This window comes from Pseudorasbora parva, chromosome 3 (genome assembly GCF_024679245.1).
Source record: "Pseudorasbora parva isolate DD20220531a chromosome 3, ASM2467924v1, whole genome shotgun sequence".
Taxonomy (NCBI): Eukaryota; Metazoa; Chordata; class Actinopteri; order Cypriniformes; family Gobionidae; genus Pseudorasbora; species Pseudorasbora parva.
In genome coordinates, this window is record NC_090174.1 from 46,487,064 (window position 1) to 46,559,152 (window position 72,089).

The 72,089-nt window shown below is 37.4% G+C and overlaps 1 protein-coding gene across 3 annotated transcripts; it reads right to left on the bottom strand.

Moving 5' to 3' along the window:
* Window positions 1-3,742: 3,742 nt before the first annotated feature.
* On the bottom strand, window positions 3,743-53,786 carry arhgap20b (Rho GTPase activating protein 20b). Of its 3 annotated transcripts, none has more exons than XM_067439203.1 (16): window positions 53,723-53,786; window positions 53,380-53,526; window positions 52,126-52,193; window positions 47,680-47,817; window positions 46,963-47,109; window positions 40,434-40,475; window positions 40,165-40,255; window positions 39,919-39,996; window positions 39,550-39,616; window positions 37,241-37,399; window positions 33,985-34,154; window positions 32,800-32,961; window positions 32,495-32,604; window positions 24,668-24,857; window positions 12,621-12,735; window positions 3,743-10,264 (listed from the first exon to the last, which is right to left on the bottom strand). In XM_067439203.1, exons 2-16 carry the CDS (start codon window positions 53,467-53,469, stop codon window positions 8,418-8,420), a joined length of 3,474 nt encoding a protein of 1,157 aa, XP_067295304.1. In that variant the 5' UTR covers window positions 53,470-53,526; window positions 53,723-53,786; the 3' UTR covers window positions 3,743-8,417. The 3 variants fall into 3 exon arrangements, with proteins under 3 accessions (XP_067295304.1, XP_067295305.1, XP_067295303.1); XM_067439204.1 differs by lacking the exon at window positions 53,723-53,786 and adding an exon at window positions 52,421-52,481 and having other exon boundaries at window positions 53,380-53,657; XM_067439202.1 differs by lacking the exon at window positions 53,723-53,786 and having other exon boundaries at window positions 53,380-53,657.
* Window positions 53,787-72,089: the final 18,303 nt, after the last annotated feature.

Here is a 72,089-nt window from a genome sequence, read left to right on the forward strand (position 1 = left end):
ACCATTTTCTCATCTGCTCTCATGAGTTTTCGGTCATCACCTGCAGGTAAGTGAAGTTTTGGCATTTCAAAGTCTTTTTAAGGTTATTTTGTGCAGCATTATGTATTTGTTTGAGGAGGGTGTTGAATTAGCCTCAGTTGAGTGTATTTACCATTTCAATCCCATGTGTAATGCAGCACACAGTTACCGAACGAGTCATTGATTGATGATTTAAAACTCCGAAATAGTTTTCTTGCGTGCGTCAGTTTTTAATGCGCCTCAACTATCGTACAGTCTGACATTTATGACAGTTTTGATCTTACAGTGTGACATGGCTTACAGCACTGATTATGTTTTTACAGCCTGACAAGGAACATTTGTGAAGAACTATAATAAATCTGACAGTGCGCGCCTGGGTTAAGCTTTGTTGCGGCCGCGACATATAGTAACTTTTGGGAACGCGAGTGTGTTGTGGCCATGAGATCTTTTGAGGGGAACGACATCTTTTTGTTCACGTCTATGAGCTTAAAGCAATGGTTAACCCAAAAATTAATTTTCTGTTATTTACTCGCTCTCATGTTGTTCCTAAGGATTTATTGAATGTGTGGTATATATAATAATGTTTTTTTTTTTTTTTTTAGCAAAAATAATAATTATTAAATCAATAAATTCAAATCTTAACATGGCTAGTGATGCATTACATTGATTTAAAAAAAAAAAAAAAAGTGACAATAAATGATGACCGAATTATATTTTTGGTTGAACTATCCCTTTAGTTTAACATCTATTTTAATCATAATTATGCAGACCTAGCTTCCAGCTTGTATTGCTGTTAACATTATTTAAATGTAACTTTTTATTGCAGGTGCAGTCGGTTGAAACAACGCGAATCCCAGCAACACACTTCCAACACTGATTAGTGTCACAAATCACCAGTGTGAGTGCCCGTGCTCACCACCAGAGGGCACTCCAATCCGGACTGTCAATCTATCATTAACTACATTACCCATTATCCTTTGCCCGGACTCATTAGCACTCACTGTTTACACCTGTGTCTTATTATTCTGTTTTCCTCACCCTGGTTATCTCTGTCATTCACTGCATTTCTGAGCCATTTTCCCTGCTTTGCTTGTGTATGACCTTTTGCCTGTTTTTGACTATGATTATGGATTACCCTCTTAATAAATATTGCATTTGGATCTCCTATATTCTGTCCCAGAACGGTTCTTTACAATTAGAGACTTTATTTCTCTTGTGAACTTGTTGTTTGTTATCTTTAGCAAGTTACTGTGATTCCCCCCTCCCTTCTATTTTAACTCTCATTGCTAGTTGAGCATAATACACACTTGAAATTTGGTGTAAAATTAAGTCTAGACTCTATATTAATATAAATGGTTTCTGATTGACTGTAAACATTTGTCAAAAGTAAATTATTGAATACATTTTTGTTGTTGAGTGTTTTATTTCCCATGGAGTTAATAAGACTTTTACATAATGCTCAAAGTTGCATGTGGGCCACATAAGGCCCATTAGATTTTAACAAAACTCAGCCATACTAAAATTCCATATAAGGGCCACATAAAATGGTATTGTTTGGCTCACGTTTGGTGGAGTTATGGCACTTCTTTGGCTGAGCTGTGGGCCAGATCTGGGCCGGCAAACACAAAGTAATCTGGGCCACATCTAAGCTGTTTATCTGGGCCAGATCTGGGCCAAAGGAAATTTGCTGATTGGGGAGAGTGATACTCAAGTGCCTTCTTAGGGTCCTTGCTCGGGAGGAGTTCACAAAAGGAGGGCTTCACACTGCCGCTGGCGGACTATCACGCTATTATAGTCACCTGAGTTATTGAAAGCAGCTGGGAACGCCCCCAACTAGTTCACTCTCAAACATGGCAATGACCAAACAAATGCTAACTCCCACACACACACACCGCGAGAATACACCAAAACTAATAATACACACCACTGCACTACACAGACACACTTATCCAACAACAAATGAACAAACAATCAAATGAGAAAAGTTACAAACACTTACAGAGGAGTTGTTTATCAGTCAATCGATGCCTCACCTCTAGCCTAATGCTACAATCTAACGAGGCTTTTAATACCTCGCTGGCCACGCCCCCAACTAGCGCGTTCACTCACAAACGTGGCAATGACAAAACAAATGCTCCCACACACCGCGAGAATACACCAAAACTAATAATACACACCACTACACAGACACACTTGAACAAACAACAAATTGTTATTGTTCCAATAACAAATGAACAATCAAATGAGAAAAGTTACAAACACTTACAAAGTAGTTGTTTATCAGTCAATCGATGCCTTACCTCACACAATAACTTATATACTGAGGAAGACAAGTCGGCCTACTAGCCAGTTTGTGATTGGTCCCTGGATTTCCGGAATCAAATCGCAGCAGAATGGCTAGCAGAAAACATAAGGAAAAAGGTGGATGGGAAAAAGTTAAAGAAAAGAGGGCCACAGTGTAGTTAGTACATAGTACAACATAGTACAGTGTCTGTTGCACACGGCTGGGGCTAATGGCCGGATGGTGGGCCTATTTGGGAGAAAGTCCAGGGCTGTTTTTTAGCCCCAGTCCGTCCCTGGTTGGAGGTGGAGAAACAAAGTACTTTATGACCTGCAGCATTTCTTATAAAAGATTTAAAAATGAAAGAAATTAAAAACTAGATTTTTTTTCTATTGTAAGTTTTAATGTAAAATGTTTTTGCGTGAGCAACATATAAATATAAAGTATATTTAATATAAGTATATTATACTTGAATCCACAAGATTTAGTGTTGCCACCCCTCATAGATCTCATGCCACCCCCTTGCCACCCCATAAATAATTTTCTAGATCCGCCCCTGAACTGCCAGTGTGAAAACTCCCTTTATATTCTTAAAATGAGAGAAATCACTACTTACTCTTAATTTTCAAGTTTAGGCTTAAGAGACATGAACAATTTCTTAGATAAACTTCTATGACCTTTGATACGTCTAGTCTTCATGCTTCATGCATGATTATATAATAATAATAATAAATTAAATAATTAAATAATAAATTAATTATATAGCACTAATAATAAATGTACATTTGCATAAAGCATGCATATTTGTCCATACCCATGTTGATTAGAGTATTAAAAACTTAATTTAAGATACATTTACAATTGTTAAAAATGTGAGATTAAATTGCGATTAATCACGAGTCAACTAATGACAATCATGCGATTAATCGCAATTAAAAATTTGAATCGATTGACAGCCCTAATATTTATATTTATTTTAACTTTACATGCACTTGGTAGATGCTTTTATTTAAAGTGACTTACATCACATTCAATGTATACAGTTTTTCTTTTTCTGTTCATGCATTCCCTCGTACCCATGAACTTGGCTCTTGCGCTGCTGTTTGCAATAGAAATGTTTTTAAAACAAAAAATCTGAATTGACTGAGTGAACCTCCATAGTCCATTCATTCTTACAGACAGTCTTCAAGCACATGCTGAAGTCTTGATCTCTATTCAGTGGCCTATAAAAACAAGACCTTACAATCTTCAGAACATTTCGTCTTTCAGATGATGTTTTTACATTTTTTTTATTAAAGAAAAGTTTGGTCCTTGTTAGAAAGAAAGAAATCTGTATATCTTAAAACCAGCTATAGAACTGATTTTAGAATTTATTTAAACACTTTAATCAAACAAACAATTATATATATATATATATATATATATATATATATATATACACACACACACACACACACACACACACACACACACACACACTCATCCTGTGAAAGCAGTTACAACAGCAGCAGAGCACATTGCATTGTTTTTAAATATACAATCTGTGATAAGTTTACAAAACAAATTAAAGCACATTTACTTATTTAAATACATGAAAACCACCCAGATAAATAACAAGTGATGTACATTTTAACAAAATTAGGTGAAAATAAAACCACTTATAAAGACATTATATTATAAAGATGTTATAGTAAATCAATTCTGTTAAAAGAATTTAAACGGTTAGATTGATTTGCTCATGCCATGCATTAACCTTTGCAACTATAGACTAGTGAAGAATATCAGGAGAAAACCACATATGAAAAATACACATGAGAACATAAACATGCACGATGATTCATTAACAGCACTTTGACACATATGCACATCTCAGACTGCACGCACATCATGTACACTGCTCAGCAGATCAACAACAGCCTGTCTTTAAGGTCCTTCTCAAATGAAAAGCTGCATTCTAGTGAGGCTGCGTCCTTCCAGTCTATCAGAGGCTTGGAGGTTAGAGTCCTCCTCAGCTTTAAATGCTAGAATTAGATGGTCTAGCACATGGCTTCGCCCACACATTTTCCTATTATTATAAAAACTAAAAACTTTATGTCAACCGCCTTTCTATTAATGCAGTACAGGCAATGACAACCATATGTGGTCTCACAGTATTTTAATATTATGTCGTTAATTTACAACTAAACTAAATATGCCTTTATATCCAAATTATTTTTTCTGTCTTGCATTACGAAATAGAGAGAAATTGGTGGTACTCAGTGCTGATTAATTTTGCTGATTCTTTTTTGTGAATTGGAATGTTTGCAAAGGATTGTGTGTGGGTAATTGGAGGACACATAGGATACACTTGATGCATCCTTCAAACGAAGACTGCCTTCAAAGGATCCATTTTATTGAGACGTCCTTTAAAGAAGCTAGACCTGGCAGCCGAGATATGCAGCCTTACTGGAACTCGGCCTTCCAATTGAGAACAACATGTAGAACAAGAGAAACAGCTGCAGGCATTTAGAGCTCATCAAAAACTCATACGCAAGCTATTCACATGGCTCAGAGAGGGAGTGGATAAGTGGAATGGAAGCCAAATGCAGTTGGCTCATTTGCTTCATCTGTGAGGAAGTTAAAGCTGCTTCCTGCTCAAATGTACATCCCACAGTTCACTAGAACCCTTTATTTCACCAGCTCAATATTAGCATCCTCTCACCAATTACTAATGCATCACACTAAAATGCATGTATGGCAGTTCTCACGCAAAGGTTGTGAGCCATCCATACGCACATTCTGCAGACAAAGGAAATTAGCGACACAGATGGTGAGGTCATGAACTAAAGTTACATTGTAGAAAATAAATGTAAGAAGAACGATTATAAAAATGAATGACATTTCATTTTCACTCCATTTCATACATTATATCCACATTATCATGAAGCTTAAATCCAAAAGTGTTATTTGTGCTGATTGTTTTAGGCTATAATGCATTAAGTAAAATCTAAAAGCAATTGAAAATGTATTTAAACATAATAATAATAATTATTTAAAAAAATCAGCGCTGCCTTACAGTCACCTTGTCCACAATGTGAGCGCAGGAGACGGTGCACCTACATGTGATACAGAATAGCATTAAATACCCTTTTATTAGAGAACTGCAGAACACAGTATGAAAACTAAATATTTTCATTAATGTAGGCTACATATATCATAAAATCTCAAAGTCTACAAATACAGTCATGAAGCACAATCGCTACTCATCATCAGTACTAACTATTACGGAGTTCATCACACCGAACGACCAACACATGCTTCTGTGTTCACTATAACATTGCTGTCTTAAATTTTCGCCCACAAATTAATTCTGTGATTTTTTCAAGGTGTTAACGATCAGTCTATTTGTTAGAAACATAAATCCTCCGGTGACCCGGGTATGTAAGGCTTCATGATGGCACTGCTGGCACTGTGGGAGGAGTACGCCAATGGCAGAATAAGGAGAGAACAAGTTTTCATTCAGGGCATGGATTTTACTTGATTTACTAAATATTTTTATTGATATTTTGATATATTTATTCTACAACATAAAAAGGATATTGAATTATTTTCAACAATGTAATGTAAGGCACAAATGGCATTTATAGTCCGTATGTATTATTTTTCAATGTCTTTTACCTTTGACCGTGTTAAACATGATGTCACAGGGATGGGAAATAAGCATGCAAATTATATGCAGATGAGGTCATGCATATTAAAACTAGGCGTTGTAAGCTCCATATATGGCGATTTCGGGGAGGAGTCAGGGTGGGGAAGCACAATCTGCTGCTGGCTGTGATTTATAAAGGGATTTTTGTGCAGGTTCTGGCGTACGCATGGTTTTATAAATCTGTGTGTGTGTTTTTTGTGCGTAAGCAAAATCTAGCTATTGTGTGTATGTACAATTTTACGGTGAAATCTACGGAAAGTTTTATAAATGAAGCCCCTGAACTGGGCAATAGGATGACCTCTTGCTCTGTCTTTTATTTATAAAAAATAAATAAATAAATAAATCTCACATAAAAAATAAATTCTAAATGTTTAAATATAGATCTTTTTTTTTTTTAAATGTATTGCATTAATAAGTCAGTCTGGGACCTTTAAGATGATGATACACAGGGCAACTGAGCAATGTTGCCATCAACAGGCAACCAGGTGAAACAGTGCCCACGACCAATCTAAAGTATCCACTGTAAACCTTTTTTGTTGGTTTAACTTAAAAAAAGTAAGAAACCTGGTTGCCTTAAAATTTTGAGTTTATTGAAATAAAAAATTTGAGTTGATACAATGAAGGAAATTTGTTTAATAAATAGAAACTCAAAATATTATTGTATCTGAACCACATAAAAATTGATAAATCATGAAAATAGCACTATTTGGCATGTTTCACTGCGGTATCAGAAATAAAACACACACAATTACCCAATATGCTTACAAAATCTTTTAATAATATTTTAATAAAGGTTGTCGAATCTCAAAAAATGTTTATTGTATTAACTCAAATTTTTAATTTCAATGAATTCAAAATTTTAAGGCAACCAGGTAACTTTTTTTCTAAATAATTTTTTACAGTGCAGGCTATGTATGACTCTGAACCATAATTATTTAAAACATCACCACTAATGTCTGCACAATGCACACTCAAGTCTATACACATCCCACTCTCTTGTTCCTCTTTAATGTTCCTCTAATATTCCCAGCATCTTACGGAAGTTCAGCTTTCCTGGGTTATAGCTTTTTTGCTCTCTTCACATACAGTAGATTCTTCTCCTGCCACCTGCTTTGTTCCTATAGTGACACACTTTGTGACATCTACTGCTTAACACTTGTGATCTTTTGAGTGTAATTTCTCAGCCAAATTCAATGGGGAGATAAACTGAAAACATTTCCTGGAGCTTTTGCCACATAAAAGGTCATGATACTATTAGACTATCCTTTAAGTTTCAGAACCGAAAACGTCCTTGGTAGTCCAAAAACAGCTTTTAATATAACCAAGCCCAGCGAATGACTCATTGTGGAATGTGCCTATAATGTCACTATCAGGTGAAAGACTGCCTCTGCAGAAAAAGATCAACATATCTGTCATCACTGCAATGCCACGATCTAAATATAATACCAGAGATCTGAAAATAATGCTATAATCAACGATTAGTTAACCTTGAGAGCTGTTATAGTGAAAAAGTGCTAAATGTTTTTGAGAGATATGCAAAGTCGTTCGCCAATCTCACAACCGATATGCCCCTTTAAACCGAGCGTGCATTATAAGTGCACACCAAGAAACATTATAAAACAATAAAATAATTTAGTTCATGACCCCTTTAATGAGCGTTTAATCGTGAAAGTCACCAGGGTTCAGTGCTGTTTGGACACCAACATTCCTAAAAATATCTACTTTTTAGAGAAGGTTTGAAAAACAACAACATTAAGTCTTTTTCATGAATCATTCCTACTATGCAGTACATGTTTGCCTTATTTTGGAGAAAGTATTAGACTCGAAATTATTATAAAATGAAAATCATATTAGTTTACTTTTGGTCTAAGCATTGGTCTAATTTGCTTTTGGTTTGTGATGTGAATGTTAATTTATTTATAGTTCATTTGAAATAAAAATAAAAATGTTTATAGCCAGAGCAATACGAGTTTTCCAATCACTGCATCACTCCCGTCTCTGTGTGAGTTCTCTGCAGAAGCTTTTGAAATGGCACACCCCGCAGTGCAATCCCTGTTAAAATGCATTTCATGCCTTTAGACTCTACTCCATACACACATAAATGTACGCTTTACACACACTCCCGCTGTCCCGCATAAAATCTGCAGACTCTATACCTAACCTCGATCTTACGAAAAAAACACATTGAAATAAAATGTTGCATACTCATCATCTCCATGTAGTATCACATGGAAGCAGTACCGCCGCTGGCCGTTTTGATACCCTACGCATCATTACTTTATGATGCCCGCGGGGTTGTGCGCTCACGTATTTGTTGACCGGGGTGGGGACGAGGTTGCTGAGAGAAAATTTTCGTGGTGTCCCCCTCTGCACTTGGTGCCCTACGTGCAGCGTGTGATGGGAGGGGCGGCACTGAATGGACGGATTTAATTATGGCAGTGGCTTGTTCTGTGCCATCCCTCTGCTGCCAGGGAGCTTGATACAGATTGTGTGGCGAAAGGTTCCTGATGAATTGCTAGCGGGTTTCGGATATGCCACGCTCTGATTAGCATTGCTGTGAATAAGCTTTATTCTTCGGTTAACATTATAACCTCCCCTAATGCTCACAGTGGGGCTAGCAGATTCAGTAATACAGCCAGGGCTGTGCAGGTCATCACCAGTGCTCATGCTATGACTAATACATTTGACGGTCTGAATGGTATTTTCTGCTGGGTAACTGCTTACTCCGTTACTAACATCAGTTGTGACAATGCTAACATTAGGTTCATCACACACACCTGCTTTTGTCACACAAACATCATCAGAGGGAGTACAATGTGTCCTCACCTGGACTGACGTTTGCTGCGGTGGTGTAGAAAGTAAGACTAGAGGAACGTTATGACCGTAAAACAGTGTCTGTGGAATATGTACCTGAACAGATTCTCGCACTTTTCCCTCCTTTTCTACACTGAATCCTGGCTCAGCTTTCTGCTCTGTTTCCATCGGCATGTTTGCGGTTTTATAAGCGGCCTTAGAATGCTTTAGCATCACTCTTCCAGCAAAAGGAAAGACTGTAATTTTCATTCTGCTTACTTTCTGCCCACTTGAGGCATGCGTGTTTAAGCAAGATTTGTTTTTATGCTCAATCTGGTGCTGACTCACAGAGTTTTCTTCTGTGGTTCTGGATTGCTTTTGTGTCATTGTGGGTGCGTGTGTGAGTGTTTGCATCATCTGGGACTCCTGTTTATAATTGCCAACCTGATTTGCCTGTGGGACTGCCCATACACTGCAGGGATTCAGTGAAATCTCTCGCATGTTCATGTCAGGATCTATCTGGCATGAGGCGGAGCATTGTGATGGATTCGCGCTAAACTCCACACTGCACACAGAAGACGATTGTCTTGTCGCACCTTTAACCTCGTGAATATCACTGAAGGACTCGCAGCTCGTGGCATCCTCACTCTCGGCTCTTTCGCCATCCTTTACTGCCTTCTCTCCATCAAAGTCATGAAAAGATGCTTCAAATTCATTCTCGTTCTCATTTTCGATATCTTGATCTCGCTCTCTCCAAACATCCTCTTCCTCTTCGTAAGTGAAAGTACTTGTCCACCGCTTTCTGGACATTTCGGGCGTAAGAGGCCGCAGTCTCGCAGCAGCTCCGAAAAGAAAAGGCCGGGACTGTGTATCTTGAGGGCTGGGGATTGGATCGGCAGAGCTAAGGGACAACGTACTATCCAATGAGCTGAGGGAAGAAGTGGTTGTAGATGACAGACTTGACATGCTGGCTAATCTCTGCGCAGGATGACGGAAGCGCGTGGGGATTTGTGGCGACTTCCAGAAAGTGTAACGTCGTCGTCTGGTACCCATTGCAGAATTGTGTGATTGTTGTTCTGGGCTCAGCCCCATGGAGCCTTGTGACTGCTCTTTTCTGCTGTCTATTACAGCAGCATCATAGCTGGATTGGCGGATTACAGGAGTATGAGTTGGTGCTGGCGTTTGGGGTGTGGAAAAATACATGGAAGGCTCAGAGAGGCATCGGTCGCGTGATTGACTTAGTTCCCCAATTCCCAGGATACTCACAGAGGCATTGGAACGTGATGAAATGGAATCCAGTGTTCCACAGCTGTAGGCGCCTTCTGTCGATGGCATATCAGTGTGAAAGGGCCGGGGTCTCTTTTTGTCTTTCAGGGAAAGTGCAGCCAAAGGAAGGAAAAGGGGATGTACATCGGGCAACAGTTGGGAAGAAACAGTGTCTTGATCTGTGTCCTCTGAAGAGGAATGCTGAAGAAGATACGAAGCTAGAAAAAAGAACACATTTTAAGATATTTCAAGTTTATTCCAGCTTTGTCATTTTATGTAGTTTAAACAAATGCTTAAAAAATAAGCACAAATTCTCTTAATTGTAACCCATCAGACATAACATTATGACGGTAAAGTGAATAACACTGATTATCTCTTCATCACATGATCTGTTAGTGGGCGGGATATATCAGGCAGCAAGTGAACATTTTGTCCTCAAAGTTGATGTGTTAGAAGCAGGGAAAATGGGCAAGAGTAAGGATTTGAGCGATACCTTTTATTATTGCATAACCCAATGAACAACTACATTTGCATACATTTGCATATTCGCAGTATATATTAGAACTCACTATATGGCTGCAATATCCCATAAGACAAAGACTTCCATTTAATTCAAAATTAACAAGCAGCAATATACTGTTAACCACAATCTCAAATAGACTTCATGACATTTGATTGGTCCACCAAAACTAGGACACTTTCACACAAAAGAATGTTGGATCTAGAGGATTCAGAGCTACTGTGATCAATCATACTTCACTGAGACAGTACAGATTCAGTGCAATCCTGGAATTTCAAAGTAAAAATTCACCCAACACAAAAGAAGATGTGCTTGTTTTTTGTTTTGTTTTTGGTACAAGCAATGAAATTCAGTGGAATCGAATATATAAGAATATAAGTATAAGGAAAAATGTTCTTATACTTATATATAAGTATAAGAAAAAACATCAATTCTTCAAACAGCTTTATCCTCTATTCAGGGTTGTGAGTGGGCAAAAACACTTCAAAATAGGTTCTTCAATAAAGGTTCTGAAGGGCATGACGGTAAATTATGATGCATTTAAAACATTTTTTGATGAACTAGCCACTCAAAAATGTCAAAAGCATGCTCAACTATTCTAAACATCTGAATATATGCCTGGAAATATGGCACTTCTCCATCATTTGATGAAGTACTGCAGACATGGTAAAAGGAATATATATATTACATATATATTCCATTTAATAAAAAAAATTTCTATATATATATATATATATATATAAAATTCCATTTAATGCAACATGAATTGCTCCAAGCAAACCGTACCATTTTTTTGTGATTAAAAAGGAGATATTATTGGCAATGATACAGAGAAGGTTAGTGCAGGTTTTTGCTCTCAAATATAACATGCAAAAAAGGCACACCTGTTAAATGAATTTGTAGATGTTTTTTGCATGCTGTATTTGAGTGCAAAAACCTGCTCTAACCTGCTGTGCATATGAGAATACTTTATAAATCATTTCACTTTCTAATCATAATTTTTCAATCCTCAAATACAGATTCAAACGGTTATGAATCAGTGTATTGATTCATGATTCGGATCACCAATGTCACGTGATTTCAGCAGTTTGGCAGTTTGACAAGCGATCCGAATCATGAATCAATATTTGAGGATTGAAAACCAAACCGTAAGAAAAGACAATGCTGAATAAAGTCGTCTTTTTTATGATTTTTGGACCAAAATGTATTTTCGATGCTTCAAGAGATTCTAACTAACTAACTAATGTCATATATGGACATAAGTCATATATGAAGTGGATTATCCTTCACCTGAAGTGTTTGTCTTTTCATCCTGAAATGCCAGGCAAATGTGGAATCGCAATAATTAGGAAACACAGTTTCCACAAATCCCTTCACTCAATTGGGATGTTCTCTCCTATTCTGCACAACAAGGGCAGTGACTGTAACATCAAGCTTATGCAGTATTAAAGACATTTATACCGATTTCATCAGGCTCCGAAAATTCTTCAAAAAGAACACAAACAATGGTCTTATCACCTGCCATATTTGCAAATCTTACATCATCAGAACAGTGTGTTCAACGCACCACCATTTCTGTAAAAAAAAAAAAAATGTTTGGCGGGGCTGAACACAGTCTTGCTTGACTTGTGAGAACAAACCTCATTGGTTTTTGCGGAAGCTCAAACGTGCTGCTGAACACACAAGAATAAACCTCATTGGTTGAGCTTCTTTTTGTCATAACTGACGTGTGCATTTTTGAATTTTTATATGTGAATATAAGCCTGAATCTGTTCAGTGTATAAAGTAAACGTATCTCTTCAGAGAATGTGGACTAAACCACTCGATACATATGGATTCGTTTTACGATCTCTTTATGAACCTGTCAATGGAGGGACAGAAATCGCTCAGGTATTATTAAAAATATCTCAATTTGTGTTCCGGAGATGAACGAAAGTTTGGAGCGGTGAGTAATAAATGACAAAAATATACAGTGGTCTGCAACAGGCGGGCTAAAATTGCTTCATTAGGCATCTACTATTAAAAAGGTCCAAAGGGCATAACTACACAATTACCTGTGTAGTCATGTGTTTCCTGCTCTGAATTCTTCTGCCTGGTGAACAGACTGTCCAGATCATCTCCAAATATGGCAGGCGTGTTTTCTATAAGGTACTGGATGAGCATGGCGACCTGAAAGACGGATAAAAAACACAAAACATCATCAATATTGAAAACAGACATAGCTGGCCTGCAAACATAAACATTGACTATGGCAGCACATATATCAGAGACTGAAGCACTGTACAAACTGGCTCGTGAAGTTTGTGTTGTACGTTCATCGGAGCATGCAAGTGCGTTTGGTCTGGCAGCATTTGGTATGCTAGATGACTACCACCTTGTTTCCGTCCAGAGTTCTAGAGTGTTTAGACAGTAGTTTAGAGTTTTCAAAGCACATACCGTACGTGACGCGTGTCTGGCATATGATCCACACTTCTCTCATAGAAAATAAGCCTATGAATCTTTTAATGTCAAATACAAACCAGACCAAAGAAATGCAAAATTAAAATGCATGCAGAGGGAATGGAATGCCCTGCAGCATTTCCACTGAAAAGCAGTATTTAATAGACAGTGTAGGGTTCTATAGCTATGGAAGCTTATGTGTAGCAATGTTCAATTTGCAATGCAATATGCAAAATTGCCATGTAATATGTAAAATGGCAATGTATTTTAGTTTTTAATTTACATTTTCCATGTAAATGATAATTCAAATTTATCATTTACATGGAAATTCATCAAATTTAAAATGATAATTCAAATTTAATAATATAATTTACATTTGCTATTTCCTACACTGGTTTTAACATTTAATTTAAACATATATTTGAAGCTTTATAAGTTGCAAAATTAAAATGTATTCCATAAATTATTATTGTTTAACATGTTCAAGCAAAAATTATAGCAAAAGGATCATTTAAATGTTATTAATCTTAATTGCATTTACACTCCCAGTTAAGATACTTGCGATTGCATTTTCATTATATGTCCCGCAATGAGTGTAGCAAAATTCAATGTGGAATTGAAAATGCAATCCGAGCCGATCAAGTCTCCGCCCCCGCCCTGTCAGTCACCGCATCAAGGCGGGGCCAGGTGCTGGAAACATGGCGACCGACATCAGAGCTATTCGAATGAGGTGTTCACTGCCAGATGAAGAGGAGCAAGAACACAGAAATTATCACACGCGTCTGTCAGTGACTGTTCTGTTAGACCAGTACATTTTTAGAACCACAGATATTTATGGTTAGAACGTCTTGCAGAGAACGTACCTGGCGCTCGTGCACCATGAGACTGCGGTCACGTGTCTGATGAAGTGAGCTGTGGTTACTTACAGCAGATTATTTTACTCTCCATAATCTTAGACGATGATTATTGTTTGCTATATCAGTATGGTCGTATTTTTCCCTCTCTTTTTAGCATTTTGATTGTTTAATGCATACATTTTATTAAAAAGCGTTGTGTAGTCCATCTAGATGGCGATGGGGGTTATTTATAACAAAAATAGGCCTAATAATAATAATAATAATAATAATGATAATTTATATTCCCAAAAATAAGCAGTGAATTTGACCAGGCTAAAAGGCTAAACATTAGCCTACAAAAGTGATACAAAAGTGTCACGCAATGATACAGGGAGACGCGCTCCTATATAGAAAGTGGACAGGAGGCATACTCTATAAGGTTTTGCAAGAAATCAGTCAAAACGGTGAGCTTGGCCATTACTCTGTGCGCGTTCAGTGTGTCCGAGCAGTTAGAGTGAACTCTGTTACATGATCTACATTAAATGTACATATAGCACAAGAATTGAAGATCGGATTTATATTCATTTTGCGGAGAGGTGTAAGATTAGACAAACTGCATTTAAAAAAAAATGGTTTAGATTGTATAGCCTGTTTGCGAGCGCCGTTGTGAGCACCATCCACCTGCCTCAACATGTCAAAAACGGCACGTATCCTAGTGTGGTGTGACAGGCAGCGGGGCGAGGGACCGCGAGAGCGAGCCGGTGATTAGTGTTGATGAGTGCCAGCTGCATGGCACACCGGTCTCGTCTCGCGGCCATGTGACGGGAGCATAAAAGGAGGAGCAAGGGTTGCGGAAGACGAGAGAGGACCAGGCCTGGAGTTTATGTTTAGTTTTGTTTTACGTGTTATTATGTGTCTGTGGGGAGTCGTCCGTGAGGGGCTGCCCACGTTTTATTTTGTGTGTTTGCGGGCAGTCGTCCGTGAGGGGCTGCCCGCGGTTTTACTTTCGTTTTGTTTATTTATTTTGAATTAAAAAGTGTTTGAACGTTCGCCGGTTCCCGCCTCCTTTCTTCCCATCTACGAGCCGTATTACACCCAGTTACCGCACTAGCCATTATTTTTAATGAGAAGGATACATAGTTGTGTTATTCAAGCATTAATTAAGAAGCATTAATTAAAAATTAGAAGAGTGAATTTTTTTGAACTTGCATGGTGGTAACTCGTAGTTTTGTTATTTTTATTTATTTATTTATTTATTTTACATTTCGTTATTTTAGCTTGAGACTTTGTTTGCTGGAAATATGAACTGAATTTACAAATGCTTTTAAATAAAAAATTTGGGGTTTAATAAACAAAATACATTTTTTAAATGAAGACAACGTTTTGGAGTTGGGTGCTCCGTTCCCTGAATCCACACAGCCTTATTATTTTGAGTGTACACAAATAAAAGTAGACAGTTCATAGTTTATAATTATGTCTTGCACTTATCTCCACCAGAACGCGCCACACAGTGGGTTAAAGAACACGCGGGCCTAGTGATCAAAAGGGACTACACATTGTTTTATTAATATAATGTGTGCATTAAAAAACAATCAGAATGATAAAAAGAGAGGAAAAATCGTGTGATAATTTCTGTGTTCTTGCTCCTCTTCATCTCATTCGAATAGTTCTGCTGTCGGTCTCCATGTTTCCAGCACCTGGCTTCGCCTTGATGCGGTGACTGACAGGGCAGGGGCGGGGGCAGGGGCAGGGGCGGGGGCGGAGACTTGATCGGCTTGGATTGCATTTTCAATTCCACATTGAATTTTGCTACACTCATTACATATAATGAAAATGCAATCGCAAGTATCTTGCAATTAAGATAAATAAATGCAATTAAGATTAATAACATTTAAATGATCATTTTGCAAAGATTTTTGCTTGAACATGTTAAACACATCTAATAATTTATGGAATACATTTTAGTTTTCATTTTGCAACTTATAAAGCATTCGAATATATGTTTAATGAAATGTTAAAACCTGTGTAGGAAATAGCAAATGTAATTTATATTATTCAATTTGAATTATCATTTTGCTCCAAATGTTGCAAACATGGTATGGAAAATGTACATTTAATTACTGAAATACATTGTCATTTTACATATTGCATTGCCATTTTGTATATTGTATTGCCATTTTACATATTGCATTGCAAATTGAATATTGCTACATAAGCTTATATATATAGCTGTCAGCTGTCACATATATAGCTGTCAGAAAATGAAAAATGATCCATTGAGTGACTCATGCCATTGTCTTGTTAAAGCATTAGCTTGAATTAGGAATACGAAAGCATCATTGTACGTAGTCCTGGACATGGTGAACTATTTCTATTGGGTATTAACTCAATGCCTGCTCTCAATTTGCCTTACACATTTGTTTGTGCACTAAGTGTCCATTTTTTGACTGGACAAAAAGTGACAATGCACTCAATGAGCGGTTGTCCTTGAATGTTAAGAAACAAAATAATCTGCACCGTGTCATAGACATCCAGCTGCTCATTTTTAGCTCCATTCATGATTTGTCACCATGGAATCAAAACAAATTATTTGTATGGAATATCACAGTGTTTATTCTAAAATGAATGTGTGCATGATGTGCCCTCATAATCTTTAATCAAAACCATTAAAGGGATTGTTCACCCAAAAATTTAAATCATTACTTGCTCCCAATTTGTTCCAAACCTGCATACATGTAACCTGTAACCTGCAAAAGATGATATCTTGAAAAATATGGATAACCAAACATTTGACTTCCATAGTAAGGGGGGAAATACTACAGTCAATGTGACGGTGATTAAATGATGACAGAATTTAAAACGTTTGGGTGAAATATCCCTTTAACTCCCCCTCTCTTCTCTGATACTGTACCAGCATGAGAGCGTGACAATCCTTATCCTGTCACTCACATCAGATCGCAGCAATACAATTTGATGGAAATTTACTATACAATTTAAATTTGTACATTTTAAAAACAGGCTTAAATAATGTCTCAGCATGAATCCCCAGAATTTAAAAATGGCATATATACTTCTTCAACCCCTTGATGGGTAGTCAATGTGGTATGAATTATGCAGAGAGTATGAATACAGATCACGTACATTTATACACCTTGGCTCATATGTGGAACTAGAGTTCCACATATGGTCTCATATTTTTTGCCTGTTATATTCCAGTAAATAAGTTGCTATGGAGACCAGTTTCTAACAATTGGCATCTTTAGGTAGCCAGGCAACACACTCCATTATGCTTCCCAAAAAGGAATTCCATTCGCATGTCCTTCAAATGCCCAGCATGGCCCTTCAATTAATTAAAGAAAATAATTTTCATGTCTCAAATTATTTTATTCCTTCTGTTTATCTTTCTCTTCCTCTCCTTATCATGTGGCTAGCCAAGAGAAAAATGAGCTCTGCTTCCTACCAAAATCCCCCATTCTATTTTCAATCTCTGAGTAAATTACACAGACACTAACGCCTCAGGTCATTTCACAGGCTTCTTATATGTTACGCTCTGATTGTAGGCCGCTGTGCTAGAATACCGTCCTGTTATTGGTTATTTGTCAGCCAAGATCAAATTCTACCAGTAGCTGCAATCAGCTGTTGAAATGTTTATCCCCTCTCTCAATGAAAGGCTTTAAGATCTAGATAGATATATATATAAAAAAACACCCCATTCCTGTTACCCAGCTGACTTTCTCTTTCAATAAATTTCTCAGATCTAAGAAAAACAAAAGAAAAGAAACCTCAATCTAGCCAACCCCCTCCCTTAATCTACAACTCAATGTCTGCTTTTATAACTGCTGAAGTAATACACAGCCAACAGGATGTATCTTTTATGGTTAAAAAAATGTAATACACTTTTCAATAAAAAGTAGGTAATTTTTCAATAATTTCAATAAGCACTAAACACAATCAATGTACGACAATGAATTTGATTTTATCAATTGGTCCAAATTCACATTGGCCTAATGTGAATGACTCCTCAACGGCTGTCATATGAATCAGAATGTTGTCATATGAAGCATAAAATATTAGTCAGGAGAATCTGGGATGTTTTCAATTGTTAATGCTGCTGAATTTTACTGAATACGAAAATAACAAGGAATCTCATTTAACGTGCAAGCGCTCTGCTAATCTTCTGTTTCAGCACTTTTGGATTCGAAACATGATGATCATTCTTACAAAGTAGCTAATATTTACTTTTCCAAGCAATGCCATATGAATGTCTTATTTTGCATAGTAATATAAACAAACCTAAGATTTATAAATCTCTTTGTGTGTTGCACTTGCAACACATATCGTGCGAACAATATAGTGACGTTGGTCCCTGGCGATTCGAGCTCTCAATGATTTCCCTGCCAGCGTTTATGTCAACATCCTGTTGATAGAAGAGATCCCTTTGGTGACGTCACATTGACATCATTTGGTCCAAAATCTGATTTTGCTGCTGAAAACTGAATAAGCAGAATAACTCGACTAAATCAGCAGTCATCAGATGCTGGAAAGAATCATTTGCAGCTTTAGGCTAATAGTCAGATCATTATTAGAGTTTCTCTTGAGGTGCACATACTAGTTTTGATGCCGAGTTGTTGACCAAGGTTGTTGTACCCTTTAATCTCCTTACCAGAAGATGCTTGTGCTTATTTAAAATTCAAGTGATTGCGCTAATATAACAGCTTGCAGATTTTTCTCCAGCATGACAACCTGTGGTGATAGTGGTTTTAAACTGTGTCTTCCCAAGAGCAATAAATGTGAACTGTTTAAGCGGCATGACAGCAGTGCTTAGCAAGCTGGCATACAAATTAGGATCTACTGCCCAGGGACAAAAAAGTCACTTCTTTGGTCAATTCTCAACCTAGCTTTGAACCAATAACTTTCCAATAACTGGACTGTAACTGCTTCTATTCCTGAACAAGAGAAAGGATTTAATGAGCAAATACATGCATAAATTAGCCATTTCGCTTATAACTCAGTCACTGAGTGATTATATAGTCTGTGGGTACAGTTGTGACAGTAGTGCCCTCCAGTATGACATGCTATATTTTCTGTTTCAAAGAACATTTTTCTAATTATTATCTAATTAGCCACTAGCCATATTAATCACGCTATTTAAACTCCTGTATGTTCATTCATTACTCACTAAACATCACAGTGAAATATGTCTTCTGTTTCAGGTTTGTGTCTCTTGTATAAGTACTTAGTTATTTTTTCCACACTTCTTTTTCTACACTTCTTGTCATGTCATGTCTTTGTTCACTGTGTGACGAGCGGAATCCAATTACTGTTTCCCTTACATAAACTGTTGACTTCAAAATTATGAGGGCACACTGAAAATCAGGGATTTATAATGTCATTAAAACCAGAAAGTTTAGAACTTTGAAATTCCTTTTAAATTGCTCCTATTATGGTTTCTCGAATATTCCCTTTTAAGCAGTGTGTAATTTAGCTGTTCGTGACTGTAAATGTTCTGTAAAGTTGTAAAGTCGAAAGTGCATGATAAATAGTTATTGTCTCCAAAAAGAATCAACTCTGAACAGCCTTAAAGGTGCACTATGTAGAATTTTTGCAGTGAAATATCCAAAAATCACCAGGCAAAATATTCCAACTATTTGTAAATTGTGATAAAATTGCTATTTTAACCAAGCGGCAACCTCCCCCAGTTTCTGCTGAAGCCAATACGCAATTTACTTAAACTGCAATTCATCGACTAGCCACTAAGGACAGGCTCTAGCAAGGAGCAGAATCTCATTGAGCTCCATGTTAAAATTTCCAATTTCCTGGTATAAATTGTGGCTTTGGTCTATATGGATAATTTTGCCCTTAATGACAACTGTTGGTGGGGTGAATATTTGTATAACTCATTCATTTACATTATATAAAGACTTACATTGTTGCATAATTAAGGGCATGGTCACTTTGAGTGACAGGTGGATAGCCATTTATCAGCTGTCTGTTAGTCATTGTGTCACCTCAGTTCCGCCCACTTCCTGCCTCAGGCATGACGTGCTGACAAGATGGCAACGCCCAGCTCATCTCTACTTTACGCTTAAGGACTGCTTTTCGGAATCCTATGGGTGACGTCACGGACACTACGTCCAAATTTTTTTACAGTCTATGATTTTAATCAAGGATCTGGGATGTCTGAGGGAGTCGCCTCTCAATTCCGTCATATCTGCGTTACCCTCGGTTTCCAGTTGCATTTGGCAGAAACGCTTTACTCTTAGCGGTGTGCAACAAGTGTCAAAGCAGCCACTGAACGAATGCACAAAGTAACATCATAACAATTTTAAACACACTTAAATGCATCTAATATTATAAACAGAGCTACGTTACCTCATACTCGTGACCAGAAAACCGGAAATGGCGCCGGCAACTGTGCCCATAATAAAAGTCCACTGCAAAAAAAGTCCACTGCTTTTCTTACTTAGTATTTTTGTCTTGTTTCTAGTCCAAAAATATAAAAATTATTAAAACAAGAAATATTTACTAGACAAGTATTTGTCTTGTTTTGGGGAAAAAAGAACTCAAAATTAAGAGCTTAAGTAAAAATTAAGAGTTTTTGCTTAAAATAAAGAAAATAATCTGCCAATGGAGTAAGCAAAATAATCTTAATTCAAACAGAAAACAAGATTATTACCCCATTCACAGATTATTTATCTTATTTTAAGCGAAAATTCTCTTAATTTTGAGTAATTTTTTCCCAAAACAAGACAATAATTTGTACTTGTTTAGTAAATGTCTCTAAATGTAAGAATTAATGGCGCCTATGTTGTACGCTTTCTGACTGCGAACAGCCTGTCCCTTGCGGTCATTTTAGGAATCGCAGTTTATAGTACTTCTTATTGGCTTCAAGAAAGATGGCGGGAGGTTACCGCTCGTACAAAACGTGTTTCCCCTACAATGTATTCACAGCGGCGCAGTGCCGCCGCTGGATTTTCAGTGCCGCTGCAAGTTCTTCACATAATCAGTAATATTTTTGGAGAGAATCTGCACTTTTGTTTTTCTATAGTGACTGACTTGATTTAAAACAGACAACAAAATGGTATGTTATGCACTACAGTTGTACCTGCTGTTAAAACAATGTAACAAAATCACACGCAAGTCTGACCCAAACGTTTAATATCACGTTTGTTACCATCTAACTTTATTTGCATTCTTTTATATACATCTGGACGCTTTTATGCAGCGAAGTGGCATATTTGGAGCTAGTGACATGAAGAATCAAACTGTATGTTTATATATTGAAACATATAAACAAATCAGAAACTCATTCCTGTTTTTTTAACATCACTGTAGCATTTTTTGATTAGATAACCATCAAGTGTTCTACAGTAGAAGCAAATAGTGTGAGTGTGACTTTTCAACACTGAATAGTGATTTTAATCAGATCCATTATTCATTTATTAAGACATATTGACGTGATAGCTGTATACCTACAACTCCAGCCACAGACCTGTATACCTACAGATTTCTTACAGACCTGAAAAATAGGCTACAAGGACAAGCACCTGGCCACATACATGCGTGTCAGCATTAATGCCCCCACCCACTATAGCATTCAATTACCAGAGAGCCTTAGAGATCTTCTATGAAAAGCTATGAATAATGAAGTGCTCACAGATTGACTGTGGCCTTTGCCATTAAGATACAATTTTCAATAAATTGTAAATAATCCTTTTCTGGGTTGGTAATCATTTTTCCTGTATCAGTTACTACCAATACTGTAAATGAAAGCTGAAAATTAACACAAAAGACATGCATAATCCTGTCTAAAATCATAATGAAGGTTTCTATTTGTAACCAGTTCAAGGTACGTGCTGCTATAATCATGCCTTGAATATGTTGATGGTATGTCATAATTGTATGTCTCAATGTCCATTTCTATCCACAAAACTTGCCAGCAGTCATGGTTCACGAGGTTATTTAAAATAAAATAAAAATATACCAGGTGTTCAAAATACATCGTTTTATGTTCTATATTGTGTAAGTTTCCGGCTAACGCATGCTTATTACTGTCTTACTGAAATAGTTACTAGCAGCTGTGGGCCACTTTTACCTAAAACGGTGTCTATTAATAAAGTTTGTTTGTCAGTCTAGCTCACACTACAGGAGTTTAAGGCCGATTTATGCCCGATTTTCCCCTCCCGAGACTCGGAGAAAAAATATTTTCCATTACTCGATCGGTTCCGATGTTCGGCGCAGATTATCTGTTAATGTGAGGCGTTCACAGATCAAATCTTGCTCCTCACGATCTGTTCTCACACAAATCGGCCTTGCCCCGATCATATCAAACATGTTTGATATTTATCGGGATGAGCAAGATTGTAATAACGTCAGTACTGTCACAATAGCCAATAGGAAACAAGTCTACGACGAGACGGACATTTCGAACTGGCGACCGCGAGTTGAGTTGCCGTAGTTTGCTGTAGCTCTGAGAGAGAGAGACAGAGAGAGAGAGAGAGAGAGAGAGAGAGAGAGAGAGAGAGAGAGAGAGAGAGAGAGAGAATATCTGCATTTCTTGCTTTTCATTTGACAGCACAAATCTATTACACTGTAACAGGTGATGATCGCTTTTGAACTAGGCAGCGGTAAACATTCTAGCACACTAGTGTGACATAGCGTTCGTGCAGGGTTCGCCTAAAATACTCCGAAATAATAAAATAATAAATGACAGTCGTCTGAACGTTCCTTCACTTTATCCTCGGTCACACACGCCTGAAAAACCCGCTACACTCCAGTACAATAAGTGTGCATGCTCCACCGTTATACGGCAAGGCTGAGGGGAAAAATACATTGCAAACACACACAACGAGTGCCAGAACGACAGGATCAAATAAGGTCAATGAAATTACATCCATTTCTCGCTGAAGAACTGACAATCCATGTTGAGCCCGTCTCCCCAACCATTTTCTAATCCACACGGGTTTATTCTTACGCTTTTTGTTTTTTCCACAACAAATGATCATTATTGATAGGCCTACAGTGAGTTTTCATGTTACAGTAGGCCTTTCCATTTTGTTTTCCCGCTTACGAGCTGCTGCATAGATCACGTGACGCACTTCCTCTGGCACGATAATCTTAATAATATTTTATAGTGTGTGATGCTCCTCGATTTTCAAATCTTGTAGTGTGAGCATGTTTAAGATTTGAGTCAAGAAAATCTGCAAAGATTCTCCTGAAGTGTGTGCTGCAACCAGACTTTACAATCGGAGAGGATTTTAAAACTCCTGTAGTGTGAGCCAGGCATTACTGCTTTGAGTAAAAACAAAGGATGGAACATTTTTTATTTTATTTTGCAAACTTTAACCATACATCAGTCATTCACATTAGCGCTTGGCTAACATATGCGCATACTGATACAGTTAATATTGTTCCCGAATGTACAACGCAATAAATATAAGCATGGGTTTGTTGATGTAGGCCTACAGCATACCCTTTATTAATGCTGATTGTGAGGAAATACAGCTGCAACATCTCAAAATTTTCTTCAAAAAGAGTAAGTTAGCATCACTGAGAAACGTCCTGCTCAAGTCATACTTGCGATAGAGGTTCAGGTTGAATAACTAGTTCTTCAAATGTTTCATCATCTGACTCACACTCAGATTGATATGGTGAAAATGACACCATCGTTACTGTCTTTAAGTTGTGTACAATCGCTGAGCTTAAGGAAGCCTCTGCAGGGCGGTAATGGGTGTTTGTTTCCAACGAGCGCTGTAAACGGTAGACCAATCATAGACTTGGTCATCTGACTAAGAGCACAGAAAGGAGGGATTTAGAAAGACTGATTCATCCATGGAGTCGTTTGAAAATCCGTAAAGCCAAGTCAACTTTATTTATATAACGCTTTTTACAATGCCGATTGTTTCAAAGCAGCTTCACAGTGTTAACAGGAAAATAATGCAATGGAATTTAATTCGGGGGGGGGGGGGGGGGGGGGGGGGTTGAAATGCTGTTTCATGCATACTGAGCTTTTTACACTGTTAAAGACTTGGATTCCCATCCTAAACATAGACAAAACATTATGTATATTTCAAAAACATAATGTTGGACTTTTTATGGAGTATTTCTGTGTTAAAAATACTCCTTCCGGTTTCTCACAAGTTTCAGAGAGCTTTTTTCGAGTATGGGTCTGCTTCACGTCGATAGAGCGGAAGGTCCTTGTACGGGCCGTACGCGCTCTTCTCCCTGTAGGGTGCGTGCTCGCGTGACTATATCTTTTATAAATATAATAAAACTAAAGACTTTTCAGAGATATGAAGGATGCAATACTACTCTATAGGTACTCAAGATTGACATGAGATTGACTGAAACTGAGTGTTTCAACCCCCTTTAAACATTGCTGTTGTGATGTTATTGTGGTGATGTGCAATGTATATTATGAGAAAATGAAAGTGTTTTTTTGACCTTTGATGGATGTCAGCCTGTTGTAGGAAACCTCCTAATTAAAATCAGGAGCCTTTCAAATAGCATAATAGGGGCACTTCAAAAATAAATCTTATTTTTACCTAAAACTAATAAGAAATATTAGTAATTCTGCACTATTACTATGTCACTAATCAAACAAGTACATTTGTTGAACCACGCTGGATCATTCTCAGAAAATGATCTGTTTCACTGACCAGTGGACATGATCATCAAGAAATCTGCAAATAATTTTTCACTCAAATTGTGTTAATAATATAACTTGTAATGACAAAGAATTTTCACTAGTACAGATCTTAGGTTTTTGAACCACAGTTCAGGGACATCGGAATACTACACATGAAACCATATTTTTACTGGCTTACCTGCAACACACTCTGTCCCTCTTTCTCAGGGCTTATTTGGGAAGACCTCCAAAGCATATTGGGTGCGATGCAAAGAGCCAAGTTTGATGCTGTCATCTGATTCACCTCGGAGTGAGTGTGTATCCTGTGTAGCACTCCAAATAATTGACACAGCAAGGTAACATTCTCCTCCGGCAACTGTGCAAGCAAACTAGACAAAGATAATACAGCTTGAACAATGACAGACCAATGCAACCAGATAACCAGAAACAAAACAAATACTCAAATAATCTGTGCTGACATATGTTAGCCCTCTCGTTCACATGGAAATATAATCCTGCACAAATATGCACACATACACATGCAAACAAACACAAAACAGTAGTTGAGCATAAAAAAGTTAATATATGAATATCAATACGTACGAAATTTCCAGGCAAAAAGCAATTGTAATTTTAACTTTTCAAATTATGTTAAATCAAAATGTAAAACTGCACAGCAGAAAGAAAATACTATCATTACTTTGCCTGCAGCAAACTGCTTAAGTGGCTCTTCAACAACAATGTGTTTCTAAGATGAATATCATTTTGAGAACAATATTGTTTGTACGGATTTGTTTGTTCAATATCCTGAGGCAAGTCAGAGGCAAATTATAGCGATCAGGGTCATTTTACAGCAGTTTTCCCATCAGCAAACCCAAGGAATCTTAATACTGGTACAAAAATTATTTTTGTGGACTTATAAAGTAAGCCCCTTTTAACTCATTCCCTGCCATTGATAGTAATTTCCATCATGATGGAATACTTCCGGCCAATCCATGTTTTCAATGTTATTTGGTGGGGGCACTATTAGGGTACAGAATCTCCAGAACACAACACTGGAGAAAACAACCTGATCTCACAGATTTCCGTGAAATAAACACGGACCCTTAACTCAAAAATCTGTGGTAGTTTCACGGAATCGCCGAAAATTCCATGATGGGTTCATGTATCTATGTATGTCAATGACAGTCAGCATCCGTGGTCCACACACGGATTCCCTGTTCCAACGCCTTATATTCGTCAGTTTGATTCAGTCAGCATAATTTATTTACATTTATTTTTCTTTTATTCAGACACGTTTTGAACACGTAACTCAATCCCTTCCCTAAACCTACCCATTTGTGTATTATAAAAAAAAAAAACAGGATATAACAGGCAGATACACAGATACTGCAGGCACAATTTATTCAGAAACTACAAATATTCAGAGTGTTCTGAGGCCAAACAATTGATTTGTTTGGCCTCAGTTTGGTCTGTGATTAACAAAGCCTCTAAATATTTTCACGTTTTGATCTATGACATAAAACACACTAGTTCTAACCTGCTTGTGATTTTTTTAAACTTTATCGTGTCATAAAAACGGCGGTTGCTAACAAGTTGCTAAAAGGGACTACATCCTTTGGCCAGGACTTTAGACGTCATCGTGACAACCGGGAAATCTCACCAGCCCGCGTTTCATTCACTTTTGAATTCTGTTAAGTAAATGTTTAATAAAAATAAAAAACTAGCCCGCGTTTCAGCCTCACTTTCTTAGAAGTTTACATTTCAGTTAAATAAAGTTATATATTTAGTCCTTTCAAATAGTAGTGTTTCCAAATATTGTTGTACACAGAAATCTGTGATATTAAGGTAACCGATTACCAGTTCTTCATTTCTGTGGAGAGACTGTAGTGTTTTGTTTTGTCCCGAGATGGAACCACAAGTCGTCGAATGAAAGCTGCGCTGTTCTACATGTCCAGATTTATAGTGGTTCTGTCCTCGATATATGATCAATCGTCTAAATAAAATGACATACGATTGTAAATTGATAAGGCTATAGCTTACGTCGTTAGTGCTTCTGAGGTGGTAAAACACATTTTTTTCTGGCGAATTAGCAAATGGTATGCAAACATACAATCAAACATAATACAGTGAAAGATAATCTTTAAAGTCTATTTGGGGCACGATGATCAGGCATAATAGCCTAATCTTAATCACAAAGAAAATAATATTAAGGTTTTATAAACTAACAAAATAATAAATGAATAAATAAAACATTAACAAACGATAAAACTAATCTCAAAGAGGCACGCATAATCCCATTTAGTTTCTAACATTTTTGGAAAAAACTATTGGGCAAAATTTCTCATGAAAAAGTGGATAAGTGATGAGCGCAGATCATAATGAGCGAACATGTTTTTTAAATAAAGTTTGAGGAAGCTTGATGATGACGTAGATCCGCGACTGTGTGCTGTAGTCCGTTTATAGCCTACCGTTAGCATTTTATATCTGACGGCTTTATTTAGGCTTCAAACGGTATACATTTTGGATTCACTTGTAAAGATTATCTTGATAGACAAAACGTGTAAGGGTCATAAACTCTTTGTTGAACACAGATCTTATTTTTTGCGATTGTCCAAAAGTCTATGGGGAAAATGCATAGGCTTTTGATCGAGGGAACCCATGCGCCGCTAACTTCCGGGTTGGCCTACAAAGTGACGTCATGACTTCGGCACTCTATGCAACATGAGTTAATACTTCTATACTGTTTCTGGTCCGTTTTTGTCAATTTAATAACTGTGACTGTACATTTTTTTGTGTGCTTGTTGACAGTGGGTAGGTTTAGGGTATATTTGCTCTGAAATATAAAAGTGGGCTATAAATATTCATAAAATCATGTTTACTTTTACAAATGCAAATAATTAAATGTGTGTTGGGAATCCGTGTGTGGACCACGGATGCTGCCTGTCATTGACTTACATAGGCATCACTTCCGTGAACTCATCACGGAATTTTCGGCGATTCCGTGAAACTACCACGGATTTTTCAGTTAAGGGTCCGTGAAAAATAAGAAAATAAGAAGAAACGAGCGATAGAAGCATTGCTTACACATGTGTTGTAATCTTTGGGGAAAAAACGCAGTGTTCTCAGCTTTTTGTTTAAAATCTTGCTTTTCTTTTACGAATCATACCCACATTCAAGTGCTGAAAAGAATGCATGAAGCAAGAATAACATGATTTTTGTTTGTTTGTATAAAAGCAAAACCATTCTTTCTTTTGATAGGTCTATTGCATGTTCAGATAATTGTACAACAAAATATTCTGGGGGCCATAAAAGTTTTCTGAAAATAATCAGAAATGCTGGTGCTGGCTGGCAACTTTAAAAGACTGGCAGGTAATAGTTTTAATATGTTTATGCAAATTCATGCTACTGTCACCATGTATAGCTTTACAACGTGATCTGTATTTTTACGAAATAATGTATTCCAACATAAGTTTTCTAGTGCTAAACAGTTTCAATTGTTGTCTAGAAAAGTACAGGCTAGAACAGGAGGGATTAACAAAAATAAATAAATAAATGGGTTCACATCAGCATGATTCAGTCAGGATTTCTGAGAAATAATGTATCAATTAAAAATTTCCCAGCTGAGCATTCATGCTTCTGTGCTCCTGAAAAACATTTAATAACACTTTTCTGTTCTTTTCTTACAACAGCTTACTCTCACATGAATTAGCCTAAATAATAAAAATAGTAGATGGTCCATTTATTTATTTTTACCTTAAATTAAGGCTTGGAGGTTGCTGCATGAATAATGAGGCTAGAGGAAGAATTGAAGATGTTTACAAAGAGGTTATAAGAAAATGGCTATACGCTTTAGAACCCAGATGTATTTGCCAAGAAGTTTCACTGATTTTACACTTAAATGAGCCTGAAACATTTAATTTCCATGTGAGCAGATGGTGTTTCTGCAATGTTACTAGAAGCAAGTTATTATTCAAACATGCAATAGTGTGAGTCTTGCCATGACTAATGGATGACAAAATGTCCTTAGTGGATTTTACAATTTGAAGGATAATTACAGTGTGTTTTTAATGACCTCTTGTTATCCTATTTAAAAGGCAGGGTCTTTGATTTTGTAACTATGTAAATTACTCACTCCCTTGCCTGTTCCTTGAGGCTTTCAGATACTGGTTTATTTACTGTTTCTAAATTTAGAATAGCCACTATTGGTTCCAGGGTTATTGCCGCTAGACTTTGGAAGTCAGTTCCTCAGAACCTAACACCTCATACTTTCTTACTTTCAATAGACTAAACGCGCATCTTATTTCCCATGTATTTTCCAGTTTCTGTTGCATTAACTCCTTACAAAATCTCCTTTCAGTATGTTGTTTTCTGTGTGTGTTATTTCTTCAACTGGAATCTCAATGTTATCTCATGATTATCCTTATGTATTTAATGCAAGATGTGGTTCTACCATACATTTACTTATTTGCACAGACAGAAAATGTAAATCATTTATATATGGACAACTTCACGGATGTAAAAATGTTTACAAAATGAATTATGAATATTTAATCAGTTGATTCTATTATATTTTTTAATCAGTAAGATTGTTTTTGATCGCATTTATTAAAATCATGTGGCTCATTTACTAAATCTGACATTATGTAATTTAATTCTTTGTTGTGTGATTTTGGGTGACATCTTGTTTCAAAAGATTAGATCATTTAAACAAGACTTTAAACTGTTTAACCCTTATTTAAAGCTACACTGTGTAATATTTTAAATATACATTAATGAGCACATATATTTTTGAAAGGACTAAGTGTTTTTAGCTAAGAATAAACTAAAAAAGTTACACAGTGAAGCTTTAATATTTATTTTGTTTGCCATGGGACATGGCAGTTTTCTGAATATGATATAAATAAAAATTAACATAAAATATAGCACAAACATACCATAAAACTATCATAAATGGAAATGTTCAGAATACATATGCTTGGGTTGTGTGAGGAACAGAACCAAATTCAAGTCTTTATTCAAGTGATCTAAGTCAAGTGATCTTAGATCTAAGTGATCTAAGTCTACAATTTCAGTAGTGATTGTGAAAATGATGAAATCCAAACTCAAGAGATATTAAGTAACATTTTTTATTTCAATTATATAAAAAGCACAATGCCTCTTGTATGCCCTGTCGCCAATTGATCTGTGTGTGCGAAATAAGATGTGTGCGCCTTCACAGAGTGGATCAGGATAAGATTTTCAGTGATTAACTAAAATTGTACGCTGCATCTTGGAGAAAACTATTGTATAGCCTACTTTTTATGCAACACATAGTCATTTGGACTACTTTGGGACTGCTTTTTGCCATATTCAGAATAAATGATTGAGTTGTATGTGATTAAAATTATTATCACTGTACTTTTTATTGTTGAAAAGTAGTTATGTTTAGGTTTAAGGATAGCATTACAGGCATAGTTAAAAAAGTATCCCATAATTTACTCATCCTCAGTAATGAGTTATATTAAAGATGCCATAGAATAGAAAACTGTATTTACGTTATAGTTGAATAATAAGAGTTATGTACATGGATCTGACATACAGTGAACCACCAGTTTCCTCCTTCATATGTAAATCTTGTGTGTGCAAAACATTTGCAAAACTAAAAACAGGCCCCAAAATGTTCTTATACCAGCCCATGTTCAAGGTCAGGCTATATTAACATGGACCTGCACAGCCGAGTCATCAGAAATTTTGCAGATATTGTGAAGAAGCAAGCAAGGAGAAGAACGAAAATTGCAGATCATGAATATAAATGTCCTTTTCCAGGCTGTGCAGAGGATGTGAGCACTTTTCAAACTCTTCCCACACAGAACACAGAACAGGTATGGTAAATGTTTCTCTTGCCTATAACAGGATACCGCACCAATTTAATTCATTGTTAGTTTGCTCTGACTAGTGTTATTTTCATTAATGAAAATATGATAAAAAATGTTAATTGACCTTTCCATGGTTAAGACAAGACTAGATGACACAACATCTTTAAGCGATAACTGCAACTATATAAACATGCAATATCCTTGACCAAAAAAAGTTGACTAAAGACTAAACTGTAAAATTACCAAATTCACTCTGGTTTTGTCATGAGGAAAAGAAAGAGTAGTGTTCGAGCATTCACTCTTGCGGCTGTCAGATTTCCATCATTTAAATCCCCCAATCAGAGCTTTTCTGTTAAAAGAATTTTATCCAGTGTTTTACTTAGACTTTGCAATCTGGAAACCAGCTCTCTCTTGCTCATGCGGATGATCTGAAAACACCAATAAACAGGTAAGCATGTCCATTTGAGATTTCTGCTTCTAGTGTCATTCAGGTGGTCTGTTTGTGTGACTAAAACTGACACCAAACCTTCTGAACATCCACTGCTGAACTGTACAAGCGTGGATCTGTGAAACAGCTAATCAGAGCAGAGCTGAACATTATTATTCATGACCGTTCCAAATAAGTGAATAACGACCCGTTTCATTCTAGGGGCAAATCCTAGGCTTGTAAATGGACCTGTAAAACTGTATCTAGAGAATGTTTGCCCTAACCTGAGCCACATACCTGCTATGTAAATATCAGGGAACAATTCCAAATATTTTATCAATTCATTCTATGGCACCCTTTAAAAAATGTCCTGGCTCTTCCAAGCTTTATAATGGCAGTGAATGGCAGTCCAAAATCTGAAGCCCAAAAAAGTGTATCCATCCATTATAAAGTAATCCACACAGCTATTAAAGGCCTTCTGAAGCAAATATGTGCGTTTTTGTAAGAAAAATATCCATATTTAACATGTTATAAAGTTTTAAAAAAAAGCTTCTGGCATAATGCCTTTGGTATTCAACTTGTTTGCAAAATATACTCAAAATATTTGCACTACGTCTGACGTCATCGTAGCACCAGTTATGTTTTTTTCTTAAGGTGAATGCAGAAGGACATTTTTAGTTTCCCTACAGAAGGCCTTTATTAACCTCCTGGAGCCATGTGGATTACTTTTATAATGGATGGATACACGTTTTGGGCTTCAAATCTTGGACTGCCATTATAAAGATTGGAAGAGCCAGTATATTTATTAATGTATGAAAGAAGAATGTCATTTACACATATGATGGCTTGAGGGTGGGTAAATCATGGGTTAATTTTCACTTTTTGGTGAACTATCTCTTAAAGGAATAAAAAAAATATATTAAAAAAATGGTAAATGTGACTACCGTATATATAATGTGACTAAATATATTTATGTTATAAAGGATTCATAAATATTTTATTTCTATATTTATAAATGCATAATACTGGTTACATTTTAAATGCTGCTAGTACATCCATATTGTTTCAGCATTTAACATCAGTTTTTTTTAGCTGTAAATAGTGTGAACAAATATCTGTATATAAACAATAAATCCAGGCTAGTTATCTATGTTGTGTAAAATGTTTTTGTAAAGCGACCTTGGGTTCTAGAAAGGCGTTAATACATCCAGTTGCATTCTTGAGCTTCACTGAATGTTTGCACCTTTTGTAAATAGGTGTGTGTCAGTGTGAAAAGATGAATCTCAAAATCACTGTCACTGCTAAAAAGATTCAAATATGCAGAAAATGTTGTAAACCAAAGAACGTGCACTTTTTTGTGTGAAGAACAGTGGTCGGTTCAGGACAAGCAGGGGACTATTACCACAAAATTGGGATCATCCAAGTAACCAAACACAGTATTAAGAATCAAGGGTAAATGAATGAACAGGGTCGTTTTTATAAATTCAGCTATTATTTTGTCTTGTTGGACTATTTGTAAACATCTGTTATGTGAAAAGGCCTATTCAGTACAGTACTAAATGAAAAAATAGCATGCAATTTTTATGATCCCTCTTACAGGTTTGGAATGACACAAGGGTGAATTAATGACAGAATTTTCCTTTTTGGGTGAAGAAGAACTGAAAGTCTTAGTTCATACACTTTATACGGTGTGTGCATGTGCAAGCGTATGTACATGTGTATGTTTGTGTGATGATCTCACCTGTTGACTTTGTTAAGTCTCTCCTGTTGATCCTCACTCTGTAGCACTTCTATCCAATCATTATATAAGTCACAGCACAAAACACCACCAGGCAGTTTCCGCAAGAACTCCTAAAAAAACATACAATTTATTAAAGAATGAAAGGGCTAATCCAAGACATATAAGGCAGATAACAATAATTTTATTCTTTAATTATGATAACTTAGATTCAGAATGTAGAATTAGACTGAATATAGATGAGGAATGATTTGTGTGATTTTTATTCAGAGTTTATCATTGTTAAATTGAAATGATTGCGTTCTTACCATAATTAGAGATGCAGAGACGAACACTGATTGTTCATGCAGTGAAATACTTTGCCCAGAATTAATGCGCTCTTTTAGGATCCTACAGTTTTTGGCATTTGCTGAACGACGGAAGATTCCACGGGTCTCTGGACCCTCACAGAACAGCAAATATAGCAGGTCCTATGTGTATACACACACACACACACAAAATAGTTCATTAAAGACAGGGATTCATTAAAGCCACAGCACAAATATTTACGGTATATATTTAACATAATAGTTCTCTATTGTAGGTTAATGGTCACATTACATCCAGGTAAACAATTATTTATATACGTGTGTGTGTGTGTGTGTACACACACACACACACACACACACACACACACACACACACACACACACACACCATCATTTTTTTTTTTTTATAGTGGGTGCAGGACACTATAGTTCATTTATATAAGTGAGAATAGCAAAATAAAGTAAACTGTGACATATAATACACAAACATTCTTCATGCAGTAAAATTTATACATTTTACTTTTTAAAGTGAATAAATATATAAATATTTATATGTATGTATAAATATATACAAATTAATACATTTTACTTTTTGAAATAAATAAATATTTAAATATTTATATATATGTATAAATATTTATATATGTATAAATATATAAAAATGTATACATTTTACTGGGCCCAAAATTACTCAGACCTGACCATGTTTTGCTTAAGTGTTTTTCTTTAATTGCTGATACGACATTTTACGCCACAAACTGAACCAAATTAAGAATTGTTTGGTAACTTGTTGTACTAATCTAATTGTGTTCTTGTAATTGTGCTCTGTAAATTTAACAGCTGACATCTGATAGGTTGATTGTAATCCATTACATACCTTTCTATGAAAGTTATTTGACATTATCAAGATGAATTTGTTCTGACAACTCCGAGTCATATTTTATTACCATTTTTGATAATGTGAGAAATGTTAAAGGTGTCTGAATACATTTTTGTTTGACTCTATATACATAATAATTATTCACAGTACACGCATATTATGTAAACACAAACATTTATTTTTGATGCGATTAATCTTGATTATGTATTGACCATTGACAATGGGTGGTTGTGAACAACTAAAACTTTAAACCAACATGAGCAAAAAATAGTGAAACAAAAAGGTCCAGTCAGTTATATGCTTACCATTATTGGTTTGGGCAAGTTTCCATCAGGACAAATGGAAGAAAGAGACTGACCGAATAGCTTGTGAGAAGCAGTTTGTGGATCAGACGAGCCATCAGATTGGTTAAACTGTCCCCTCCTCAGAGCCCAATCAATCAGAGACCTCTTTCTTTTGTGTTTCAGTAAAGCACCTGTTGGTCAATGACACACAACAGACCAATCAGACTTGGTCTGCAAATGCATTATTGGAAGGAGCTACTGTTCCGCTGACTCTAGTTTGAGAGAGGAAAAAAGGAAACTACAAGGAAAAATATTTCTATTAAATGTTTTCTCACAGCATTTCAGTGTCACTTGTCTCTTCTATGAATAAATGAACATGTTTGATAACCATTCTAATTTTCTCTGTTCTGAATAGGCTTACCAATAAATTTAAAATATTTAGAGCAAGGGGAAATCAAATTTACAGTGTTTACAGTTTATTAACATTTTGCTTTAATGTAACAGCATTTTACATTAAATCTAATAATACAGCTTTACTTATACACTGATGCAACATTTTAGTTTTTTCTCTGAACAACGCAATTCACCTGGTTCAAATTACAGTACAGAACTTATTTTCTGGAAATATTTCCAGTGCAACACAAAATTAGTAAATGTTATGCAGCTCTTGTCATTTCAGAAGCTTTTTATATGACAAAGAGCTGTCAAACACCACACATTTGGAATGACACGAGTGACTTTTTTCTGTGAGTGATTTTTTTATGTGAGAACTACAATTTTCACTTGAATGATTTCAAAGAAATGTTCATTATTAATTGTAGTTTTGAAACTAGGTTTTTAAAACAAACACACTACTGTTTAAAAGTTTGGGGTCTATGGTTTGTTTTATGTCTTTGAAGGAAGTCTTTTATACTCACCATGGCTGTATTTATTTGATCAAAAATACAGTAATATTGTGAAATATTGTTTATTATTTAAACTATATCTACTATCCCATACTGAACAAATGCCTGCTCAATGTGCCTTGAGAATAACAAAAAGCTAAGCTGTAGCCAAAGATTACCTTAGTGCACTTACTTACAAAGAGCTTTAGTGCCTGTGGTATGAGGTCCACAGCTCAATATCATTAAAACTTACCTGCAAGGCAGAGCAAGTTAATGAGGACGCAGTTCCTGTATTCACCCACAACCCCTGTAAAAGGGAGGTTGCAGACCACAGCCTGCTCTCCTGACCATCTAAACCCTTGGCCATCAGCTTTAAGAAGCAACATCACCAAAGGCAGCATCAACATTTTCAGGATCGTGTCCTAAGGACTGGAAAAGGCCTCGGGAGAGAACACACTTTATTTAAACTACCTGCTCTACGTAAGAAACATGGAAATGTTCTTTAGGGAAACCTGGCAAGAGATCCTTAGGATGCACCAGGGTATTTCCATCTTCCTTGATCTCTATCTCTACCTCTTCTGAGAACTGAAAAATATTTCTACCAAAACTCTAGGGAAGTGCCATATAATTTGTCCAATTTCTCCATTTCTCCTAAAAAACTCGATGGAAAGTCGTCTGACTATTACTTCCGATACTGGAGAGGACTAAGAGAGTGAAGTGCCATTGAGCTCTCATACAATTCTCTACCAAGTTGCTCTTGTCAGCTTGCCCATTCCTTACTGATCTGCCTATCCATATATGCCCTGGCATGTGGGCACATAGCTAACACCTCTGCATTATTGGCACCAGAGAGATCAAGTTGTGGTATTGCCCACGTCCACATTCATCACAACTCAACTGTTAAAGAAGGAGCATTTTTCCACTACCTTTAAACTCCCGGCACCGAGACAGAAAGAGTTGCGACAAGAGCAGTGAAGCTAGCACCATCTTTCTTTCTTTTGTCCATATACGCCAGACAAAAGAGTGGGATATGACAGTGTGAAATGCCCAATCTCTTCATCTAGAGCCCTATTCGGACTGGATTAAATTAACATGGGAACATGGGGGGTAAAGTAATTATTACCAGAGGTGATTTTCTCTGTGATTTTAGTCCCGTCCGAATGTACCATCTTGGTAATCATTACGGACAATGTCAGTGAAGATCACCGAGACTTTTACCTACTGTAAAAAGGACTGGGAAAATGACCTCGGGTAATACTAAATTCCGTTCGAATAGACCAGCTGTAAAAATGTGTGGTAAAATGCCGTCATGTCCTGTTTAAAAGTTTAAAAATGCGCATTTTGCAAGCTTGGAGGCGCTTGAAGCATTCGGTTGCGTTGTAGGTGGTGGGACAAATCTGTGGCAAACGTCCAGTATTTTTCGCATATCATTTAAAGCAAAAAGAAGATCATAAGCACTTATTAGAGGCACAACACTTATTTTAGCTCTAGGAACGTGTCTATTACCAACACAATCTAATCAGAATTGTTAGACTGGACCTAACTGTTTATTAAAACACACATATTATATAGGAGACAGAGTTCAGACTGGTGCTCATGTTGTGTTTGCTCACGTGATAACAGCAACGTCATACGCACATTACGCACAATGTCACGGAGGTTACCATGGTGCCTAAAGCAAGTTACTCCTTCCACTTCTGCTAGTTTTACTGAGATGTCTTATCCCGTGCAAATTGGCCATTAATATTACAGACGTCCTGAGGTAAAATGACTTTACCCCCATGTCCCCATGTTAATCTAATCCCGTCCGAATAGGGCTAAGGTCAGTTATTTATTACCAGGGAGGCTCATTATTATTGACTCCATACTCTAGAACCAGACAAGCAACAGATGATAGACGCAAAACACAAAACAAGAGGGGAGCATATCCATATTACCTCCATAATGCAAACTTCTGGAGAGAAAAATAAATGAGTAGATTTAATCAATCACTCTTCATCTTTTCCTTTCCCTTGAGCCCTGTCAGGTTTAACAATATATGCCACTCCATGGAAACCATGGTAGCAAGCGAGCTGCCAATGATATGAGCCACCTGCTTGGTGGCACGGAGGGCAAATTCTGTGGTGCGGCAGAGCTCCAGGACTAAGTCTGGAGACACCCCCTAGCTTAGATCCGAGTCCTTCAATAAATGATCCTGACAAGATTACAACACTGCCATGGTGTGCAGCACGCCACCAGCCTGGCCTACGGCTGCATATGCTTTGCTGACTAGCCATGATGGCTAGCCTTTGCTGACTGTGCTATAGAGGACAGATCCTCAGAGAAGGCACTAGTCTTATTACGCATTTTACTGAGTTGGCCACGTGTTTTCTGTTGGTGACAAGTGCACTCACCCCTAGGAGTGTGTGTTCTGGTTTTTAAGGTGAAGTGAGGGGTCTTGGAAGAGGTCTCTGTCTGCTGAGTAGAACTAAATGGTGGTTCACTAGGCATGTGCAGATGGTCTTGCTGACTTCTCAGGGAATGATGCAGGATAAAGAATGGTAGCTCATGGCCTAGAAGAGACAAAAATTTAGACAGTAAATTGATGTTTTATGTTGCAGGTTAATTCTCAATTAGTACAAGAACCAAAAAAGTGTATTATTGTGTTTAATTCATTACTAACATATTTCATTCTGTATATGTGACCCGTGCTGGCAAAATGAGTCAGAATGTGCACAGGGTCATTTCGAGATACAGGCAAAAAACATAACAAGTGAAAAAGTTTTGGTTAAATTGGAGGTTTTCTAGATATATCTCTCCGAATATCAATTAAACATCTAAAAATATATGAATTTGTACTTTTCTTTGTCTATGAAAAATGCAGTTTTTCTCTGCTTGCTATTGGATGATTTGTGCTTCTAAGCCTAAGTTTGGTTTGGTTTTAAATGTGTCATGAACTGGTTTTTTAAAATGATTTATAACTAATAAAAAAACTCTTGTCAACTAATGATGTTTGTGTGGTTTTTACATCCAAAAACATCATTAATAAGTAATATGCTATTGTCTACACTGGTTTTGAGACTGTCTTCCGAACGCTGGGTTTTGATGGGTGTGCCACACTGGAGACTTGGAAGTAAACGTCCACAGCTAGGATTGGATAAGTGTTCAACATATTGTTTCAGAAATGCAAACAATTAAAGATATTAGAAATTCAAATTCAGTTAGTTGGTTTCATAGCCTGACAAGCCAGAGCCACATCAAGATGTTTGGTCTGGAAACTCACCATAGACAGGGCTCAATCCGAGGGGCGGGATAAACGGTTGTCTTTCAACTCCCTCTGCACGCGATAGGATAGCGCTAAAACCAACCAGTTGCGGGCAGATTAAATTTGCTGCCGCAAGGGTGCGTCTAGATTTCTAGGCTATTGGTTTTATGTTGTTTAAGTTAGATTTAAGAAAATAAATATGACTATCGTTAAAGAAAATTTGATTATTCAAGATGTTTTTAAAAGAGGTCAATTATCTTTACAATTTCACATGGGTTTGATTGAGATTCGTTTGGATGGTCCATTTACATCCAGATGGTGCAACTTACCCACTTGCTTGGATCAAAGAAGTCATGTTTTTAGAACCCTGTGTCACAGATGTATTCTGATCCTTTAAATAATAGCAAACATCCTGAAATTACTTTAGATACTTTCAGTGTACTTCTGCCTTATTTTATTTTATCTTGAGGACCACACATAAGTAAAAAATGGCTAATGGCTCATCCAATCACCCCTATAGCCTATGACCTGCGAGGGTTGGGTGAGTGCCGAAAGCTCATTAATAGTAGTTCATACAGAAGGCTGTGTGTCTTGGGAAAAATAAAGCTTTTTATCATCATCTTTCATCACAAAGCTGTCAATAAGTGGGGGAAAAAAGAGTTTCATACAGCTCAGAGCTTTCAAAGACAGCCTGCAGGCTGAATCATGTCCCTCGGAAGAGGTCAACCTTGAGATTATTTTAAGGAAAATAAGGTTTAAAACTTTATATCAGTATAATATATTCTCACTATAACACACTGCAAGTCGATTTATCTTAATATGCTCTCGTTCAGATTTTTAGATGGATACAGAGGCTTTTTATGTTGGGGTAGAACTTGTGATCTCTTCCATGGGAGCAATACGCTATGTTTTCCACCAACTTTTATGTCTTAGTAAAGTGAAAAACTTACATTCAGCACCTTTGACTTCATGGTTAGTTTTCTCCACAAAAAAAATAAATGTGTGTGTGTGTGTGTGTGTGTGTTTTTGCTTGTTTTTGTGAAATATCAGGACACAAATGTGTATAATGACATGGGTATGACAGGTGTTACAAAGAGAAGGAGACTTATGAGGACATTACCCATGAAAAGGCTTATAAATCATACAGATTTTTTTTTTTTTTTTTTTTTTGAGAAAGTAAAAATGCAGAATTTTATCTTTTGATGGGTATAGGGCAGTGTAGAGAGATAGAAAATACGGTTTGTACGGTATAAAAACCATTATGCCTATGGAATGTCCCCACATTTCACAAAATGTGTGTGTGTGTATGTGTGTGTGTGTGTGTGTGTGTGTGTGTGTGTGTGTGTGTGTGTGTGTGTGTGTGTGTGTGCGTGTGCGTGTGCGTGTGCGTGTGCGTGTGTGTGTGTGTGTGTGTGTGTGTGTGTGTGTGTGTGTGTGTGTGTGTGTGTGTCTCATCACCAATAAGGGGGTATGTTTCCTCTTCTTTTTCATAGTTCACACACAGCTGGTAGTCCAAGACTTCACCCTGCACACAGGAAGTGGTCATTATGTTTTGGAAAGAAACAGGAAAAAGGAAGTGGCTGTTATCAAACAAAGGAAATGCCAGTGGACAAACTTGGCACAATATTACTGGCCATCCGAGAGCAACAGAACAATGTACACAACATTATAGTACACATTGCCTCTGAAAAAAATCCACCGGAATACAAGGTTATATTGGGTGCAAAGAAAAATCCATCTCTTGCTTTATGGAGGGTAAATGGCTAACATTCAAACAATTTTGTATTACACCATACTCACAACAAGAGGCTAATACTGACTACTTACCAGTAGTTTGCACTGCTGCATGATGTACTGAACCACATTTTCTGCAGTCGTGCTCACATCCACTGCCACGGCAACGGTCTTCACAACCAACAGCATATAAACAAACAAAAGCACTGACTGTCAGCTCACAAAGAAAAGCTTCAGGCCAGAGAACAAATAACCTTTACTTATAAACAGAGATGTGAGTTTAGTTCCCTGAGGGCCGGGAGTGGCATGGTCCAAATTAAACCAAGGGCGTTTATGTACCGCTGAGCTGTTGTCATCAGGATTGCCGATCAGCAGAACATAGAGAAGAATGGCATTTGGCAAGACTCTTTCCCTGGCTCTGCCGGTGTGCCTAAAGAATGAAACATTTCAAACAAAGAACAAAACATGTGAAAGCAAGAAAAAACTAAAATACACAGGCCTGCAACAAAAAAAATGGAAACAGTATCACAGCAGGAATACCTCAGATTTAAAAAGAATCTACTCTGATTCATTGCTGCTGTGGACATGAGTCATATGTTTTGCCTTACCACTGAAGAGCTTGTAACCACCTCTCCTTTGTGTCTGGTGAACTTTGGTTTTTGGAGGACAGGCAAGAAGAGAAAGAAAACATTAGATTTATCAGATTAGAAGTCAATGACACTGAGAGCTGATATTAGTTAGTGAGTGCAGTTTCTATTTGATAGCGGCTTCTAGTCTTGGGTTTGTGACTCATTTCAATTCTCGATCATATGTTAGACCATACAGGTATGTGCTTCCTATAATTTTATTTAACAAAAAAAATGCCTGTAGAGTACGTATGTCTATAAAGTACATTTAGTAAACAGCATAATAGTAAAACTATAATATATTCATACACTCCACAACAAAATGCCACAGACCTGACCAAACCAGAAGACACTATTTAAATAACAATAGGCAGAAAGCAACACTTCTCTACAGGCCTAAAAGCTGAAGTGAGCCAGCATGATGCTATGCTTGATATTTATCATTTGCCTTTGAAAGGTTGTGTATTTGTCACAAAAGAAAGTGCGGTCTCTTCTCTCTATAACCTCATGTGGCCTCTCCAGCTCCCCGCAATCTTGTGCTTTCTCTCTGCAAAGTACTTCATAATATCACCTTTTCTCCACATCTTCTCTCTACACTTGTATCACTGTTGTAGTTTGTACTGTTCAATTACAGTACAAACAGTGCTGCAACTAGCCAATAGTCAATGGAGTTCAAATATAAATACTAGGGATGCACGATATTAGATTTTTGTCGATATCCGATATGCCGATATTTTTCAGCTCCGTTTGGCCAATGCCGACACTGATACCGATATATGTTTATTTGTTACCTTTGTTTGGAAACAACACCATTTTTTTTCATTCTGGTTTCAGATTTCTGAGGTCTCCTTACTAAAAGGATTCTTGTTGAAGATAAATAAATGTTAATAAAGTTCTTTGTATGATAAGAGTATATTAAAAGCCCTGAAAATAACAATAATAAATTTAACCAAAAATAAATTAAATAAAAAAATATTTTTTTACCCCAGATGCAGCTGTAACCTAAATATTGTATTTTGGGATTTAGCATTTGTGCACACCTATTGTAGAGCTCCTTGGATTATTTTTCATCATCCATTTCCTAAAATTTTATTACAGATTAATACACGGTATATAAAAGTATTTAATTTACAAGTGTCTTGCTTGTGATTTATGACATCAATACTGATTTGTTTATTCAGAACAAGAAGTAACTTCAATTTGTGTATTCTACTTTTCATTGTATAACTGCAACAACAGCGCCCCCACTACATGTATAAATATATAGCGGTCTGGAGGCGGGCACTAGGACCTGGAGGAGCTTCTGCTGCTGTGAGTGTGGAGGCTGCCGCAAGCGCTAGAGAGTGGGGAGACGCGATTGGGCTTGTTTTGGGTTCGTTTTGGTCTAGTTGTTGTGAATACCAGGCAAATCTGCTGGTGACGGTCACGTGCGTTCACAAATTTAAGGCAGCATTTAAAAACAGTCAATATAAATCACTGTACATGCAATGTATTAGGTTGTTTTCACTTCAAGAATGACCGCAATGCTGACATGGTCTCATCTGTAGCACTCCTTGCACACGTGAGTTATTGCAGGCGCATATTATCATATCGGCAAGGCATATTGGCAAAATGTTCATTTTGGCCGATGCCGATTTTTATATTTTAAGCGTTTATCGGCCGATTCCGATGTTGTGCCGATAATATCGTGCATCCCTAATAAATACCTCTATAACATATAGCATCCTCATAAAATGCAAATACTTAATTTATAACAGGCGTGTCAAACTCCTGGAGGGCCACAGCCCTGTAGATTTGATGCAGTGTTCATGCCATGCCGTAATTATTATTTACTCGAGACGTTTGATCAATATCACGTGATTTCAGCAGTTTGGATTGCGTGTCAAACGGCCAAACTGCTGAAATCACGTGACATTGGGTCACTGATTCATGACCGTTTGAATCTTTATTTGAGGAACACGGAAGAGAAGACAATGCTGAATAAAGTCGTAGTTTTTGCTATTTTTGGACCAAAATGTATTTTCGATTCTTCAAGAGATTCTAATCAACCAACTGTCACATATGGACTACTTTGATGATGTTTTTATTCCCTTTCTGGCCATGGACAGTAAAGTGTGCTTAGACTGCATGCTATCAAAAATATATGCTTTAAACTGTATTCCGAAGAGGAACGGAGGTCTTACAGGTGAGGAGTGACATTTGGGTGAGTCATTAATAGCATGAATTTAATTTTTTGGGGAACTAACCCTTTCATTTCTAGCTCCCCATTCACCCCACCCCCAATACTATACCACTGGGACCACTGGAATCATGGCACATGGTTTTTCTTACATTGCTATGCTGCCGATGCACAGTTCTACCTTTCCTTTCAACCAGATGATCCCACAGTAGCTCCACAAATCTCAAGCAGTCTGGCAGACATATCGGCATGGATGAAAGCTTCACTTGCAGCTCAGCCTGGCAAAGACTGAGCTTCTCATCTGCCCTGCCATTCAGTCTCTACAGTATTATCTCAATTTCCCCATCCAGCAAGGTACATCATTTATTTCCCCATCAAGGTCAGCTAGAAATCTTGGAGTATTCTTTGTGGACTAACTGACCTTTAAAGGCCACACTGCAAAGACAGCTCAGTAATGCAGGTTTGCACTACACAACATCAGGAAGATCAGGGCCATCATTTGTCAACAGTGCTTAGAAAAGTTTCTGTAAACTTTTCTTGTCCTATGAATTAAATGTAAAATGTGCCTAAGTACAAGAAAATACGTATTTATCAAACGTGCACACGCGGTTCTTACGCACATGAGTAAGCAATTATTGTTAATAAAATCTCACATGTGCATAAGTACCATGCAGGTTCACAGTCATTTGCATTCGGAAATCCTCCAATATGGTGACAACACTTCCCTTTAAAAATCATGTGAATGTGTTTTTCCTCACTGTTATAATGGCAGAGGGAGCGAAGAAGAGGCACTTCACAAACAGAACGGAACCCTTTTCTATAAATACGTTGGTTGATGATGTTTTTATGGCGATGTGGGTGCAGTCCATGGCTCCAATTATGTTTGGGAATATGGCGATAGCATGAAAGTCCCATTTTATTTCGACTTGTTGAGTATTTCGGTAAGGGAACTGGATGTAGATTGGGGCCAAGGAAATAATTGCATCCAACATTTGTCACAGCTGTCTATTATAGGGTTTGACTCCAATTAGGCATTGTGTTTAAAACTACAAAAATTTGAAATTGAGTGTTTTATAATACAAGGAAATACAGGACATATGTGGATTGCTTAATGCATACTCTGACACTCTTAAATGATTTTTATATGTAGTGTCGCTATTCTACCACTAGATTCCCTGTGTAAGCGCAGAGGTGTGCTAATATTCACACATTTCTGCATATAAGTACAAGTTTGTAGATCCCAACTGTTCTTACGCACTCATTACACACAAATCTGTGTATATGCACCGTTGATAAATGAGGGCCCAGGACTTTCCTAGTTGAGCATCCATGCCCTGGTCATTTCTAGACTGGATTACTGCAATGCTTATCTGGCTGTACAATCAAACCTCTACAAATGATTCAAAATGCTGCAACACGTTCAACTAGCCCAAAAGGGCCCACGTCACACCTCGCTTCATCTCTATGCACTGGCTACCACTCGCTGGTCGCATAAAGTTCAAGGCACTGACGTATTCTTACAGATCTACCACAGGCTCTGCACCCTTCTTCTTCCACTGGCTCTTGCGAGTCTACATCCCCACCAGAAGCCACGATTGATACATGAGTGGTGGCTCATGGTATCACAGAGAGCCACAAAATCACTTTCCAGAACATTTTTGTTCACTGTTCCTTGCTGGTGGAATGATCTTCCCCCTTCATCAGGAATGCAGAATCCCTGACAACATTCAACATTCAAAAGACAGCTGAAAACTCATCTCTTCCATGAGCACTTCACCTAAACTTCACCTAAACCCCTATTCTATATTATGATACTCTAAGGATATGTCTGAAACTTGCTGTATCGCTTTCTGTATTCCTCATTTGTAAGTCACTTTGGATAAATGTGTCTGCAAAATGAATACATGTAAATATAAAAAGAACATGGCTTTGGCTGCATGGCTTCGATTTGCAAAGTTGCATCTGAACAGTGGAGATGAGGAGATGGAGATGTTTGGCCATAATACACAGGTGCCATATTTGACGAAAACTAAACACAGGATATCAGCCATACCAAATGTCGAGCACAGTGGTGGAAGTAAAAAAACCCACTGCTCTTGACTGAATAACGTTTGTAGATTAAATAAGGATTAATCTATACTTTATTTATCCTTTATGCAGTGAAGACTGTAAAGTCTTTGTGTTTATGTATACACTCACCTAAAGGATTATTAGGAACACCATACTAATACTGTTTGACCCCCTTTCACCTTCAGATCTGCCTTAATTCTACGTGGCATTGATTCAACAAGGTGATAAAAGCATTCTTCAGAAATGTTGGCCCCTATTGATAGGATAGCATCTTGCAGTTGATGGAGATTTGTGGGATGCACATCAAGGGCATCCCATTCCAGCACATTCCAAAGATGCTCTATTGGGTTGAGATCTGGTGACTGTGGGGGCCATTTTAGTACAGTGAACTCATTGTCATGTTCAAGAAACCAATTTTAAATAGTCCGAGCTTTGTGACATGGTGCATTATCCTGCTGGAAGTAGCCATCAGAGGATGAGTACATGGTGGTCATAAAGCGATGGACATGGTCAGAAGCAATGCCCAGGTAGGCCGTGGCATTAAAACGATGCCCAATGGCACTAAGGGGCCTAAGGTGTGCCAATAAAACATCCCCCACACCATTACACCACCACCAGCAGCCTGCACAGTGGTAACAAGGCATGATGGATCCATGTTCTCATTCTGTTTTTGCCAAATCCTGACTCTTCCATCTGAATGTCTCAACAGAAATCGAGACTCATCAGACCAGGCAACATTTCCAGTCTTCAACTGTCCAATTTTGGTGAGCTCGTGCAAATTGTAGCCTCTTTTTCCTATTTGTAGTGGAGATGAGTAGTACCCGGTGGGGTCTTCAGCTGTTGTAGCCCATTCGCCTCAAGGTTGTGCGTGTTGTGGCTTCACAAATGCTTTGCTGCATACCTCAGTTGTAACGAGTGATTATTTCAGTCAAACTTGCTCTTCTATCAGCTTGAATTATTCGGCCCATTGATGACCTCTAGCATCAACAAGGCATTTTTGCCCACAGGACTGCCGCATACTGGATGTTTTTCCCTTTTCACACCATTCTTTGTAAACCCTAGAAATGGTTGTGTGTGAAAATCCCAGTAACTGAGCAGATTGTGAAATACTCAGACCGTCCCGCCTGGCACCAACAAACATGCCACGCTCAAAATTGCTTAAATCACCTTTCTTTCGCATTCTAAAATTCAGTTTGGAGTTCAGGAGATTGTCTTGACCAGGACTACACCCCTAAATGCATTGAAGCAACTGCCATGTGATTGGTTGATTTCATTAATGAGAAATTGGACAGGTGTTCCTAATAATTCTTAAGGTAAGTGTATATCCTATACATTAGAAAAAAATCATAAAGCACTGTTTACAAGGTTACATGGGTCAAAAACAAGGAAAACAATAACAAAACTGTATTTTGACAGGGCAAGTAAAAATCTGAACTGGTCTGACTGATGCCTGACTAACTGTGCATAGCATGAAACGTGCTAATGATGTGTTATTTCTGCATGAGCAGGGTGTGTGTTTAAAGCCTAATAAATGTTAAAATGTATAGCTTTCAATTATAACAATGCTAAATAGCTAAAATGGCTAAAATTGAGAAAGAAGACATCAGCAGCAATACAAGTATCAATGATGAATTCTTTCATAAAAAGATGCCATTAAACAAATATTTAAAATATAGGCTACTGTCGTTGTGTTGTTGCTACATAAACTAGTGATTCATGTGTGATTAATTCTGATGTAATGTAAAACCATACAATTTAATAGGGTTTCCTTTCTTTTTCACATGACTTTCTTTTTCATTTCATGGGGGGGGCGGTTTTTTACCTACTTTTATCTCTTTTAATAGTCAGTTAAATAAGGAGGCAAATCAGCAGATAGCTGAGCTGAACTGATCTTGGAATAGAGTGTGTGAGTGCGTTTATACAAGAAAATGTGAAATTAAATGTTGCAGCAAAAAAAATGTGGTCACCTTATCACATAATGATCAAGTCAGTAGCAGTAGTGTGGGTGGATCTCAATTGAATTATTCTCCTCAGCACATGTGAAGTGCCTAAAGCTATCAAATCCACCATTCCTTCCCTTCCACTACAGAATGGTTCTCTTTTAAGGACTGCTGCTTCATATCAAGTTGTAAAAATCCCATGAACATACCGTTATAATTTTTCAGTAGTGTTTTACAAAATGTCTGAGTGTCTGAATTACATACAATCAGTCTGGTTTGGATTGACATATAAGCCATTTTAAAATAGTTTTTGAAAGACCACCTGAAACTGACGACATAATTGATGGTCGGCCAGCCAATCACAAATGAGTTCTTGGAGGTGAGCTTCCTGTCTGTGATGCAATGGACACAAGATGCCAGCCATATGTCTGAGAGGCTAACACGAGCCTTGAGCTTTAGATACAGAGACCTGTAACACACACAATGCACACATGTGAGAGACAGATGTCTTACATTTTGTATATATTTATTAGGGCTGCACAATTGATAAAATTCTTATCTTGATTACAATTACGGATGTCATGATTATGTAATTGTTCAAAGTTTTAAAAATAAAATCCACTTATATTATTCTTCAGGTGTGTTTGGAGCATGTTAAGTTGTGACAAACTGACTGGTAAAATATATGTTTTTTGGCAAGGTTCCCTTCTAAAATTTCCATTCCCGGGGCTAAATATTACATAATTGCGGTCGCTTCAACCCGCGGAAATTAAAAACAGCCTGGGTTAAGCTTAAGCTATTGCAATATACCGTATTGTGAGTTCAGTATTGTAATTTATATCGAACTGTGACACAAGTGTATCGTTAGACACAGTATAAAGCTATTCAAAACATCATTCGATGTAAATTGTGATAATTGGATTTCATAATCGCAATTAAAATATAAAGGAAATAATAATTAATTATGATTTTTGTCATAATCGTGCAGCCCTAATATTAATAATACACATACTCACAACCCACTGAAAAATGAACATACTTAGTCTTGGCGATGATAAGCGAATCTGTGAAAAGCAGCAGAAGTCTCTCTCTTGACTGCAAGCCGATAGTGAGGTGAGCATGGGCTTCCATCAACAGCACTGCATTTTGGGATGCATTACATGCCCCATACTCATCGCTGTAGAAGAGGGAACAGGTTAAAATCAAAATAGCAGTGAGGAGCATTCATTTTTATACTGATTTTTATACAGAAATTAGGAGTTTTTAAACTGGGTCATTGCAACACTCAGGGGTCAGCAAAATATGTCAAAGTCACCAAATTAACTTAAAGGTCCCAAGGCATGGATTTTTTATTTTATAATGTCTCCTGAGGTGTACTTATATTGTTAGTATGGTTTTTACATTAAAAAAATGTCATAATTTACAAATAAAGCATTTTTTCTATACTGATATTGGCCCTCTGGCATGAATGCTCTGTTTTAAGGGGCGTGTCTGCTGCGACACTTCAGTTAAAACAGTCACTGTTGTGATTGGCTGACATCTTTGCATTTGAAATGAGATTATGTGGTGGAGGGGGCGTGGTTTAGTCAGGCACAAGCAGCAGCTGCAGTACTGCCAGGAGAGAGAGAGAGAGAGAGAGAGAGAGAGAGAGAGAGACGGAGCTGGGGAAAGATTGCTGAAAAAGTGATATTTTACCGAGTCGTTGAGGGCGCTGTGTGTGAGCAAATTTATTTAGTTTGTACCTGAGCCCACTGAATAAACAAGAGTGAACTTTGCACTGTTATTTTTCTCACAAAATGCTTTCACCACAACTAACAACAAACACGACATCGGCATGATACAGCAAGAGCTTCTGTTGAGCAGCTTAACGGCAGTTTGGATAAACGTGTGATTGACAGATTCGAACATTATAAAGTGTTCTTTGATCGCTCTCTGTAGTTTAATCATTTAAATAACAGATTGTTTCATGCTACTAACAGTAACGATGTAAAGTTGATAGTTTTAGTCACTTTCTTGATTCACTGATGCATCAAGATGGCCAGCAGAGGGACTGACAGTATTAAATGATTAAGAAAGAAAGTCTGTGTGGACTTGAATAATTCGCTACACATCATAAATCCCAGATCAGACATTAATGAACACTGTTACTCACTGTTTGTGGCGGTGCTGTCAAATCCATATAATAAAGCCTGTGCTGACATCGCGACTGATAAACTGAATCCATTCTCCACTAATTCTCTAGGCGGGCAAAGCAGAGGAAGGGTAAGAAAGCTTTCCTGACGTCATAACAGGAGAATAAGATCAGCTCGTCTGAGCTCTCATTTTCTCAAAGGCAGAGAAAGAACTCAGTTTACACCGATCAAAATTTCTAGCCACTTGGGGACAATATTCAGGCTAGGGGAACACATATTAATGTTGAAAATTTGGAATGCCCACTACAAATCTTTTTTTTCTTCTTCGATTTCTGCAATGTACTAGAATATAAGATTAGCACCCACTTTCAGAGGCAAGACTTAAGCTAGTCCTGGACTAAAATGAAAGTTTGAATTGTTTTAACTGAAAGCAACTTGCACTAACATATCTATCTTCAAATATGTCAGTGTCATTGTTTTGTCTCAAGATGCACACCAGAATGTTTTTTTTAAGGTCTAATCCTGGCTTAGTCTGTGAAACCAGGCCTAGGTGTCTTACAACTTGTCCTATATTAATTTATCCAAACATTATACAAGTTTGATGAGCAAACAATAAAGAATGAGAGTCCACTGCCTGGTGCCTGCACCCGTTTCAGCCGTGATTCACAATGCAGCAATCCTTGCATTATTGCTTTTATAAAACAGTTATCACAAAATCCAAATATGAACACCAAATATATGTATTAAAGTCAATAAATGCCATCATTTCATTGGAAAAATACTGTCATTGACAGTGACAGTTTTTGTTTGTTTTTTGGTGAAAAAAAGTGTACGCTTTAATATTCAGACCACTTATTATTAATTGCTATCAGGATTTTTCGAGACTTTCAACTAGTATAAACAAGTATTTATAAAACCAATTGCCTACCTTACCTTTAAATAATATTGTTTGTTGACGTAATCATGTCTGATTTGGTATGTCCTTATAAATTATATTCTGGCATTTTAGCAAGGGCTGCATCTTTTCCTTGTTTTCGACATTTACATACAAATACTGTTTTTTGGCTTTAAACAGACTTCAGAATCTATAATAATAGGAATGTATAAAGCATGCAAAATGAACCAATAAAATCCCAAATATTGATGGAATACTTCAGAGGTGGAATGAGAGATCACTGGTGAAAGGTTTACATGAGCCCAGGCTTACTTGAAAAATGGGAACATTCAGAGCACGTAAACACATTCAGAAATGGTTTTTGAATAATACATATAAAGTCATTTTCGTTGAAGGTTGAAGTCACCTTATGAAACCTCTGTACTTCATCGGCACGGCAACAAGCTGAATATTACATTTGTGAAGAAAACACCTGTTCCTGTGTTTGTGTTCCTGTTAAAATGTCAAGGTTCAAGTGTATCTCTCATGAAGTTTTTTAAATTCAAATAAATGAAAGTTATTTAAATAAAAAAGACTGGCTTAAAAAATGCCTGGCTTATAAGGTTATATATATATATATATATATATATATATATATATATATATATATATATATATATATATATATATATATATATATATATATATATATATATATATATATATATATATATATATATATATATATATATATATATATATATATAAATATATATATATATATATATATATAAATATATATATATATATATATATAAATATATATATATATATATATATATATATATATATATATATATATATATATATATATATATATATCTGGTTGGAAAGGTGCTTTATAAATGGATTTATTCTTGTATTTATTAATTTTGTGCAATTTCAAAAAAAGTCAATGTTACATAAATCCCCTACACTTTTATTTGCACTGGTTACCTGTCTTTATGCCACAGTTGTCTCATATGCTTTCACCCACAACCTGTTGCTTCTTGGGTGAATTCAGGGTGATTGGGACACTTTTTGCCTTTGGGATGACGAAAAAGTGTCCCAATCACCCTATATTTACCCTACAGAACCTGTAGACTTGTCTTGCATACTGCATATTTCTAATTTATCTGCTTTTTCAGAAATGTCTAAATACAATGTAATAGTTTTATGACTCTAGACACACAAAAAAGTTTTTTCTTTCCTTATATTTATTCATTTCCCCCTGGCATCTTGCCTCTTTCTCTCGCTCTCTCTTCTTGCTCATAATCTGAATGATGCACTTTGCCAGCTTTCTTGTTATGTGTGTGTGTGTCTGTTGGTGCATTCCTGCCTATATAAGGCAGAGTGTGTCTTCTAGCCATTACCAAGGGAATGGTCAGATATAAGCAGTCAGTCAGTCAGAGTGTGTGTGTGTGCGTGTGTGCGTGTGTGCGTGTGTGTGCGTGTGCGTGCGTGTGCGTGTGCGTGTGCGTGTGCGTGTGTGTGTGTGTGTGTGTGTGTGTGTGTGTGTGTGTGTGTGTGTGTGTGTGTGTGTGTGTGTGTACCTGTTTGGAACACAAAATAAATATTCTGATTCTGTGATCACTGAATTCCACTGTATTAAAAGGCACTGAGAAATTTATTATAACATCTTTTATGTTCCAAAGAATAAAGAAAATTATACAGGATTGGTAAGACATTAGAGTGAGTAAATGATGACAGAGTGTTCCGTTTTGAGTAACTATCCCTTTAAGATGTGCAATGGACAGGGGTTGAAGACATCAACCAAAGAGAAGCTTTAGACAGACAACCAAAGAGAAGCTTTAGAGAGCATTTGGCCTTGAATCCTAGTGACCAGACAAGCACACACCACTAGACTCATATAATATTAAAATATAAGCTTTTACAGGCTAGACATCAATGTGTAGCCAGCTTAGAAATATCTTTGACTTTTTGATTCAAATGTCTTTTTGAAAGAACCCTGATATCAATTTTGAAGTCCCAAGCAATTACGTTTGATTCAACAGACCTCTGCTCTGACACACATACACGCAGATGCAATTTAGATTTAAATAATCTAGATCAAATATGCACACTTTTTCTTGGCTATCTAAATGTGGACATTAGAATTCCGTTGCTTTTATATAGATTTGTAAATACTATAACCTATACAATTTTTTATGTCCTTTTAAAATATGAGTTATTTATTTTTTACTGATTGGAGTAAATTAAAGTGTAAAGGAGGAGAAGCCAGTGGCACAGGAACAGAATAATGAGAGCATGTTTATATTTGTGTGTGGAGGAGGAAGTGAAAATGAGAAATTAAAAGGGAAATTAATCAATTTTAAAATGGCCCAATACTCAAAAAAGAGTATGTTTGTATTTTTGAGTGTGTGTGTGTGTGTGTGTGTGTGTGTGTGCGTGCGTGTGTGTGTGTGTGTGTGTGTGTTACCTTTGTCTGGTTTTGCCAAAGACTTTAATAACAGCTGCTTTTCTTCTTGGAATTGTGGACTTCATCGTCTACCAATTAAAAGAACACACAATTGCACATAATTACATATACACAGTACAAAAAAAAGGTCAAAATCATCAAACCCACATCTAGCAGCAATGACAAAAGAGCTAATTAATGAAGAAAATACTTAAATAAATATAAAATCATTTGACAACTCTAGCTTATAATTATCTGTTCAGTAAAAGAAGAAACGTTCAGATAATATGACATATGGTGTGAATACTTCACTTACCTTTCCATATTATCATAAAGCAGAGGTAGCAGGGCTTGTCATATATTTATTATTGTAAGATCTGTTATTTAAATAAAAAAAATCACAGGCAAAATTGCACAAAAAAAGAATGGAGAATATTAGTCTATTATTCTAGTTGACACATTAAAACATCACTATCCAAAACTGCTAATGGAAATTCATTGTTGTTGTGAAAAAAAATAAGAATCTAAAAATCCACTAAGAATCAAATAAGATTATATTACACAGGGACTAGCATTACATTAGCTCACATAATGCTCCATGAAAAAAGATTTCTCAAGCTCCCATTTCATGTTCATATAAAAGTGTTGAGTGTGTGTCAGACAGTATGCATGCGTCAGTAAGACATCTGTTGAAGATCTGTAAAGCACTGCATTCTAAATGTGACAAGAAATGGTTAAGAGACACAGATGCTCTTATTTAATTGCGAAACACAACAAATAGATGTCTGAAAAACATGTGCATGTGATATCAGGACACTGAATTAAAAAAAAAACATTCATATTATAGAAGCTTATAAACTTGCAGAAAGAACAGGGTTCACAGCAGAGGAAAAGGGGAAATGTACAAATGACGAGTGTGACTGTGAATCTGTCTCTTTTCAATGTCCTGAATATGAATTTCTCACCTTTGTTTAAAGCTAATATAACTAAGAAAACCGAAGGATAGGAATGCTGCACATTTGCATAGAGATAGAAGAAATTACCCCCAGGAACCAGATTTCATTTAGAGCTTTTCAAATTTAGATACGACTGATGTGAATATCCAACAAATATAAGCTAAACGCATACACTACCACTAAATACATAACATGTTTAAGTAGATGTCTTATGTACAGCTCACCTACCCTTAGTTTGAGGTCCATTTGAGGACACCTCGTGTAAATCAGCTGCTGAACTTACACACACCTTTAACACACCATTGCTAAGTAAATTCACCTTTTTCTCCACAGGCCTGGTCACCGGTCCACTTCTGGTAGATTGAAGGTTAGTGCAGTTTGAGACCTTTTGATGTGGACTCATTTTCATCCATCTCTCTCAATCATCCTCAGCAATGCTCCTCTAAATCTTCTCATTCGCGAAAAACTAAACAAACAAAAACAATACGGAAAACATGCATTGAATCCAACAAATGAAAGGCGCTTGAAATGTCTTCAGATTATATATGTATATATATGTATATATTTGTTTTTCATAAAATCATAAATAAATCATAAATGGGGTTGACTTTATCATCCAGATGAGAAGTTGTCTGAAACCTGGTGTGAGGAACTTTACCCACCCAACCCATCTCATGTCCCCCCACAACTTTTTCTTTTCTCTTTAATTTTCATTACTGTCCTCTTCCTTTCACCCTCCCTCCTTGGCAAAGCTTTCTAATGTCTTTCCCTGTTTCTCTCTCTCTTCCCCCCCCCCCTCTCTCTTTCATTTCCCTCACACACATTCTTTCAGTCTCACTCTCTAAATATGGACATGGAGGTTTAGTCATGTTCCACATTCACTGAAGTTCCAAGGCCCCCCACTGGATATTACCGTCATTACAGAAGATATTAAATTTAAGTGCAGCTTTGCAATCTTTTAAACAGCTTTGCAATCTTTTAAAGTATTTTTAAACAGCTCATGATGCCCAAGTTACCAATCTAGATTCACGCTAAATATTCATTGTAGAACTAATGGCCACATCTCAAATGCAGTTTCACGGTTCATGGCCTAGTTGGTGAACAAATCCCAGCAAACAGCAGCTAAAGTAGATAAAAGTTAATAAAATAATAGAAAATAATATCCACCAAAAAAACATTTCTAAAGTTTCTGTGGGTCATAAGACCTGCAGATGTAACTCTGCCCACTGATGCAACAAAGTTGCCTGATCATGTCTGAGTCACACAGCAGGCTTTTATCAGGTTTCCTCCATCTTCTCACTTTTCCCCTCACAAGATACAGCTCTTTATCTGCTTATGTATGAATGGATGGAAATATATTTTTTTAAAAATCTATATTTATTTAATAGTTGTTTTTTGTGTTGAATTTCATAAGTCTCTGGATCTAATTGATTTGCCTTATGTGATTTGAAGACATCATTTATAAAGACATATAAAGATAAAGACATATAAAGATTTATAAAGATAATTTGTCACTGCATTAGTGGCCCAAAGTAGTACTTGAAATGACACTTTGAAATGTAATTGATCATTGATCATCTGATACAACTAACACAAAGTGGCACATAATTGTAAAGTGAAAAGAAAATGATAAATGGTGTCAAAATAAATTTACAAATAAATATCTTAAAAGTGCGCTGTGCATTTGTATTCAGCTCCCTTTACTTTGATACCCCTAACTAAAATCAAGTGGAACTAATTGCCTTCAGAAGTCACCTAATTAGTAAATAGAGTTCACCTGTGTGTAGTTTAATCTCAGTATAAATACAGCTGTTCTGAGAAGCCCTCAGAGGTTACAGGCCTATAGCTCTTACTTTAAATGTATGTAAATTAATGGAAAGGATGGTAAAAGGCCGAATGACATATTTATTTGAAAAAAGAGGAATATTAAATCCTCTTCAATCTCATGTCAATCTTGAGTACCTATAGAGTAGTAATGCATCCTTCATATCTCCTAAAGGTCTTTAGTTTTCTTATTTTTATAAAAGAAATGTGTGACGTCCACGGTGACGTCCTCAAGCGTGGAAAAAACCCATGGCTATCGATCTCAGCTAATAGATATATGATCCAGAATCAGATTCGGAGGCTGAAATAAATTGAACAGGAGAAACAGCAACAGCAGGACGTCCTTCTCTGTGGTATGGACTGTATTTAGTGGCCTGTCAACATTTGTGTGTGTTTACTCGCAGTTTATGAGGACATGATTCAGTTTATGAACTATTGTATGTGACTAAACCTTAGCAGTAGCAAGCAAAACGGTTTTGCACGTCAGACTAGTGTAACGTTATACATAGAACAACAATGGAGTAACCGTTAGCGCATTTGAATGACGAAGCACGCGATCGTGTCGTTTACTGATGTTTACTCACCCGACGATAGCCAACAGCACAGACATTTGAAGCAGTTTTACTCACCGACTGCTTCCAAAGCAGGACTGAACCTTTATCGCTGGGACCGCTCCGTTAAAAACACACTTCTTTGGTATGATTTGGTGAAGTCCTGTGCCAGCAGTGACTGTGGAAATCCACTTTTGCGACGCGACTGAAGCGATGTTGTGAAACTTCCCGTCATTTCTGAGTTCAAATCAGTTCAAATGCAGCGCTGCCTTCCCGGAATGCTGTGCTGAAGCGATGAAGTCGCTTGATGTCACCCATAGGAATAAAGTGGAGCGCGGCGCGGACTATAACGACATAAGTGTTCACGGACGACTGGATCTGCAGCTGAGCGAGTGTTTATGGGCGTGCATTTCCTCTCTCGCTCTAGTCACGCGCGCGCGCACCCTATCGGGAGAAGAGCCCGTACGGCCCATACAAGGACCTTCCGCTCTATTAACGTCCCATACTCGAAAACAAACTCTCCGAAACAACCCCCCCCCCCCCCCCCCCTTTAACTAAATATCAAAGTGGTTTTAGAAAAGAAAGAGGAACAATGGACCCAGTTGTATGTTTGGAAAATGAAATTAGAAAAGCTCAGGCAAATAAAGAATCAGTAATTGCAGAATTTTTCGATGTTGAGAAAGCATATGACATGATGTGGAGGGAGGGACTTTTAATAAAACTGAGACTGATGAATATAGGTGGAAGAATTTACAGATGGATTAAAGATTTTTTGGTGCACCGAAGTATACAGGTGAAAATTGGCAATGAATTTTCAAACAGATATGAGATAGAAAATGGAACTCCACAAGGGAGTGTCATAAGTCCATTGTTTTTTTCCATAATGATTAATGATGTTTTTAATAAGGTTCAGCAAGATGTAGGTCGATCTCTTTTTGCTGATGATGGAGCTCTATGGAAAAGGGGAAGAAACATTTGTTATATTAATGGACGGATTCAAGATGAAATTAAAAAGGTAGAAGAATGGGCATATAATTGGGGATTTCAATTTTCAGTAGATAAGACTAAGTACATTTTTCTAGGAAAAGAATTATACCAGAAATAAACTTGAAGATGTACGGGGAGGTCCTTAGATAGAGTTAGTGTTTTTACATTTTTAGGTATATATTTTGATACAAATCTTACATGGGTGGATCATGTCAGAAGGTATTAAACATCATGAGATGTGTAAGTGGAGTGTCATGGGGAGCAGGTTTTTCATTATTAAAAACTATTAATGTAGCAATGATTAGATCTGTGTTTGATTATGGCAGTATGGTATATTGTTCAGCTTCAAAATCCCTGTTGGAAAAACTGGATAAAATACAGTCCCAAGCTATGAGACTATTGTTGTGGATCGGTAAAAACGACACCCATTCCTTCTTTACAAGTACTAACAGAAGAGATTCCTTCGGAAATGAGAAGGAAACAATTAATGGTCAATTACTGGGCTAACCTTAAAGGACATAAAGAGGATCATCCTACAAAAATGGTTTTAAATAATTGTTGGGAACAAAATAAGTTGTGTAGGAAAAGTTTTGGATGGTGTAGTAAAGTGTATGTAGAAGAGATGGAAGTAAATGAGCTTAAAATGAGTCAAACAGTGGTGATTCCTGAAAATGAACCGTGGAGCTATTCAACTCCCCATGTAAATTTACATTTGTTGGAAATAAAAAAATAAAAAACAAAGTAGACATGTCTTCAGCTTTCTCTCTACATCTTGGAAAAAAATATTCCCAATTCTTACAGATATTTACAGATGGTTCAAAAGATCCAGAGCCCGAGATAACTGGAGTTGCTTTTTTAGATCCAGAATGGGAAATGAGTTGTACAAAACGAACATCAAATCATTTGGCAGTCTATACTGTTGAAATGATAGCAATACTTTTGTCCTTAAAGTGGGTAGAAGATAATAAACCTGGAAAAATTTTAATTTGTTCAGATTCACTCACTGTGTTAAAGAGTCTAAGGTCCTTTCAATCCAGTCATCAAGATATTCTTTATAATATTTTACAGATATATTCAAGATTGGCTCAGAATGATCAATTAGTCAGTTTTATTTGGGTTCCATCACACATAGGCATAAAGGGAAATGAGAATGTAGATAAGTTAGCAAAACAAGCTTCAAAACAAGAGAGAAAAAATAGAATTACAAATTCCTCTTAGCAAGTCCGAAATTATGTTTTTAATATGGAAAAAGGTTATTGCAGAATGGCAAATAAAGTGGGACAACAATGAAAAGGGAAGATTTCTCTATAATATAATTAACAAAGTAAGTAAAAAAATAAGACATTGTGGTAATACATGGAAAGAAGAGGTGGTATATAATAGAATATTGTTGGGACATTCCAATCTAATAGTACACTCAGAATATGAGGTAAGCATCCAAATGGTCTATTTGAAGAATGCAAAGTAGAAGAAACAGTAACTCATGCAATTTTTGAACGTATGAGATATGATGAAGAAAGGAATAGTATGATAGTTGAAATAAAGAAGAATGGAGTTCAGGAGATACATTTTAAATCTATATTAGAATTGACAAGAAAAATGAATAGTAAAATGTTTTTAGAATTTCTTAAAAGGACGGGTTTAATAAATAGAATATAATGCTCTGTTCCACACTCTAGAGCAGAAGGTGGCGGTAATGCACCTAAGTAAGCTGGTTGCCAGCCGCCAATCAAAAAAACAAAAAGAAGAAGAAGAAGAAGAAGAAGAAGAAGAAGAAGAAGAAGAAGCCCTAGGAGGTTTGTTAGAGAATATTAATGAACAAACAGCATCATGAAGACCATAGGACACACTAGACAGGTCAGGGATAAAGTTGTGGAGAAGTTTAAAGCAGGGTTAGGTTATAAATCAATATCATACGCCTTGAACATCTCACAAAGTACTGTGCAATCCATCATCTGAAAATGGAAAGAGTATGGCACCTGAAACCAACTGAAAACCTACCAAGACATGGCCATCTAACTAAACTGACAGGCCGTGCATGGAGATCATTAATCAAAGAAGCAGTCAAGAGGCCCATGGTAACTCTGGAGGAGCTGCAGAGATCCACATCTCAGGTGGGAGAATCTGTCCACAAGACAACTATTAGTTGTGCACTGTACATATCTGCCCTCTATGGAAGAGTGGCAAGAAAACCATTGTTGAAAGAAAGCCATAAGAAGTCCTGTTTGCAGTTTGCTGCAAGCCTTGTGGGAGAGACAGCAAACATGTGGAAGTAGGGGCTCTGGACAGATGAGACCGAAATTAAACGTTTTGGCCTAAATGCAAAACGCTCTGTGTAAAGGGAAACATTACACAGCACATCACCCTGAACACACCATCCCCACCGTGATGGTGGCAGCATCATGCTGTGGAGATGCTTTTCTTCAGCAGGGACAGGGAAGCTGTTCAGAGTTGATGGGAAGATAGAGATGGAGATGGATGTAGCCAAATACAGGGCAATCTTAGATAAAAATGTCACTCTATAAATGTGCAAAGCAGATAGAGACGTACCCCAAAAGACTTGCAGCTGTAATTGCAGTAAAAGGTGGTTCTACAAAGTATTGATTTAGGGGGGCTGAATACAAATGCACGGCACATTTTTCAGATATTTATTTGTAAAAATGTTTGGACATCATTTATCATTTTCCTTCCACTTCACAATTTATGTGCCACTTATCACAAAAAAGTGTCAAAATGTGGAAAAGGTCAGTGGATATAAATACATATATATACAGTGCAAAATCATTTATTAAGTTATTAAATGTATTAAACCAACACAAAGTGGCACATAATTGTTTTTTCTCTGGTTTTGACATAAAAAAGTAAACGGACTAAAAAAAAACAGAACGCCAGTAAGGGAGTTTACATGCAGAGCAAAACTGAGTGATAGGGAAACATGGTGAAGTAACATGCTGTGCTAATAACTTTTTTTCTTTAATTTAAGAGCTTTACCCAAAAAAGTGTAATATATTTTTTGTACTCAGTGTGTGCGTGTTTACAGGTTTATCTTCCATTGTGCGGACCAAAATAATGGGACCTAAATTGAGGACCCCATTAGGAAACAAGCTTATAAATCATACAGAAGGAGTTTTTGAAAATCTAAAAATGCAGAAGGTTTTCCCCACAAAGATGGCAAAACGTGTGTGTGTGTGTGTGTGTGTGTGTGTGTGTGTGTGTGTGTGTGTGTGTGTGTGTGTGTGTGTGTGTGTGTGTGTGTGTGTGTGTGTGTGTGTGTGTGTGTGTGTGTGTGTGTGTGTGTGTGTGTGTGTGTGTGTGTGTGTGTGTGTGTGTGTGTGTGTTATGTTAGGCATCTCTGTAAAGCATAAAGTCTTTGTAAGTGTGCAAGGACCTCTTCTTTCTACTTTCCTTGCAGTATTATAAAGTACAGCTTTGGACATTAAAGTCATGCAGAAGAGGCTGATGAAAACACTTGCTTAAGGCGCCTGCTGAAGAAACAGTCAACTTCTCCTTTAAGACAAACCGAACATCAGAACTTCCCCTTTAAGAGACGGGCCACAACTTTAGCCAGTTGAGTGTTGAAATGATGATTGCACACACATCTGATTATTTACAGAGATAGACAACTCACCCACCCTGCACACGGCCACAAGTATACACTCAGACACAAACATATGCATACACATCCTAACAATGAGCCAGAGATTTTATGATTAACAAGCAAACACAACTTTAGAGAACAGTGTTTAAATATCATCTAAAAACATGGCCAACTACACAAACACATAGACACTTAAGGACATAAGTTGTGCACATTCATGCACAAACATGACCAGACTGGGGACACACACACCCACACACAATAATACAACAGGTGTATATACGGTAGCAAAATAAATATCATGAATACATTCAGAATAGATGATTATTTTTATATTTGATGCTTTGACATGATCATAAGAGCGTGTGTGTGTGTGTGTGTGTGTGTGTGTGTGTGTGTGTGTGTGTGTGTGTGTGTGTGTGTGTGTGTGTGTGTGTGTGTGTGTGTGTGTGTGTGTGTGTGTGAGAGAGTGTGATATGAGTGTATGTGAGTCATCATGACTGGTGTGGTTAGAGCACTTTGCTGATCTATATCTGCATCTAGTCACACTGAAAAACTGCAGTAAAGATCTGATCCAAAGAACCAAAACCAGCACAAACTAGGCCCAAATGCCTCAATACCAAGCATCTGAATAAATATATACATTAAAATAACTCCTTTCCCTCTTTTTCTAATGCCTTGTTCTGCTATTTTGACAGTTTTGCTAATCTGCTATTTTGGCAACTGCATGACAAACAGAAAAACCAGAAAAGAGGTGTCTCTTCGAAGGAAGCATCTATTTCTTTAGTTGTGAAGGTGTAACAGAAGTTTCACTCTCTCGTTCTTTCTCAAACACACTCTGTGAGAATCAGGCCTGAAATGTTGCTGCTCTCAGCCAAAGTGTGGAGGGTGGAGGCTGCTGAGCGGCCATGATTTTAAGTCATAGATCACTGAACACAGAACACAGGCTTAATGAGGAACAGTGAAAAAAGACTTTCATATACTGTTCCAATCCATCTCCATAGACAAAATGTAGGGTATCTATGAGTCACACCGCACACATTTGCATAGTTGTTTCTCCATTAGCTGTTGTTCTTAGCATTTGATTCATGTCCTCTAAATCTCACCATATAAATGCAACTGCACATTAACATGGTTTTCGTCCTCCTGACACACACTTTACATGCATGTTCTATTCTGGGAAGAATTATGTTGTTGAGAACATGAATTACATGCAAGTTTTCAACAACATAATTTTTCCCAGAACTGCATTACCATAATTACCCCCCTTTGTAGTCTCATCAATTGCAGATGACCCTGAGCAGCTACACTTTAAGATGTACACGTCCACCATAGCCAGAGCTGTTACTCATATAACAGGAAAAAAAATAATTTTGTGCCAAAGGAGTTGGCTGTACAACATATAACCTTAGTGGGGCCACCTCATCAATACGAGACAGTGGCTTCACCAACTAGATCCACCACTGTTAAAGAACAGTTGCTCAACATACGCCATATAATCCAGTACATTATACACTGACAGACAGTCCTTACAGTCTTGTACTTTACAGCAACAACAGGAAAATTAGGAAACTTACATGCCTAACCTACTGTAACATATACAGTAGGTTAGGCATGTAAACCTAAACACTTTAAAACCTCACTTGGAGTGTTTACCAACGAGCCCCAACTTTCGGAGACCCCTGAAATATGCTAAAATAAATGACAAGCATCTCTGTTTTGGCACTGTTCTTTTCATTGCAAGCAGCATCTATCTGGCAATGGAGATTTGCAAGCTTTTGTCTCAGCTGTGAGGCAGAATCTCAAGCTGTCCTCGTACCACCCATGCTGCATGCGGTGTGGTGAGTCATCTACATATGAAAAACATTTTTTAAAAAAAACACTGACTTCACAAAATGCTAATAAAATTGTACAGTCAAACTCATCACTGAGGACTCTCAAAGGTACACTTTTGCCTGCACTGTAAAAAATTATTTAGAAAAAAAGTTACCTGGTTGCCTTAAAATTTTGAGTTCATTGTAATTAAAATTTTGAGTTAATACAATGAACATTTTTGGAGATTCGACAACCTTTATTAAAATATTATTAAAAGATTTTGTAAGCATATTGGGTAATTGTGTGTGTTTTATTTCTGATGACTCAGTGAAACATGCCAAATAGTGCCATGCCTTTGTCTCCTCCAGGCTGGATTACTGTAATGCACTCCTCATCGGGATCTCTGGCAAAAGCATCCAGAGGTTGCAATACATCCAAAACAGCGCTGCCAGAATCCTGATGAGGGTGCGCAAGCATGAACATATCACCCCTATCCTGAAATCTCTTCACTGGCTACCCGTCCGGTTGAGAATTGAATACAAAGTTTCACTCCTCACCCATCAGTGTATTCACGGACATGCCCCCCTTTACCTACAGGAACTTATCACCTATCCGACTTCTTCACGCACCCTTCGTTCGGCAAACACAAACACCCTCCAAGTTCCGAGAACAAAACTTTGCAGCATGGGTGGTAGGGCCTTTTCATCGGCAGCTCCGAGGCTGTGGAATGCCCTGCCGGACTACCTGAGGGCCCCACAGACTATTGATGTTTTTAAACGAAACCTTAAAACATATCTTTTTACACAAGCTTTCGAATAAATGTGTTTTATAGGTTTTATTGTGTTATATGTATATATATATATATATGTATGTGTATGTATATATATATATATATATATATATATATATATATGTATGTATATATATATATATATATATATATTATTTTTATTTTTTAATTTATTTTATTTTTATTTTTATTTTTAAAAGTGGCTATTTACTACCACTTGGTGTTTTGTAGCACTTTGAGATTGTAAAAATGTAAAGTGCTTTACAAATAAAATTCATTATTATTATTATTATTATTATTTTCATGATTTATCACATTTTTTATGTGGTTCAGATACCAAAATATTTCGAGTTTCTATTTATTGAACAAATTTCCTTCATTGTATCAACTCAAATTTTTAAGTTCAATAAACATAACATTTTAAGGCAACCAGGTTAACAATTATCAACAATTGTGTACTCCTTAAGGGTCCATATTAGTATGTTAAATCACTTATATGCACTCATAAAGTAGTATGCATGCTTAATGTATTAAGTTAAAAGTACTCATATGCACTAATGCTACTATAAATTCTTAGGTTGTATGTAAATTACAAATGTGTATTGGTGATACTGGCTCACTGAAAAACTACTGTATTATCCCTAAAAATAAAATCTTTCCACATTTGTTCTGACAATGTTCTTAACTGGACAAAACAAATGACAAATGGATAAGTAAAATGAGTTAGTTCATTATTCATGTACATCTAATGCTGAAAAAAAACCCAGCATAAACCAGCATGATTTCCCTGATGAATTCCCTGATATCTATGCTGGCCCACCACTATACCAGCTCTAACCTGCAAACAGCGTGGACCATCAGGCAATTCATGCTGGTTTATGCATGTTAAAGCTGGTATAGATATATGCTGTTCTCACATAGACATGCTGTTCCTAAAGCAAAACTGAGCCTGCAGCTGGTCCAACTCCTGGTCCCAGCATGCAAAACATAATGTATGCTGGAAATATTGGATTTTTCAGTAGGGTCTGCAAACCCACTCAAAAGCAACTGGGCTTTTAATAACACTTAAAGTAACTTACCGTATACATATTACTGGAACAACCTATATGCCTTTCTCAGGGACACAACCAGGGTTTTAAATATCTTTCACTCATTGGACCTGGATGCTTAGACACTTTGATGCACATGCTCTGGGACTGTCTTGACATGCAAAAATTCTGGGATATGGTGCTTGACGTGCTGTACAAGGCTTCTAGGGTTCGTTTTTCCCAAAGTCCATTTTATTGGTGAATGACAACTCTCAATGAGAAGGTATACGTAAATTTTGGCTAGCAGCCATTACGGCTGAAAAGAAGCTAATTGTTCAACGTTGGAAACCTCCCCACAAACTTTCTTCTACACATTGGCTGCATTCTCTGCAGGAGATACTATATCTGGAACAGTCATCTGAGCAGTCTAACCACGCTAAACCTATGTCTTTGTCTTGGTGAAAATATTGGATATATACAATTAATGAAATGTTGGTTACTTAATCTACAGCTACTGCTTCTGCTGTTTCTCACAAAATGTCCATTTATTTGATTTATTTTTGCATTTATTCTATTTTATTTTTGTATATTTGTATGTATCTTGATTGTACCTAAGATTAGTAAAGGAATAGTGGTCTAATAAGTTTTCTTTCTAGTATTGCAAAATGTTCTGTTATCCAAAAATAAAAAACACTAAATTACAAGAAATAAATCTTTCACTCACAGCCAAATATATATATTATATATATAGATAAGATTTTACAAGCCATTCAGAACTTTTACAAATCAAAACAAAAAGAGAAATTAAACACTAGATTGAAATATATTTATTATAAAATCAGATTATAAATAACTGAATTGCTTTCAATTATTGTTTAGGATATCATACAAATTAAGGATGTTAAAATGTTAAGGATATCATAGAAATAAATTAGCCACAAAGTAAATCCTACTTGTTCTGTGTTGAATTTAAAACTCCAAAATCTAAATATAATTTATTACAAAATAAAGGCTTAATGGTAAGCACATGTAGGAGTTATGTACCGGCCCTCAGTTTATGATCAGCTGTTTCCTTTCAAAGGTCAGTGTACTAAACTCAGCTTACTGAACAATCTCCTTCATTGACATCCGTTGACAAAAGTCATCCCGTTCTAACCCCCAAAATATCCATGTCATGCAAAGTGTCAGAACATAATCATAACCTGCCAAATTGGCTAGTGAGTCGATAGCGTTAGCCACTCCAGTTGATTTTCACCCACATTTGGCAGGTTGGTGGGTGTTAATATCCGTCCCGGGAGTCGGGATCCTACTAAGGTAGCTGTCTGTAGCAATTAACAGCTTATAGCTTGCTAAGTAGCCAAAACATAAAGGATACGTGCCAGCTTTGAGCAGTGTGTCTGTTCTCTGCCATTCATATGCACTGATCAATTATATTTTCATAAAATCCCATTACAGTTTATTAACCTTGAGCACAAGTGACAGTAAGGCACGGCTGGTAGTCTATAAAGCGTCCGGGTCAGCCAAACGCTCAAGCTTAGCACACAGTTGGCAGGCTAATCAACCTGCATTCTCCTGAATCTTCCTATAGCTCTTCAATGATTTAATAATTCTTACAGTTTTTGCCCATGCTTAAACACATTTTGCAAAACTTCGCTCGTTGTGCCAAAACTCTACACACAAGTAAACATGACACAACACTGGGAAATATACCATTCACATCTGTGTCAAACTGAAACTCTGCTATCAAAACCTAGCATTCCTTTGTCAAAATGTAACTCTGATGACAAAATGACACACTTGCATCATATGAATACACTTTAATATCAGGGGGAACACACTATTCTACTTTATATAAAACACTGCAGTCTTTAACTGTCACTGTTTTTATATTTAGTTCAGTTAGCATTCTGTGAAGCAATGCAAGACTCACAGTTTCTGTTCTTTTTTTCCAACAAAGGTTTTCACAACAACCAAAAATGAAAGTACTAAAATGTTACAAATGACATAATACTGTACATCACAGTACTATACTTCACACTACAGTACAATCTCAATGGTACAATGCTATGTACTGTACTGTATATTACACAAAACTAACATTTTTGTTACTAAAGGAGCACTAGCCAACTTGCAATACAGTAATGTGATACAGTACAGTATGTAGATAGATACAGTCTGGAATGGGTAGTTGCTGTTTTCCAATCTAAATGTACTTATGATGGATGCAACTGTGAACCGGGCATAGATGTGGGTGGACTCTCTGCCCAGCTTCCCTCACTGTCAGGCCATGACTTACCACATGAACCACCAAAGTTGCTCTAATTTTATCTGAAATATTGTTCTGTGTATAGCCTCTTTGACCATCTCTCTCTCTCTCTCTCTCTCTCTCTCTCTCTCTCTCTCTCTCTCTCTCTCTCTCTCTCTCTCTCTCTCTCTCTCTCTCTCTCTCTCTCTCTCTCTCTCTCTCTCTTTGCTTGCAAAGTCCTCAAAATGGCTTAACTGATGCCTATTTGTGGTTGGCCGATTGGTGTTCAGTTTTGCAAGTAAGTGACATACCTTCAAACATACCTTCAGGTATGTATTTGAGTGGTTGCAATTGCACGACGTGTATTGTATTTTGGATACATGTGTCTTCCAAATGGCACCCTAAAATTTCATTTTTGAACGAAGTGTCTTATGTATGAAATAGAGTGTAGTATGCAGGACCAAATGTGTTGCATAAAGGAGTAAGTGTGTTGAAGAATTGCAACTAGAGTGCAAAGCAGCGCTTTTGTTTAAAGTATGGGTACAAGTGTTTGAAGTATGGTAACAAAAGCTTCAAAAGTTGTGTTACTTTAGTTTAAGCATAGGTCTATAGTGTATACAATTATCTGCTTTCTCTCCTCCACACAATAATTATATTATTTGCAATTTAACAAATTTATAGGCTACTGAATAATTGTGTGAATTGTTCAGGGCTGCATTTCAGTAGATCGCAGAGATCACTGGTACCAAACATAGCTCAAACTGAATTTGAATTGTTTCTGATTAATTTAGCAACTCTTCTTAAATTTTAATAAATACATAATTCACATCCTGATTCCTGGATTGTATTTCTGATTACTGGAAGTTCAAGATCCTTTGGTATCACTTCAATCCTGACCAGGCCGTCTGCCTGATAAGAACTACTCTATAAGGTTGAAAACTGAGCTCCATCACACATTAGTAATCGTCAGCAGTGTGGAGACACAAGGAGAGAGTGTGAAAACTCAGTAGACCAGAGGATCCAACATCCCCCACCAGAAATTCACACATTACCACATGACAGCTGAGCACAAAAACACTAATAAGCCACAAAAGCAGCCTGTGAAGAGCTTGTCCGTTGCAAGTGGACATCAAAAACTGCTCAGCTGCAGGCAGCCTAACTAAAATGAACTTCAAACTTCAACTCTTCCCCTATATGCTCAAATTGTTTAAAAGGCTGCTGAAGGGTGGCAGGCATCCAAAGCTTTTTAATCAAATTGGCAAAGATTTCCTCACTTCTCTAAACAATGTTCACATAATTCCCCATTTTCACTTCAGCAAACTGTAATCCATCACTCCGAGCCAGCAGGAGGGCATGAAGACTCCACTACACCACAACTCAAATTTAGCTTTTCTTTTTTTTACTGTAGTCTACACATTGATTAAAAAATTCTGTTGAAATGATTTTGAGCTTTTATATTATTTTTCTATTAGCGAGGAGAACATTTCCATTAATCAGGATGGATGAAAGCATTTTTACATCAAGTGGAGACATGCTGGGTTGTGTTTGTGCTATTAAGGGCTTTAAAGTCTAATTAAATCCAAAGGCCTTTTTAAAGAGTGCAATGTTAATGCCAGTAGAAGCTGTCAGACCAGGCTCTCCACACTCCACAGAAGCATCAGATATTAATACCACATCATTATATTGAAGAGGTGGATTCTAAAATCCACTGTCCTTTAGGTATTTTTTTCTCTCATTAATGTACACACAGCACCTCATATTGACAGGAAAAACACAGAATTGTTGACATTTTTGCAGATTTATTAAAAAAAGAAAAACTAAAATATCCCATGGTCCTAAGTATTCAGACCCTTTGCTCAGTACTTAGTAGAAGCACCCTTTTGATCTAATACAGCCAGTCTTTTTGGGAAAGATACAACAATTTTTTCACACCTGGATTTGGGGATCCTCTGCCATTCCTCCATGCAGATCCTCTCCAGTTTTGTCAGGTTGGATGGTAAACATTTTCAGGTCTCTTCAGAGATGCTCAATTGGGTTTAAGTCAGGGCTCTGGCTGGGCCATTCAAGAACAGTCACGGAGTTGTTGTGAAGCCACTCCTTCGTTATTTTAGCTGTGTGCACGGCTTAGGGTCATTGTCTTGTTGGAAGGTAAACCTTCGGCCAAGTCTGTGGTTTTGAACAATCTGGAGAAGGTTTTCTTTCAGGATATCCCTGTACTTGAACGCATTCATCTTTCCCTCGATTGCAACCAGTCGTCCTGTCCCTGCAGCTGACAAGCACCCCCACAGCATGATTCTGCCACCACCATGCTTCACTTTTGGGACGATATTGGACAAGTGATGAGCAGTGCCTGGTTTTCTCCACACATACCGCTTAGGATTAAGGCCAAAAAGTTAAATCTTAGTCTCATCAGAATATTATTTCTCACCATCTTGGAGTCCTTCAGGTGTTTTTTTTAGCAAATTCCATGCAGGCTTTCATGTGTCTTGTGCTGAGGAGAGGCTTCCGTCTGGCCACTCTGCCATAAAGCCCTGATTGGTGGAGGGCTGCAGTGATGGTTGACTTTCTAAAACTTTCTCCCATTTCCCGACTGCATCTCTGGAGCTCAGCTACAGTGATCTTTGGGTTCTTCTTTACCTCTCTCACAAAGGCTCTTCTCCCCAGATAGCTCAGTTTGGCCAGACGGCCAGCTCTAGGAAGGGTTCTAGTCATCCTAAATGTCTTCCATTTAGGTATAATGAAGGCCACTGTGCTCTTAGAAACCTTAAGTGCAGTAGGCATTTTTTTGTAACCATGGCTAGATCTGTGGCTTGCCACAATTCTGTCTTTGAGCTCTATATGCAGTTCCTTTGACCTCATGATTCTCATTTGTTCTCAATCAATCAATCAAAAAATTTTATATAGCGCCTTACAACAACCAAAAGGAGTACAAACGCTTTCCAGTAAAAACAGCAATGGACAACAGAAAGTAACAACATAACTGTATATAAAATAGCAGTCAAGTCTGAGGCTACATGTTAAAAGCTTGTATGAATAAATGTGTTTTCAGCTGCGCTTTAAAAACACTCAACACAGTGATGCTTATGCTTCGTAAGTGTGCTGGAAGTGCGTTCCACAGCTTTGGTCCCTGGACGGCAAATGACCGGCCTCCAAACTTTTTATACTTGAACTTGGGAGTAACCAGAGAGGTATATTCAAAGGAGTGGAGAGTTCTTGCTGGCTGATAGACCGTTACCAATTTGGCGAGGCAGGCTGGGGCCAGACCATAGATGGCCTTGAACACAAACAACTTATACTCCACCCTAAGCCGCACTGGGAGCCAGTGAAGAGAGTGGACGACAGGGGTGATGTGTGAATGTTTGGAGGTGTTGGAGAAAAGACGTGCTGCCGCGTTTTACACAAATTGAAGCCAACTAAGGAGTGATAGATTTAGTCCAGTGTAGAGGGCATTGCAGTAGTCTATCTTCAAGCTGATGAAGGCATGAATTGCTTTTTCAAGGTCAGCTCGGGACAAGAATGATTTGACTGTACTGAGCAGTCTTAGCTGATAAAAACTTGCCTTCACTACTGCACCAATCTGTTTATCGTACTGCAATTAAAAAAATAAAATAACACCCAGGTTACGCACAGTGGGAGCAAACTGAGGTGTGAGGACCAAAACTAAAAGAACTGCTGGATGAATCCAGGCTGAACAGGATGTACTCAGTCTTTTCTTCATTCAAATGAAGGAAATTCTTGGAAAGCCACTGTTAGATGTCCTGAAGGCAATTATGGAGAGGGTCCAATGCAAAACGGTTGCTCAGAATCACAGGGAGATAGATCTGGAGGTCGTCTGCATAGAAATGAAATTGAACGTTGTGATTGGAGATGATTTGACCAAGTGGCAGCATATAGAGTGAGAACAGAATAGGACAGAGAATGGAACCTTGAGGCACACCAGATGACATGGGGCAACTGAGGAGGAAAAGTCATTAAGCATTACTGAAAAAGTTCTGTTAGTGAGTTATGAGGAGAACCAATTTAGCACCGCACCCTGCAGACCAGCAACATGTTGAAGACGAGAGGGGAGGATGGCATGATCCACAGTGTCAAATGCAGCGGTATGGTCCAGTAACACCAAAACCACAGAGCTTTTACTATCCAGGGCTCCACGAATGGCATTATGGACCATCAGTAACGCTGATTCAGTGCTATGTCTAGACCTAAAACCAGACTGAAATGTATCACCAATGACGTGCATTTGAAGATGAGCCTGGAGTTGGGTGAAAACAAGCTTCTCCATCAACTTAAGAAAGAAATGACAGGTGAAAAATAGGGTGGAAGTAAGACCGTATGGAGGGATCAAGGTTGGGTTTCTTGAGCAACGGTCTAACAGTGGCATGTTTGAGAGCAATAGAAACAGTACCCAAACTAAGACAGCTGTTTATGAAGGAAACAAGGCAGGGACCTATGATGTCAACAGCCTCCTTCAAAATCCTTGCGGGAACAGCATCTAGAGGGCAGGTGGTAGACTTCAACTCGAGGACAGTTTTTTTGAGGTCCACAAGAGTAACTTCATCAAAGTTCTCTAACACACATTGCGCCGCATGAAAAGGCATAGCAGCAGTAGTAGCTTGTGTAATGGTTTGCCTAACAGCCAAAACCTTGTCCAAAAATACTGTTTGAATGCATTGCATGTATTTTCAGAAACATCATTCAAGGCAACAGACACCGGATTTATGACAGAATTAATAGTACTGAATAAAATTCCAGGGCGGTGGCTATTGCTGTTGATGAGATAGAAGAGGTACTGTCCTTTAGCTTCCTTCAGTGCTCTCTGATAGGTGACCAGACTGTCTCTAAACATCTCCAGTGACACATGCAGCCTGTCCTTCTTCCATTTGCGCTCAGCCTGTCTACACTGGCGCCTGAGGGCCCAAGTTCTATCATTGATCCAGGGGTCCAATGGACCATTGGTCGACTTTACCTTGTAGAGCGAAACAGACTCCATAATCTGGCAGCAAATATGAATGTTAAAATCACCACAGATTAGAATGTTGTCAAACTATGACAAAAACTCTGTCAGGAACTCTGAGAACTCCCTTAAGAAAACCTTGTTTAATTATTGTTTAAAGATTACTGCACAAAAACAAGGACAGGGTAGTGTTAGCACAAAAACCTGTAACTCATAGCTGGAATACCCTCTAGTGGACAGCTGGCGACACTTCAGGGACTGTCTATGTGTGGTGGCTATCCCCCGCCCCTACCCGCTTGCCGCGGGGTGTTTAAGTAAAGGTAGCCAGAGGGAAGAAAGCTCCCAAGTCACCTGGGGGAAGCCCAGAAATCCAGATAGTGAGAGGAGATATCATTGAGGACAAATATTTTGTTATTGAGCAATCTGGTGTTGCAAAGTGCAATGGGGAAAGTAGTTAAGTTGACAGGCGGCGATGTCACACAAGCAATTGGACAATTTCCTTGGACGTTCCAACACGGCAGGACACGAAAATGGGATGGCAGTGTTGGAACTAACCGACATTCATCGACGCTTCATCACTTGGTCTCCTCTCCACCATAAGCTGGTGTGTGGTGAGCGTTCTGGCTGCCGTCGCATCATCCAGGTGGGTGCTGCACATTGGTGGTGGTTGAGGAGATTCCCCCTTCTATGTAAAGCGTGCCTAGAAAAGCGCTATATAAATGTAACGAATTATTAAATTGAGCCACCGGTAGCATTCCCGCAATCTTCGAACATTGCCAAATCCTGATTGATCTCCACACCTCGGCAACGAAGAATCCAGGTGAGTCCTCAGCCTGACATGTAACCCACCTCTCCAACCGCGTCTTCTGCGGCGCTTACTGCCTGGTAGCAGACAGACTCAGGAAATGAGGAATTAATGTCAACAATAGTGGTGGATGTTTAAAGGACTGGGCATTTATGAGGCGATTAGTTGTAAAACGCAATTCCAGCAGTGTGGTGCGGTCATAAACAGTGAACAGCAAGTGGCTGGCCAAACACAGCCGCGCCATCTTGGAATCTCCAATCTTTGCTCTGACATGCACAGTTGTAAGGTATTTTATAGACAGGTGTGTGGCTTTCCTAATCAAGTCCAATCAATATAATCAAACACAGTTGGACTCAAATAAAGGTGTAGAACTATCTCAAGGATGATCAGAAGAAATTAACAGCACCTGAGTTAAATATATGAGTGTCGCAG

Coding starts and splice junctions, on each gene's coding strand:
- arhgap20b (XM_067439203.1), bottom strand. CDS start 53,469: ATGAAAATGAGTCCACATCAAAAGGTCTCAAACTGCACTAACCTTCAA. Junction 40,256..40,433: donor TGGTTACAAGCTCTTCAGTG/GTAAGGCAAAAC, acceptor TTCATTCTTTAG/GCACACCGGCAGAGCCAGGG. Junction 39,997..40,164: donor CTGATGACAACAGCTCAGCG/GTACATAAACGC, acceptor TTGGTTGTGAAG/ACCGTTGCCGTGGCAGTGGA.